Source organism: Papilio xuthus, unplaced genomic scaffold (genome assembly GCF_000836235.2).
Source record: "Papilio xuthus unplaced genomic scaffold, Pxut_1.1 DF826115.1, whole genome shotgun sequence".
NCBI lineage: Eukaryota > Metazoa > Arthropoda > Insecta > Lepidoptera > Papilionidae > Papilio > Papilio xuthus.
In genome coordinates this window covers 1,792,165-1,864,253 of record NW_013532534.1, presented here as the reverse complement: position 1 = coordinate 1,864,253, position 72,089 = coordinate 1,792,165, and the positions used below count along the sequence as shown (strand labels likewise).

The window sequence follows — 72,089 nt, the reverse complement described above, 5'->3', positions numbered from 1 at the left end:
GATTTAAAATGTTATTTTGGAGTACAGTTTAAAAACTAGTAACGATTTTTGTCAGTTTTAGTTTCTTAGCATACTTGATTTGACTTCTTATTATTAATGTTTACAATTTACAACAAAGTCGATGCTTCTTTTATCATCTCGATTCTCTAAGTATATTTTTAAATCTTCGTTATTTTCGTATCCTTTGGTATCATGATAAACATGATTTAACAATAGTAGATTATCTAAAAATAAATTTCATACAAAATTATCAAAATATGTCTTTACAAGATGTTCTTATAATTTTATAACATCTCACCTACACAACTCCCACACATTTCTTTTCATGGACACAAATAATCTTACAATATTTTTTTAGAACTCTACACAATATCAAAGAGAATTTATTTGTAGTAAGTGTTTTTGTGCTTTTTTGAACATAAAGAGGAAAAATAACAAAACATTACTGTAAATGTAACGGAGCAAAACTACACATGTTTTTTATTGCCTAAAATATTCAGATTATTTCTAAAATTTTAGAAAATGCAGAAATTCTATTTATTTTTAAAATTTTTGGAGAAGCGATTTTATACAATTCTTCACAAGTATTATACAAATGTAATTTGTGTTCATTCATTACTTTACCAAACACAAACGAAACATACGGTATAAAAACAGTGAAAGTTAAAATCCCTAGAAACGCTAAGTCAAACCCATGAAACGGACATAACAGTACACATTACAACAAACATTTGATAAACGTGAAAATATTTTAGTTTTCAGCTCTGGTTAACAAGACCACCTTTGCGTTTGAGAACCGTCGATAGAGTAAACAAAAGGCAGGTGTTGTAGTTTATAGTTATAGTCTTCGCTTACATTTTGCCTGTAGGTTACAAAGCTACAATGTTATTCTACGAGTTAAATAAAAATCATAAGTTAACAGTTCAATATAAAGTAAGGTCTTTCAAAGATTTAGATTAAATAGTAATTTTCTTATGCTACTAAAAGTAAAAGACAGTTGTGGTTTAATATCTTTATTCCTCCAATAATTTACAAAATTCACTTACGAGAAACAATTTTACAAGAACATGAAATTTTACCAGTAGTCAGACATAACATTTTACCAATAAATTTAAGTGAACGGTTTTAAAAATGCAGTAAATAGGTAAATTCCAAATCCTAATTGGTTATAAATATATCCAGTTCAGCTTGACATAACTGTAGGTAGAGCATTGCGGGTGACTAATGGGCCGTTTGTTATAACAATCGCTTTTAATTGTTCGACAATGGAATGCAACGTCTCGAACAATGAGCAATCAAATGGAAACAAAGCTAAAGAGGTCGCTGGGAACGTGTAAAAATAAATCGAAATGCTTGACGTACATGTAGACTATGAAATGTATAACTTTATTATCATTACTTCATTAAAGACAACATTGACCTATGATCGGTTCAAATGTAAACAATTAATTGTGCGGCATACTTCTACGAACATGATATGCTTTGACTTATTTCTATACATATTTTCATTATAGTCACAGACTGGCTATCAAATCATATCAGCATTAAGTCGCTTAATCTTTTACTAATGTTATAAATGCGAAATTTTTGATGGTTGATGGCTACTGGATGGATGGCTGAATAGATCTTAATGAATTTTGGCATAGTCTGGAAGAGTACATACGCCACTCATTAAGTTTGCAAGGTGGTTGAAAGCATAAAGATCATTTTATTTAATTTCGGTTATTATCTGTGGACGGATTCGCTAGGCAAAGTGGTGTTACTTATAAAGTACTTCTTATGAAATAGAAGACATTTTTACGTTTTATTTAATGATTCTATTTTACTCTTAAAATAGCTAGAAACGAACGGACATTTACACACATTTATTATACAATTCACAAGATATGGCGCGAAAAATAAATAAAAAATCCACAGGGTGAAGGTAATTGATGGGCAACAGCAATCAAATTAGGTACCGCGTCGCGAGTAATCGTCGGAAAGCTGCCCAACGGAGCTTTTGCAAAAGCTTTTCGTGCCGGCTCAGCGTAGCTTTTGCGGACCGGCACGGGGCGGCGGGAGCTTTTCGGGTCGTCGGTCGACGGGACAGTGGCCCACCGCCCGAGTACAATTTCTACTATACGCTCGTGTCTTACTTAATAAATCCTTTGGCGTTTATTGAAATAGTTTTAGCACTAATTTTGTATGAACAGTGAAGAGTTTTGCTTACAATCTAAGTAGTAGTTATAGGATTTTAGTAAAAATGTTTTTACCTTTAAAGCCTTTCGTACACAAGGCAACGTAAATCTAAGAAACTAAACTTGTATCCTTGCGTCGCGAGTTTTGCGTAACGCGCGTTCCTTACACACGATGTTAAGGAATCAACGCAAGTCGTCTATTCGATTCTATGACTAGTACATGCACAAGAGCTGCATTCTAACTGCCTATGCAGTTAATCTATATTTGATTTGCATTGTTAATGGGTACTTAAATAATTTAATTTTAAAATAGGAACATTCCACCACATCCAAAGCACTCCCCTATGTCGTGCATTAAACATTCATTAGTCCAAGAAAGCTGTAGTAGACTTAAAATTACATTTCTGGAGCAAAGCCAATTTAATCCAAGTTGACAGAGAATGGAGTGGTCACCACGTAACTGTCGTCACTAATGGACACATGACGGCAGCGAAAAGATTATAGCAATTTACAAAATTAACGGTCCGTTTGAGTGGAAATGTTACGGATCCGCATTAGTCGCGCTGTAATATGCTGCTTATGGAAATACAACGATTAATTAATACTTTAATAGAATTACCCTATTATTAAGTAGGTATCTATGTTTAAAGACATCTTTCTCAAAAATATAATTTTCATAACAAAAAAGTGGATCTTGATCACCGACTTGGTCGACATATTCCGAAAATAGTCCACTGAGCGATTGATATAACAGAGCTGCTTTGTATCATGTCATTGTGTCTACAACTCATACAGAGATAAGATCGTAATACCAAGTGACAATCAATTAAGGTAACAGCGTCACAGCGGTTGTGAAGTAAAACAGCCAATTAGATACATCCATTTGTAGTTTAGAGCTTCACACATCCCGAGCGCCGGGCCCCGCCGAGCATCGGGGACAGAAGACAAGTTCGTCATTAGCGCAGCTCGAGCCGATATGGACACGCAGCGTCCGCTGTACGCCGTCCGCCGGCTTTTATCATAATTTAAGTTTTCCATTAGCCGTAATTGACGGGAACATCGTTCCTCGCTTACTGCCGCCCCGAATCTACAGCGACGATTGTTATTTTTGGATAGATAAATATTTCCTATTTTCAGAAGGTCTTCCCGACCTTATTCCATCTTAATTGACACTCCTATTAATAATTAATAAGAGTTATCGTGTACAGCTTTTATCTTAATGCCTGCTTTTAACTTCGCATTCGTATTCGAGAGGCCTGTCCGATGTACTCGTAATATCGAGCGAGGCGACCATATCGCTAATGGAGAAATATTGAGTAATCAACGGCTAATGCATTATGCATAATTCAATGCTTGCTATTTAATATTTTACATGGATTACGAGGATTCAATTATTGAATTGTGTGCCATTACCATGAGTGTTCGTGAAGGACACGAAGTGATACGACACGACACGATCGCCGGCGTCCGGATAAGTTTCAGCGGGACGGTCTGCACAATAACTACACAATACAAATTATTAAGAGTGCTCGGCATCACGGGAACGCTTTCAGAAGTAATGAATTAGAAAAGTTGCGCAGCACTCACTCGAATTGAGGCGCGCGCGGCGGCGGCGGCGTCGGCGCTCCGCTCTCGACATTACTTTAATTAAATCTATTTGAACAACAAACTTTAATTAAATTTCATCCAGCAGTTAGGCGTCGCGGAGGAATAATCGCGCAATTAGAGCGGCCGTGAGCGTCGCCTTACACGCTCCCAGTTAATTAACTCACTTGGGCCCGAGCCGGTGCGGCGGCGGGGCCGGCGGCGGGCGGCGGGCACTATACATCCTCAAGTTGACACACATGCGGGAACAGGGCAAACGCTATTACGGAACGTGACATGTCATAAGCGATAAACAAGTTGTTGGACATTTTAAACAACAGAACAGGATGGAAAGGGGATTTGCTGAAGGAGGAGACGCATAGGAAGGGGATACATTCTCTTTCTGTGCGTCTCCTCCTCCATTACGGATGGCTATGGACAGCGGTCGCTTCGCCATTGCGGCGAATTCAGGTGTCCGCTTGCTCGTTTGCCACCTTACAATACCTGTGAAAATATTCAAGATTCAAAATTCGACTTACGATCTTTTTGCCTCGGCTGTTGTGAATACGAATGCAATCTTGATTAATTAAATTAGTTTTGAAAGAAATAACTAGGTTTTAACGATACTCAATGCGTCACTAACCGCTTCGTGTTATTCAATTAAAATGTTTAAAGTTAGGAATTGGAACTTAGCAAGTTACTGGATATTCATTATACAACTTTAATTGTTTTTACAAACCCACATATTACTCGCGACACGATTGAATAAATACTCTTACATAGTGTATTGCTACTATAGAGCGTTTTATTTATTGCGCTGCTTTTGTTATTGCTTGAAATACTTATCTAATGACCAAATGTACTCTTCTCTCAATAGAATGTTCTAAGTGTTCGTCTGATCCATTATGCGCACATCGTAACGTATAAATAAAGGCAAAAATCCATTAAAAGTATTGCTCCTCGAGGTTGGGAACTGTAGAGATACGACTTGAGAGCTATTTACCAATTCGCTTAGTATGTTTTTACATTCTTATCTTTCGTATGAAGTGAAGTTACTGTTAATAAATGTAAACATACCTTTTTATTTTATTTAATCGATTTAAGCATAAAAATAATTACTAATGAATAAATTTTCTCTATTACCATTTTTAAGTCAGAGATTTTTCAAAAGTCACATCGTTATTTTTGTATGGTTTTGAAAATAAAAGTCAATCTTCACTGTAAGTAAAAAAAAGCATTTGGCTACATATACTCAAAAAAGTAAGTCAAATGTTAGTGCCAGAATTGTTCAAGAAACAAGTTTTGACATATATGATTTAAAAATAGAATTGACTATGGACATTCCTGCCTAATCTGTCGTTATGAAAGACTTCCGCAAGGGTGAGTGGTGCAAACTGAGTGCGCGGTCACCGAGCCGACTTGACTTTGATATAACAGACACTTGATACGGATTTAATAAAATGTGCATACGATATTTAAAACTATCCACAAGATGGTCTGTCTTTCTGTACATCATTTGCTCATTATTGAGGTTCGCGACTTATCTTCTTGAACACAATATTCTAGAAAAACATTAACTAGCTACCCCAATTTGACAGGTTCACATTTCTACGTTGATGATCAAAATAATTCCATACTTTTTCGTTTCACTTTCACTCTTCTATCGAATAGCCTTTTGCTTTTTCCAACATAACCTTGGATTGCCATTACAAAAACATTATGCTTAAGTCAAACGTAAACATCTCCTTGCAGTGATTTTGTCACAAGTCATTTGTGACCAGCGGGGTTAGACAAAGTTCATTCGCTTCAAAACGATTCCACAGCGAACTTCAAAATTGTATGGAACTGACGCACGATCACGTGACATATCGAAACTTATTGTCAGTTCTATACATTTTTGAAGTTCGTTATGGAATCGCTTCGTAGCGAATGCACTTTGCGTGACCCCCACTGGTGTGATCGCTTACGATAATTTACCAGCAAAAGATAACACAATACATATCAAAAGTATACAGCAAAATGTGTTATAAATGTAACATTTGGATGCTGTAACATAATACCCTTAATGTGTTTTTATTGTTAATTAAATAACTCGTATAATGGCAACAGAAATGCACGCGGAATCGTAAAACCCGAAAAGAGACTTCTCAAAACCATAACATAACTTTTACTGTACTAAAATTTATTAGTCGTAAATATGTTCATTGCGTATGTTACTTTAATGGTTAAGATTGGACTCATTTCAAATTCGGCTCGACTAAATTAAGTAGCTTAAGTACATTTAGTAATACATTCGGTAAATAAAATAAGGATTGAGTTTATTTATAATCGGCTACTTTACTTCTTTGCTTGCGTTAACTCGAATAAAAGCTATATGTTTCAGACTGTTTTATTCAAATTCACGAAAACGGATGTTACATGTTACATTCATTAAAACATGTAACATTAATTTATTAAACGGAACATAATAATGTTACAAATTCTTATAAAGCTCTAGATGCAAATTATATACAAGAATCAGCTATTACAGGAAGGCTGAGCGTTTTTATACTGTTTAACTGTTGAATCAGACGAGACGTTTCTAATTAATTCCTAATAAAAAGGAATTACGACATTCTGTGTTAAACGCAGAGCTATCGTGCAGCTGCGCGGATGTTCTGCACAAGGACTTGGCCGTGTAAAAACTTGCCGCGCGATATGTGGGTATCTCAATAAAATAAACGGTTCCTAATCTCTTAGGGCTGTGACAAACAAAGTAAGAAAAATGTAATCTTGTATACTTTTAGAAACCGAAATCAATAGCATAGTTGTTCTAAAAAAATATATATTTATTTGCACTATTGCTCTATTGATAGAAATTAATTTTAAACAATAAAAAGAAGTTAATAATAAAGTAAGCATTAAAAATCATAAATCCACTTGAGTCAATTAAAGGGGTAATTAAAAAAACCACCAACTCTAAAAATAAATCTTTTAAGATTAGGTGGTTTTGTACGCCAAGATAAAATTCACTTACCTTTATCTATAATCAATCGCCTAATCATGTGTACTGTTAGCAATCATTGAGAATAGTTAGGACTTCAAACAGAATAAAGACCAAGGAAGCTTGTACCTTCGTTAATGTTAAGTAATAAAAATATATTCTCAGATCTCATAAAAAATAGCAGACACGAAAACATTTTTAAAAATTTTACGGCCACTTTTAAGCGTATCCAAAAAAGATAGCGGCAAAGTTAAACGTATTTTGCTGTAGAAGACGTGATTAAACAAATATTTTGTCGTTCCTCGAAGTAAATTGCACTTTAAAAGTCGTGTTATTTCAATCTCGTTAGACGGTGTGACGCGCAAAAAGCACGGCATGCGCGCTGCAGCCCCGTGCGCAAGCCACGGATGCGAAGCGAATAGCTTTTCCAATGAATTTAGATCAAATGCGTATAAAATTCCTTATACTATCATTTTTTGATTAACAATACATATATCGTAAAACAATAATTTAACTCGAAAGATTAAGTATCAAGTCTTTCTTCCAATACTCTATTAACATCCCCATTTTTATCATTAACTAGATGTCGCCTGTGACTGCGTCCGCGCGGGATTAAAAAAAGGTTCCTAATGGGTTTTCCTGGCACTAATTCGAATTTTTCTCACCTTTTAAACCTTCGATAGACCTTCACGAACATTTCAAGACCAAGATAAGATAAATCCGTTCAGCCGTTCTCTAGTTTTAGCGAGACTAACTAACGAGAAAAGCAATTGATTTTTATATATATATATATAGATTGGATATACTTTTAATAACAGTAATATATAAGTGTTAAGAGTTTTTATTAATAAGTTACAGAATCAGATGAATTTCTTAATTTCATTTACCCCAAAGCATTCCAGAGTGTTGTAAAAGTATAACTTTCGTAATATTGTGTTTCATCTGATGAGTTGTGGTACCTTTATGCTTTTCTTCCTTCCTCATTATTTATTTTTTAATATTATTATATTTGTATTAAATATTGTGCCTTAATTAAAAATATAACTTTGATTTTTAGTTGTCATATAAAATTAAGTGAAGGTAAACATAGTATTTCCTGTCTTTGACACGTCTTTCGGTATTGCGCCGTCGTAATATTTTTTTTTATACAGTTATTTTTATTTCGGTAAAAAGAATGTTCAAAATTGCGTATAGATTGAATGAGTCTGATAAATATGGTGTTTAATACATTCAAACTAATTCTTAATGCCCTTTTATGTCCAAAAGATCTTGGCTCACAACGCAAATAGAGACGTAAAACATCACCATTTAAGTATATTACAGGTGACTAACCTTTTTTTGCTTTTAATGCACTTATAAGTTGAACCCCATTAAATTGAATGAAATCAAACTCCATAGTTTAATAAGTAACATAGTCGGATTATAAAGTGACAAAAGAAATATTTTTTTCGTGACATAACATTGCAGGCCAATCAGGTACCACGAGTATGATTGTTGCCCTTTTTTGAGAGCTAGCAATGCTTTGCGTTAGCCGAACATTTTGGACAATGATGACTTCTGTCACTGCAAGGCAAGAAATGTTCTTAAAGGTTTTTCGTACAAAAATTAATTTAAAGATTAGTAACTAATTTTTTACTTTAATTATACTAGAAAAAGTTTAATTAAAATTTTTGATTGATTAACACAATTTGTATAATTATAAAAGTCTTTAGTTTTGACACTCAATTAAAACGCGTTAAAATCTTTTCAAAGAACCAAAAGCAAAACGTGATAAATTCAAAATTATTCTTTTAGTAGACAAACACTTAAAGGTTGCTCAAAGTATCGATATAAAACGGTGTACGAGGGCGAGGGCAAGTAGCGGGCATGATTAGCGGTGGCCGGGGAGCGCGGGCGGCTGATTGCCAGCCCAATTGGGCCTTACCCGCCCGCACATGGGAAATATTTTTAATCAACACCTCCATTGAACTTACGAGCGGTCGTACGTGAGCTCGCTGGACAGAGACGTATTTATGAACGGGAAAAAATTAAATCGTATGATTTATTACTTTAATATTTCTTGATAGTAATGTATGAAGAAATTTTGAAAACGACGATTAACAAATTGAAATACGAGAAATAAATAAAAGCTATTATAGTACAAATTAAATTTTTTATTAATATGATAAGTTACTGATAACTGAGGAAATTTAGTACTATTACAGCATCTTTATTGATGACAAAGCAAAATTGAAAAATTTCTAAAGAAGTTTTGTATGTAATAGGAAAACTAGCAAAAACAGACTCTTTAGTTGCGGAATGAATCCTTTAAATGCGCCCCTGCCAGAGTGGAGGTACGGTGTAGGGGCGGCGGTGGGTTGTTGCTTGATTGGCGCTATGAATGTGAGCAGATTGCACCGCCGCCCGCGCCCGCTCCCGCTTCCGCGCATGCCCTACCCGCCTTTATTCTTTAACGGTCAAAAGCTACTACTAACTTTTAAATTTATTATTTTAATCAATTTTTTCCACCGCACTATTCTAACTAAAATAACTGAATTCAAACTTTTTGTTATCAATTTTCTTTATATAAAAACATACACGTATGAAAATGGCGTATTTAAATTCAATCTTATAAAGATACACATATTAGATATTTGCCTGAGAAATTTCATATATGACCCATATAAATGTAAGTCACGTTTTTAATAACCTTCAGTTTTAGCTTCATAATTTTAACCCGAGCTGATATGAGACTTCATTTTGTTATGAAATTCACTACCGTAAAACGTACTATGCGGCGTTGCGCGGGCAGGCGGGTTGGCGGGTTGGCGGGCTGGCGGGCAACAGAAGTTAAACGAATATTACACACAATTCTTTACGGCAGCGCTGTCTTGTGAGAAATAAAGGTTAGAGAGAACGCGAAATTGTGGGCTTAAAGTATTTTTTAAATAAAGGAAGTGTAAGGAAGTGTCGCGATACCAGGATATCATAATCAGCAAGGAGCTGGCTCGCAGGCGCCGCACTCGGCCGGTATTATTAACGACGTGTATTGTAATCGCGCGACGGGCGATCGCCTCCGCCGAAGGTAGGGCGGTATTAAATTCCGACAGCTACGTGATAAATCGAAATTGGAAAAGTTTAATAATGTTCGGTTGCTCCGAAAGCAATAAAACCGTTTATAAACGGGCACAAGCGAACTAGACGGGCAGCGGGGACGCCCGCCTTGATGCCTTTTAGGGGCTGTTAAGTGACTTAAACTTTACACAACTTTTTAATAATTTAAACAAAACTATATCTTACTGGTTACAAGTTAAGTATTATTTTAATTGCGTATGACCAGAGTCGCAGGCGATAGCTAGTATGTCGTACATATATTGAGATCACCGATGGTAAATATGTTACAGACTTAAAGCGCCAAATAGTGGATTAATTCACCATTTTCACGCCTGAATCACTTTTTTCTCATACTTTGGTATAAAATAAATTAAACAACTTCTTTTATGCTTTTAAATTAAAAGACATAAGAAAGAATAGCAGAGTGTAACTACTAAAATCATTGCTTTGCAAAAATATTAATTACGCATTAAACGACCGAGTACTCTTCAATCCACTAAAAACCACTCAACAAGTAATAAAAGAGAAATATTTTCAAATTTTGATTTTTATTTCCCACAATTATGAAAATGGTTTTAATTATAACATCTCGTTAATAAATACAATGTTGTCTAACTTTTATAGATAAATATCATGTAAATTAACGAATTAATTAAATTATAATAAACATAATGAGAAACATACAAAGGTGTAGAATTCCATTTTAATTAGTGAAGATGTAAAAGCTGTAAAAATCTACTTTAAGTTACTAATAAAAATCTTTTATGTTAATAACGGTAATATTAATTTTTTGATATCTCTATAAAAATTCGTTTCACACATAAATGTACATATTTTATTTAAATGAAAATGATTTCATGTTAGTAAAAACATTTAATTTTATATATTGCTATACATATAATTCACGTGTATGAGTTTTTTTATAATAACAACTCACTACTTCAAAATATATATATATATTATATACAAGTATTGTTGCATGTACGAGTACTACTTTTAAAAATTATGATCTTAGTTTATACCTAATAAGTATTGTCGTTCGATTTACATAAATCTTCATTGAAACTCGTTCTTTATTATTTGCGTTATCACAATCGCATTTTTTCTTAATTCAGTTCACGACAATTATATTTTTTCAAAGCACATTTTCTTTTAACGCTGTGTAACCTGTGTTTACCTGTGTAAAATCTTGTTCATTAGTTGCAGCAACTCGCGTGCAACCGAGATAATTGCAATTTTCTTTAGCGAACGGTTTACGAGCGTTACATTGAAACAAAAATACATTTCTTTTCTTGTATTTTTTGACGTAAATTAAAAAAATAATTAAACGGTTACTTAGTGCTTAACTTTGTGTCGAAATTAATTTTAAGTTAAAAGTGGCAGCTCCCTGTCTAACGGTCGTAACTTAGAGCTTAACTAATTTATGCTATTGTTCTCTTAAGTTATGTCTGGTTTATATTGTTCCAGTACAGAAGGGCAGTAACGCTGGCTTGGTATGAACTGTTTTGGCTCACTGGCCACGGTTAGTGTTCATATAATGCCAGTTGTATGCCATGCTCTGATTTTTTGCTCTTCTGTCTCACTGTACTGGCATAATATAACCAGACATTAGTTAATTTCAAGCATGAAACCTATTCTAGACAAAATTTATTTATAATTATTAGAGCCAAGGTATATGAAAATCAGTATCCGAGATACGTCAAATTAGCATTAATTTTTTGTTAAACAAAAATAAATAATTCAACATTTTAAGAAGTATTACATTTTATTAAGTCTCTGCTAGATAAAGAAAATACATAGAGAATTAGATTATGTTATTAATATGGTCGAAATATATTTTTTAAATATTATTGTAACGCAGTGAATAAAAAGATCATCAGCCGTTTCGAGTTTAAATAGTAGAGCGCTTTAGTAGCACACAACAAATTAAAGCAAGGAAATCCTTAGTGAACTGCATCAATACTAACTTCTTGTACTCATTCTATGCAATGCAGTTACAAGGAAGACAAAAATTATTTACGGTCATATTGCCAATTAAATTTAGTGGTATAGTAATCATAGTCATGGGTCAGTCAGAAGTATCGGTAAGTTAAAAATAACATAAAATACTGGTAAAGGTACTGATTCCTTTCGAAATAAACATTTAAAAATTTAATAGGAATATTTTGATTGATGTTTTTATTAGTTAAGCTGTTAAAGAAGTGATTAAATACTACAAAGTAATTCAATAACTTATATTTGATTCATAAATCTGTTGTATAAGTTTCCTAAAGCAACTAAAAAGTACTATAGTATTATTTGCATTTAAATGCCACTCATTAAAACACGTTGTAAAATATCTCGTATAATATTACCAACAATTTAAAGTTTTGCTTTATACTAAAATTTAATTGGACAAAGTGGTAAGTCGATAGCTTTATCATTATTTACCCAGTTAATGGAATAATTACCATCGTCTTGGTTATATCCTTTGTTGTTGGGGGAAGGATAATTGCGGAGGGAACTTGTGCTCATACGCGTTACATAATGAAGCCCAAACAGTTTCCGCCCGAGCGTATTCCTCCGAGATTAAGTTAGTATTAACTCATAAAATAATAACGTCTCAACAAACAATACCAACTGCGTATTTTATCCGCTATAAAAAAATCTAATTTCCTTTCCGGCGAACGACTGCCGTGTCCTATCCCTGATTCTTTGTCCAAGTCTCGAAGACAGAAAAAAAGATCATTTCTTATGTTAAGGTACACGTTGAAAATATTATTTACATATTCAAATTAAGTCTATACAAAACTCCTGTTTTTAATTATAAACTTAATTTGGTTATGATAAATCTATGGAAATTTTTACCTCGAGCGCCAACCCTCTGCAGCGGTAAGGGTAGAGTAATTACTTCTTTTCTTTGTAATAAAAACGGATTAAACTTTACTTAGGGCGGCCTATTCAGTTTGTTTACTATTCAAAAAGGTCCGCTAAGAAAAAAACTAATTTGCGCTTGCTTATTGCAAGTATCTGATTTAACATTTTAATTAAAAATTAAATTAGGAAACATTAATTAAAAAGTTGAGATTACGTCTAAAGTAATCATCGAAGTGTAAGACCAGGCTGGTCGTTTACATTTAGAGGTAACCATTGGAAGTAAAACTTGCTTATGGGATGTTTCAGCTTAACTTGTGCTGTTGATATAAAAAGAAACACAGACAAATGTGGGGGTTAATCCGTCGCTATTGTACGTGGGACATTGATATCAATTATCAGGAAACCAGAGCTGACTTTCTATACGTGAATTGTTCCATAAAGCCGCTAATCCCGGCCCCAGTCCCGGCGAGCCACAATTTGTCCAAACGGTTATGTTATTGCGGTCTACAACTTGCGACCGCGACTCGCTGTGATTTTTCTAATAAAACTCCCTATAACGTACAATTCGGGCGTGCTCTACAACATTTTATTTTACCTTCTTATCAAATTGTATCGTATTGGTATAACATCTTTTACATAATTTTGTTACGATAATTATTTTTTATCTAGTGTCATCGTTGATAATAGGGCTCTTTCCGATTGATATGTAACTTTTTACATCGTTGTAGCAACCTTCTGTAGCAACTTGTAGCTACAAAGTTAACATTATGTCTCTTGGTACTTTATTTTTATGTCCCTATGTTATTCTATTTTACTTAAAGCTTTAATACTCGGCTACAGAAAACAACCATGATCTCCAGCATTAAATGGGAATTCATAATTAATGTCATCTGCTCTACATCATGAGCTTGAATGCTTAATTAGGAAAATAGACTGCGCATAGATGTTTTAGGAAAATGTTGAAGGTATGAATGTAGTGAAAAGTTCAAACAAAAATTAAATTAATTACGTAATGATTATGAATATTCTAACCCATCTTTTTAATGTTCAACACAGGGATTTAGCAATGTTGTAATTAATTAAGGCAAAAAAGCTTCTCTCACTGCGCCGGTAAATTCGACGGAGTCAATTTATCCAAAGTGTTATTGTGTGGGTCAGGCCACCTCGCCAGAAGTCCGAACGGGATCGGCCATAACTGACGGCTCCGTCGCCTCTAACTCTCCGGAATGGATACTTGATTAAGATACCGGCTCGTGTCACTTTATTTTCAGATTACATCTGACGCGGGAACCAGTCGCAATTTCTTTTATTGTTAATTTGGAATAAATCCTCTTGATTGTATCACTGACATAGTCTGCCAACGGAGCTCGTTTCGTAACAAATAAAATGGGCGTAAAACTATTTCGCTCACAGATCGTTCCATTTTGACATAAAGTAGCATTTCATTTAGGCTTTAATATGTATGTAATTATTTTCAGGAATGTTGTTCATTTGCTTTCATAAGACATTGTTGGCATTTTTCTTTGTCGAAATATTCGGGTTAAGGCAATCATTCTTAAATTCAATTCCAACTGACAGATTTGGCGGGATGGTTTTATACTCTGTGCATATTTGGGGTCTGTAAAAATATGTTATACTAAATAATAAATATATAACATAATACTACATCCACACATCCACTACAATCTTTTTCTATTGATCTAAATAAGCTACAGTAAAATCGAAGTAACTTGCGTCAGCAGCTATAAGTTTTGAGGATGCAAAGAAGTGAACTAATGTTAACTTATAAGCCTTTTTGTATCTTATTATAATAATAACAACATTAATTTAACGTAATTTTAAAGCTTTATCCGTTCTCAAAACTTCGTAAGAAATAATATATTATTTACTCATCGGGAACGTTGTGAAGATAATTATCCTTGTTCTCGTAACCCGTCCGTCATCGGATACGATACATCTCAAGCAACAACGGACGTATGGGTATTCGAAATTGGATCGAAGATTGTAAGAGGGATTGAAGGACAAAGACGGCCGGGTGGAGGGGGCAGGGTGGTCCTTTGGGGGGGCTGCCCACGCACCACGTCCGAGCCGTAATGAGTTGAAAGCGGATACTTGTAGCGCACTCAGAGCGCGCGTGTCCGGTTACCCGCCTAATGTTAGCCGGATAAACAATGACGTCCAGCTTTTAGCGACATTTGTGAAGCCACTCAACACTAGACGTAAGCCTAAAAAGATGTCACATTTTTTCCATTCGGGACTCTTTCGGATTTCCGTGTTAAGGAAATGCGAACGTAATAATGTTGTTAGCAAATAGTGCTGTGATAGGGAAGACAAATAAAGATTTATTCTGAACAGTGACATATATTTTTATTATCGAAGATTACGATAATGCAAACGTTCGAGTATTTATACTTCAATTACTACTTTTCTTTGTGTTTTTTCTAAACTAAATACAAATTTCTACTCCATAAGTACACACAATACCCTGTCCTTAAAATAATATTTATCTGTTACTTAAGAGTTGCCCGCATCTTAGTAAGCGCGAAATTAAAAAACAAATCTAGTAATAGATATAGCTTTTGACATCCGGGGTAGTAAAGCTTTTTCGGAGGCTGTACAATGCAAACAAACAAAATAGAACAACCAAATCTTACTTCTTTAATATAAGTATAGAGTAACCTAAGTAAAGTGAATAGTTTGGGTGAAGTATAAAAATGCCGACAGTATTCGTAAATACAGGAGCACTCAGCCGCCGATGTCTTCAGTAATTGAACGCGATATGATCGGGGATGCGAAGTGTCCGCCCGACACAGCAACTGATCCGCCCGCATCTCGATCTTAAATCCCGAAATCAAATTCCCTACCGGCTATTTCAATGCAACTTTCACGGAAGCCTGATTTAGTAGAATTTTACTTTGGTCAAAAAACTATTAAACCATGCCTTTCTGCGTGTGCCAATTTTATAAATGTCGGTAGAGTCCGCGTTATATCAAACATTCGCATTTATTATCTTATTATTATGTTAAATCTCCTTTTGATATGAAATGTTATCTCTGCCTAGACAATTATAATTAAATAAAAATTCCATCGTTGTGCCGTTGTAGCTAATGGTTTTTAAATTAAAAAAGAACATCACCATCCCGTACATTTGCAAGCGCATCTGTCAGTTCGGGCGATAAAAGCTACGAAATGCGCGTTTTTATTTGGGCAGATATAGTGCGAGAGTGTATTACGTAAGTGGCGATGTAAAAGCCGCCTAGTCAAATGTGAAGTGACGGAACATCAACGTTAGTCCATTAGGCGAGAGGAGTCCGGGGCGGGGCGCAGTGGAGCGGGCGGTTTGATACGCCATTAGTTCATTAGCAGCCTTATGTGCCTGTCATAAGCCGATTACCGACCGGTAACTTACGCCGATCGACCTCACAAAAAAAGATAATATATTAATAAAACTTGAAGTTGTTCTTGATTGAACGATTTCTATTCAAAACAATGTGACATGAGATTAAAAATAAATATAATTGGCATATTTATAGTTAAGATGGGAAAACAATGTACAAAACAAATTGACAGTACATAGCCGTGTGTAGTTTGTTTCACCATTTAATTTTTTTAAATTAGTAGAACGTTTATAATTAAAAAAAAAAAGTGTATTTAGTTATTGGAAATATCTACGAACTTTTTAATATTAGTCATATTAATAATTCATCGGTTTATTCCCATGTCTAATACTATAAATTCAATAACTGTATCAACAAATAAAAGTTAGTAACACTTCAATATTCCATAATTGAGTTCGAAAGTAAAGCATTAAGATGTGAGTGAGGATTTTTATTACTTTGAAAGGGTTCTTAGTGGCGCAAAAGGCTTACTTTTAAAATCCATTCTCAAACACAACATTGCATTTAGACCGGTGTCAGCGTCGGTATACATTTTGCAAATTGTCTTTGTTGCAAGGCGGGGATGAGTACCGGGGGTAGAGTGCGGGGTGCGGGGCGGGGGTGCAGTCCATTATCCCGGGGCGAGGGTAGCCGAAGACGTTAGTCCGGCGCTCTGCATCGGCGACTTTATGACGTTATCTCTAACAGGTTCCGTCTCGGGATGGGCCAGCTACACTGGCGAAAGCACGGGATCCTCTGTTGTGACTGATAATTGCCACTAATGGAAAAGTCTAGTCACTCCAAAGTGCATTCCGAGTTTCCGTCGCTATAAGATATAAGTTATTAAATCTTGTTGGAGATTTAATGCGAGGAGTACATTTCGAAGGATTGCTTTTTAAGAGATAAACATACTTACTGTAATCCATAAAATGAAGATAGCTAATTAATTGACCTTAAACTTGTTCGTTGGAATCACTTGTGATGTGAAAATGTTACCTCTTTATCTGAAATGCTGTCTACATCTAAGTAATTTACATACATAATAAATTCCAATAATTTAACAGAATAAAGAAAGAACTTGATTCAAGTTTTGGTACGTTAAATGAATCAAAATCTGGGAGTAAGTTGGCAGTACCAGAAGTCATGATACCACATTAGTTTTGGTCCTTGATCACATTCCTTCATTCCAAGATCACATGAGATAAATCTTGATACGCAAATAGCACTCCTATTTCTCCTTCGTCGTCTAAACACTTCGCTATGAATGCAATTTAAATAGTTAATCTCGATAAAGGTGTTCGCACACTCTCGTAGATTAGTTGGTTACTTGACAGAATGAAATAGCAAGCGAAATCTAATACACTTACAAGGTTCTTACAGCGCATACATATTTAACACGCATATTTACCGATTGGCGTGGATCAGCGAGAGGTGGAGGGGGCGACTATCTGATGGGGTGCGGGTGGAAGGGAGACGGTCATTCAATGAGATTGCTTCTTGCCGCCACTTTGAAGTAATGGATCTCGCCGAAATAGACTGTACGGAGGAAGCGCGGCTATTGCGTTAGGACACGCCTGCCTTTGCGCTTAGAAAATTACACCTAATATATTATAATGTACTCTTTAAAGTTATTCAAAACACTTTAATATTTTTGGAATAGAGATATTCTTAGAGAAATTGGGAAGAGAACTGATAAGTTTTGTTCAGTTAAGATTCTTTAGGAAGAAACATCAAAATCAAAAATGAATCCTTAAACATAGTGACCTCCTGTCACATTGGAACCGGATAATCCGGATTCCATTTCAAAATTAATTTTAGCCTCGTATCTATTTTTCATTTGACAATGTCCTATTGTACCAATTCATATATGGGTCATTGTTTAGAAAAAAATTGTTTAAGTAATTGGTACGTGCGAAAATGTTAACATTGGTCCATGCAAAATAGATAGACATTACCACGACCACACGGAAGACTGGCGCGAAGAGGATGAATAGAATGGAAAGGGACGTGGACTTGACGAAGAAGTGGACGTATACAAAGGAGATATATAACTTTTCTTGCATCCACTCCTCCGTCGATTAAAGGCAGGCAACGTATCTCTAATTGCGGATAACTATGGGCAGTGGTCACTTCGCTATTTCGGCGAATATAAGTGGCCGCCTGCTCGATTGCCATATAAAAAAGGAAGGCGCGGTGACGTCGCCTAAAGCTGCGCATCAGTGGGGTTCCGCCACAAGAAAGAGCACAGTCACTGACTGACACAAGTCTCCAGAGTACATCCGCTATAACAATGCACTGTACAATATTTCATACGAAGTGATCCCTTTGTACTCGGATTTAGACACTAAAGTTACGTAACAAGTATCGAAGTATAGTTTGAAACATAGAACAGTACCGTGATATATCGTACGAATACGTGTAGTAGTCGCGAGAGAATATCGTTCACAATAGATTCGGTTTGTATTGAATTATTGGTACAGACGACTTGGGCCGGGGCAAGAACATGGGGGGAAATGGAAAATGTATGTAACCAAGTTTGAAACCGGACAGCTTCTTAACGGAGAGTACAGTCTCAAAGAACTGTAGTAAACCCATTCATTTCTTATAATATTAGCTGTCGTCCGCTACTCCTTCCGCGCATAGTTTAAAAAAAACTTAATTAGTAGCCTATGTGTTCTTTCAGCCTATGTGTTCTTTCAGCCTATGCTCTACATCTATGGCAAATTTCATCGAGATCCGTTGAGCCGTGTTGGATATATCTTAAAACAAAAATCCATCCATCTAAACATTCGTATTTTTAATGTTAGTAAGATGATGATTATTCAAACAATAATATGTATGTCAAATATGTTAGTTATATATATTCAATTCAAATATATCGTCCATATAATAAAATGAATTAAAGCAGTGAGTGAGGCTCCGGTCGCGAGTTCATTATCCAAATGGACTGGAGCTATTTGATCCACTTATGTGATTGCCTGCGAGCATTATCTCTCTTCCACTGAATGGAAGCCATAAGTCTACCTCGTAACTCTCTCGCTCCTTACAATATTGGTACATGCATTAAAATACGAATGCAAACGGATATTAAATTTATAAGTGTTGCTATTTGCGATCTTCTTGAACAGTTTTATACGGGGAAACTTTACGATTTATCATACATATGAATTTTAATATAATAAATGGAATTCTAAGAAACGTAACGTAGATTAGAATTTATATTTGGATCCCTCTTTATATCTTAAAATATTTAAAAGGAATTGAAAGCTGATTGGCTGTATTGGACAAAATATTTATCAAACTAATTGAATACCACACCAATACTTTGTACCACAAATAAACGATAATCTCTCTGAAAATATAAGATTTAACGTAATCTAAATTTTAGTTTCGAATTTTATCGAACACTTTTAATTTTGTTTAAGACTTATCACCAAATCTCCTGTTGTTTACAACGTTTAATTTTGTAAAAAAACATTTAAAGTAAACCCACAATGACACATTTGTAAATCTTTTTTGATTATTTAAAAAAATATAAGTACCTTAACCTAAACATTAACTAAAAACATATAAAATACTCGCCGGCGACTCAAACCGCGCGGAATTTAAAAAAAAAACTTAATTAGCAGTCTATCTGTTCTTCCAGACTATATCCCATATGTATGTCAAATTTCATTGAGATCCGTTCAGCCGTTCTGGAGATACCTTCAAACATCCATCCATCCATCCATCTAAACATTCGCATTTATAATATTATAGTAAGATTGCTAGTCCTTCGGTCGACGAATAGAACAATTTATTATTCCATTTATTTAATGTAATAAAAGAAATTTATTATCCTATTTAAATAATAAAACAAATATACAAAGTAATGACTAACGTTAAATATTCAGTATCGATACCGTAAACATGGCGGTCAAATATTTATTAAGCCTATATTTACATTCATTGTCTTGAATGATTCAAAGGAGTTGGATATCAGCAGATACAAAATAATGGTCCGATCCAATCACTTAGCGTTGTGACTCCAGCTCGGTAACTTATATACAGGCATTTGTTAAGCTACTCGCTTATATGCTACACTTTGCTATAAGATTTTCACTAGGAACATAAACTTTGATCAATGCCACGACAAACATAATTTTTAATGATCTAAAAAAATTTCTTTTCTATAAATATTTTCATGTTGGACATTTTTTTTAAATAAAGAACACTTATTACTATACTTAGATACAGTGCTCTTTTCATTCCCTCTAAAGTACTAGGCTACTTTTTTTAACGTAAATAAATTATCTCAATTTACTATTATTATAAAAGAAGTTACCTCATTTAAAATGCTCTTAAAAATAAATAAAACATTATACTGTAAGCTATTAAAGTATTATAAATTGGTAATTTAATTATTCAAAAATAATAAAGAATTGAATATTTAAATGAATTCGTAAATATTAAATATGGTAATTAATGTTGGTTTACTACTCGCTATTCTCTTTAATTAAAAGTTAACAAAGCCGACATCTAATTGGATGGTTTATCTACACGTTCCTGTAGGAGGTCCACAAAAAAATAAAAACACGTACGATTATTAAAACAGTACCCTTAAGGTGAAATTAATTGGCTGTCAGATGGTATCTACACGGTCTCTATAATAACAAAGACTTTTATTTAATTACTAGCTGTCGCCCACGACTCTGTCCTCGCGGAATTAAAAAGACGCATTAAGTAGCCTACTTCCAGACTATGTTCGACGTCTGGTCCAAATACCATCAAGGACCGTTGAGCCGTTGTGGTGACCTAACCACTCTTCAGTTTTATCATCAAAATGCTTCAAAACATCACAAGAGTCCTCATATTAGTAGGCCTGTGAAGCCGACTGTTTGCCTTCCACAATACACATAAATACATAAAAAGGACCTCATCCAGCGACCTCATAATAACCTCATAATTTTATGAAAGCTTTACAACTTACAACGTCAAATTACGAACTAATTGCACAGTTTCCTTTTAACAACATATTGCATACAATAACGTCTACAGGGCTGCGGGCTTGTGATGGCTATTACTTACAACGCAATATCAAATTGCTTTCAATTTATTTCGCAATTGCCGTCTTTGAGTTTCGCTTTGTAGGGGCCTCTGACGTCGGTCCGAGCCAACAATAAAATGTATTCGTCTCCGGAATGTTTAATATGGGGAAAAGTTTAATAACGCGCCCAGGCCGGCCGGGCGGCGGTCAGCGCCTTGCCGGCCCACTGCTATAAATCAAATCTCTTACCTTCAGCGCTATGAGAAAAATCCTTATTACATTCGTATACGTTTTATTTGATCATTAGTGGAAATGAGCAAATCCCTACTTACACAATCAGCAACATACAATAAGACGTGTAATTACGACTATATGTTTATGAATTACACTTTGATATTAAATATTTTCCTCTGGTACTTTTAGAAAGCGATTCTTTTGTGAATTCTAAAAATTGAAACCCAGTTAAGAAAGAGGCTTTGAAAGGTGTCTGTAAAACATAACACTGTAAGAACGGTTGAAGAAGTACGAATAAGGGTTCCCGTGCCAACGGCGTAGAAGCCCTGCGGCATCACATCATTAGCAAACGGCACCTGCTAGGACTGCAGGGTTGACTCGTACTCTCATATTCGTGTTAACTATCGTTAGTGTCTTACCCCAAATGCCTTTATGATACATCGATGCTTCTGTTCTATTTAAAAAAAATGCAAACTTAAAGAAACCAGCAATGTATACGAAACAAAGCAATTACATGAGATTGTCACACCAAGAGTTCGGTTGTAATAGGAAACGGTATGAGTTGTGGGCTCATCAAGACGCAACAGACGAAGCTCGCCGGCCCTGGAGCCCGACGCCGACACAATAGCTCCCTGACGTTAATTAAATGTTAACAAACGCCCTCGTCGTCGCTTAATTGGAACTGTTGCCTATTATCCTTACTTTCCGACGCGGAGAATGACTTCTAAGCTTAAGAAAAGTACTACACAGTTTTTACTTGGAAATCTTCAAACCAAGTGGGAGTGCTTCTTTGTTTCAAGTGGGGCCTAATGATTAATTTGTAAGCATTTCTTAGTATTATATTTATTATCTGTGATAAAATAAATCTACATATTATGCATGTATGTATCTGGGATTACATTACGTTATTCGTATTACGTGTGTCAACTCTACTGTGTCCTCCTGTAATTTAAGCGGCTAAACCGTGAGGCTTCATTCAATTTTGTATTTTTCCGCGGAGTATCATAGGGCTACAATTAGTTTTCCGTAAACCGATTTGGCTCCATTATTTGGAAAAATATTAATGATATTACAGAAAACAGTACATTGAAGACAAGATATTTCTTAATATAGGCGAGTGAAGAGAGCCCTATTCTATCCCCCAATGTTTATAGGTTTGTGGTATACTTTACTATGAAATTATTGTTTCCTCAAATTTGGGCTATAGAGCATTAATTTCAATTATTCGTTGTTTACATACATTTACAATTATTATTAAAAATTGCATTATCACAAAACAACGTTGTTTTATTGTTGCTTTCATATCTCACACTGTTTCATTTGTTTGTTTGTTTTCTTTTTAATTATAATTGACTTTTTCAATTTCGGTGGCCAGCACTCATTGAATAGTACTGGCCAATATTACATATTTAAGTTGAATTTTATTATTTAATAATAAATTGCAACTTAAATATGTAATTGTTATTCTACAGTTTCCTATCTTATACAATACATTACATCTAGTGTTCAATAAGTACTATCCAGCAATAAGAAATCAAGTTTTGATTTATCCCTCTTATATTTCTTAACCGGAGGCAGACAGCTTGTTTTAATTCTTTTTCAGTTTTTTATTATTAAGTCAAAAATAGTTTTCTGCTTAATCTGTAAAAGCTATTTGATACTCTATGCTCGAAAAATTGGAACCATAGACACAAACTACTTTTGACAAAGAGTATATGTGTGACTTTTGACATTTGCTTATGTCAATGTCGAATGTCGAATATCAATCGTAATTTGACAAGAAACAAATAGAAAACGCACAAATATTTTGAAAAATAGAGAAACAGTGAGAAACTTAGTAAAAACGAATGTAAGCAAAATACGGAAATGAAATATGGCGCAATTTAGGCCAGCTGGATTTTCTGATGAGGACTCGGACAGTGACGATTATGGGTTTTTTGAAAAGCCGGTAAGTTAAAACTACAATTTTTGAACCTCGTCATATTAAGATAACTAAATTATTTCTGTAATATGAAAAGGAACAATCCATGTATATTGTGATCCTGCAATCTATTATAATAAACATAATTGTCATATGTCCGAATCAACTTATTCAAATGACCATTCTAAAATTTTCATTCATCAATGAATTTAGACAATATTAAATTTAATTAATATGTCAAATAAGTTCTTCTGTATCAAAATCCAAGTACATATTAGATGTCAGACTAATTTATGACATAATTCTATTTTTTAAACTCAAATCTATTTTATAGATAAGAACCTATATTCCTGCTCAAAATGAAAAGAAAAAAATGGAAAACAGACTTCAAGATGCCATATTGAATGGTAATCTGAAAGAAGTAGAGGACATAATTACATATGGTATGTTTTATTTTATATTTGTAAAAAAATGAAACCTAAGATAAAAGTATAATTTATTCTCATATATTAAATAAAATTAAAATATAAAGAATTAAAAAGAATTAAAATATAAAGTTACAATTGTTTATTAGAATACAATGATATTTAAATAAGACGAGCTCCTGTTGAGCTCTTTTTCATTGTCGAGTTATTGGGTAACTACTTGTCCCCCTCAACTCTGCCTGTTCGGAATTAAAAGTAAACTTTAACAAGTAGCCTTTGCGTTCCTCTAGACGATGTTGTATGTCTGTGCCAAATTTTATCAACATCCATTTGATATTGCCCACTAAATACCTATAAATAAATCCCTGAATTGATTTTTATTTTGTATTTCAAATACTGAATAAGTTTATTTACCCTTTAATTTCATAAAAACACGTATAACAGTGTACTGCGATGAATAATCATTATAATATGTTGTTCTGATCTTTCAAACGGTTTTTGTAGAACACCTTAAAATGTACAGTAACTGATTACAAATTTGAACATGGATAAAATGGATTATTGCAGTATAGCATCTACATATACAATATTTTAATAATAAATTGCTGTATTTTAAAAAAGATTAGCATTTACTAAATTAAAAAAAATCTTTCATTCTTCATCATGTATAGCAGGTTTTATTGTTTATAATGAAATAATTTACGGTGAAACAAAAAGTTAACGATGCCAACTGGTACAAGGTGGTACGTTTGTTGGCACAGCGGCGTGCATTGCGTCTCATACACACGAATATTTTCACGCTCACACAACTCCTCAACCAATCACGCGTAATTAAATCAATTACCATAACACAAACCCAAATAGCTTTAAATACCTGTTAACTGAACACTTCTTTTAGTAAAAAAAAGGAACGTTTAAATTACCAGTTCAATTAAAAAAAATGCATATGTACAGTCACTTTCGTTCGCGGTATTGTTACTAAAATAAAATTACACCACGCACTGAAGTTGAGACCATTCTTATAATTTAAAGGTTGGGCTGCTATTAATGTTTTCATCGTTAAAAACAAGGGTAACTTGCGCTATATCCGTAACTATTACGAATACTGTCACTGTCAATGGACGCGACTGTACATAAAAAATGCGCAAGTGTATTGGATATGTAGACTTGCTGTTAGAAAGATTTATTTCTAGACAAATAATATTTTGTTTAAAAATCAATTCAATGTAAATAATTTAAAGTAGTATGCAAGGTTTACTTTCGAAATGTCTATTGGCTTTGCTGACAGAGAATAAATTTCTGTACCGTGCATTATCAGTACATTGTTGGCGGCATGAAATACTTATAGTATTAACACGGAAAAGCACTTAATGTGTTGCTAGAACTTTCCATTATGCTCGCAACGCAATTAACAACAGGAACCAATATTAGCTGTTCAAATATAATTTTGACCATTAGTTGGGATAATGATGAATGACTAAGCCTCCTTTGTACCTTTATCACTGACCTCTATAAATGGATTGGCTAAAAGACATGGCATTTTGTGCCTATATGATTTTTGGCGCTAATAGTAGCTGTACTCTCGCGGTAAAATTGAAACGAAACAAAAGTTGTGATATCCAATCGCCTATCCATTTATAGAGATTAGTGGATATTATGAATACATTAACCGTAACATGAATCAATATTCTTTTCAGATTTGCATAATGGTGTGAATGTGAAATTGGATAGTGGTTGGACACCTTTGATGCACGCTTGCTTTCACGCTCAAGAAGATATTGTTAAAATCTTATTAAATAAAGGCGCTGATCCAAATTTACATGCGGGTATGTATTAATGATGACTCTCAATCTTGTTTCTCATAAACGTTCAGTATAATTACAGACAATTCGTTAAAAACTCACGCAATAGGACAAAGAGTTCGTAATAACAATGATGCTCACTCTCTAAATAATAAATAAAGCTCCGCTGCAACGATCTTTTCCAAAATATCAATTCACAAGAAAGTTCCTATACAAATAAAGAAAAAAAATAGTAAAGTGTAAGGACCGAGCTAAATGGAAGAGACTGAAAGAGCTGATCCCACCACCTTGTGAGATGCAACCTAGGCAAAGAGATAAAGAGTATGTTTATTATAGCATTCGTTGCGTTATATTTGGCTCGTTCACGTACCGACACGTGTTGACGGTCCAAAGGTCTGTCATCGACTGACACCCCCTCTCTCCATGTACTTACGGCGTGTACGCTCGACACAAAGAACACAACATTTATGCATACACTACATTTATCATCAAGAATATCCTTACAGATTCAATGACATCGGCAATGGCAGCATGTTCAAACAGCAATGCAAACGATAGCACCATTTATAACATCATATCGCTATTGATTGAAAAAGGTTGTCTTTTAAATATCGGGGATAAATTCGGCCAGACGCCGCTGATGCGTGCTATCAGTAATGGACGCACTGCTGTCGTCCAACTATTTTTAGACAAGAATGTTAATGTGGAAATGAGGGATCAACAAGGTTGGACGGTAAGTTAACGATTTTTACATCGTCTAATACATGCACATATTCTCATTTCATCATCAGCTCACTATATGTTCCTACCGAGGGGCTCGGAGCCTACCCTAAGTAAGGGGTGACTAGACCATAGTCAACCACGCTGGCCAAGTGCGGGTTGGTTGACTTCACACATATCTTTGAATTTCTTCTACATCCATTCATCCAAACATTCGCATTTATAATATTATATAGTTACATGTAACATTCCTTGTCATGTTTGATAATATATTTGCAGGCGATTTTCTGGGCAGTACATCACAATCAGCCAAACATAGTTGAAATACTAATTCAGCATGGAGCCAGATTGAAAGAAGTAGATAGATCAGGCCGTACCCCTCTAGAAATAGCTAACCTTCAAGACTACCAAGATGTACTGACAATTATTAAAAAGCATCTCAATATAAAAGATGATTTGGACAAGGACAAATATATTTTTAGTCATGTGGCTTCATGGCATGACTTTTATCCCGGTTTGAAAAATGGTCAAAGGTAACAACTTTTATACAAATATTCTTTGTCTGCCTATCTTTAAAGCTTGTAACTATCATTCTACTAGCGGGCGCCCGCGACGAATTAAAAAAAACATAACTAGTAGCCTATGTGTTCTTCCCAACTATGTTCTATATGTGTGCCAAATTTCATCGAGATCTGTTCAGCCGTTTTGGAGATACCTTCAAACATCCATCCATCTAAACATTCGCATTTATAATATTAATATTATATTTCAGACCAAACTATGTAAGTGAAATACCCAACCTATTATACGGAATGAATTCTGAACGTCTAACGCGACTGTTTATGGACAGCGGAATGGATTTGAGAACATTTTTACTATTAGAAGAGAAAGATATGATAGATCTAGGTGTGGATATGCCGTACGAGCGACAGAGACTGCGACAAGGCTTGAGGAACTTCCACATGCGCGGCTGGAAGCTCAATGCAGTCGCTGGACTTTATACAAAGAAAACTAATGAATATAGGTAAATATTTAAAATTCTACAATAAAAAATCTGAACTATAGACAAAGTAAAATTTAGGCAACAACTTTTACGTCCAAATATATGTATTTCTAGTAAGACTTGTTCTCACATAACTGTAAATTAGCTACCCTTATTTTACATCTTTTCATCTCAGAATTTGTTATAAAAACTTACTAATATTATAAATGCTAAAGTTTAAATGGATGGATGTTTGTTAGAAGATATTTCCATAACGGTTGCATGCATCTTGCTAAAATTTCCTATATATGTACAACATAGCCCAAAAGATTAATTCTACGCGGACGTTGTCGCGGGCGGCAGCTAGTAACTAAATGAGCCAAATGCCAATATGACCGCCATCTATGAAATTTGACATGTCTCCTATCTAATTTTTTTTACAATCGAAACTGTTCTGTTAACAAACTTTAAATTTTTCTTTATTGATCCAACTGTGAAAAAATTCTGTGTAAAAACATAAGTAATCACTAAAAAATAAGAGGTAACATAACTTTTTTGTAAAATAGTTTCGAAGTCATAGAAAAGTAGAGAATTATCTTACACATACTAAAGTTTTTGTAAATATAAAATGTTTGTCGCAGCGTGATTGATTGTCTGACAACTCTTGGGACGCACTTGTATCAGATGTACATCTTAGAGGCAACTTTACAATACACTCTACGTGAATATAACAGAATTCAAAATCAAATCAAATACGAACCACCGGACTCGCCTTTGATAAATAGATTTAAAGCTGCTGCCAAAAAGTTTCAAACAAATATAAATAGTATTAGAAAAGAGATTAAAATTTTAAGAAATTTACTTACTAAGGTATGTTATATCTTTGAATATGTCACATAATTATTCTTACGGGAGGTCGTGTTAGTACTATGCATGCATATATTTAACAGTGTTAGAGCCCGCTTTAACATCTTCACACGAATTGTCCCGGCTCGCCCGGTGCAATACCACGACCACACAGAAGACAGGCGTGAAGTGGAAGCAATTCCGCGTTTCGTCTGATGAGTGTGCGTCCCGGAGGCCTAATTTAATTCACTTTCCCCTCCCACCCTTATTCTCATAAGGAAAGGATGGGAAGTGGAAGTGGACTTTCCGGATGAGAGGATGCATGGATAGGGAAAATATTTTCATTCTGTGCATCCTCTCCTCCGTCGATTAGAGGTCGGCAACTCATATGCAATTGTGTATGTCTATGGGCAACGGTCATTTCGCTATTTCAGCGATTTCAGGCCGCTCGCTCGTTTGCCACCTTATGATATAAAAAAAAATCTCTTTCAGCATCTTTTTAAATCATTGTTTATGTTGTATTTTTAATGATATTTTAAGTTCTTGTACAATAATAAAGTTGTTAACTTTCAGGTTAGTAAATCAAATCCCCAACCCGCTGATCTGATAAAAGAAAAGACTGCAAAAGACATAGCTGTAAGTTACGTGAAGGAGATAGTCGTGGTATGCACAGCCGCTCTCCTCGTATATAATGCCAAAAATTTTGTTGTTAATTTGTTAAGGAAATAAATGTTGTATTGGGATTTTATGTTTATACTAAGTAAATTAGAAGAACATAACAAGGTAAGTATTTCTGCTTTTCTCTCGTGTCTTTTACAACTTTTGTTCTCGGCAATACGCCTTTCAAATATTAATAGCAATGTACATTCAATTAGCCACTTGATCGCATCCACCAACATAACCTTTGTGTGTAAAAGCATTTTTGTGTCTTTTATATGTAATTTACCTTGCCCAATTAAACACTTTCGTATCTAGCAGGATGACTTCGAAAATAAGGAATTGAATGTATTTATAGAAAAGAATAATATCCTTTTTTATATCTCTTTTTTGCTTCTGTAAATTTAAGGTAGGCTTCTGCGCTTACTTTTTACAATTACATTCGTATCCAGCGTAAAATTTTTATTCTATTCGATTATAATATTTATTTATTTAAACATTTCATATATCACCGTATTGTTGGGAAGTAACTGTGCCTGTGTATCGGCGCAACACTAGCCTTATTAAAATGTCGATGTTTATATCCCCTCACTAATCAATCTGACACTTGGTAACGTAAGCGCGCCATTCGCTCTAAAGTATTCTGACTAATCTTATATATAAAATTCTCGTGTCACAATTTTCGTTCCCATACTCCTCCAAAACGGCTTGACCGATTCTTATGAAATTTTGTGAGCATATTGAGTAGGTCTGAGAATCGGCCAACATCTATTTTTAATCCCGCGCGGACGGAGTCGCGGGTGACAGCTAGTAATGTCTAAAAGTATACATAAAATATAACCTCTTTTGATAACGTCAGTAACAAAGTTAGCCTTCGTTGTATTATTTTGATAATAAATAACTACAATATCGACATAGCAACAGAGCGCGATGCAAGCCGCCCACACGACAACATTGTAAATCATAATACTCGTATAACGCAACTCACACCGGCCTTGTCGACTATTTACGTTGACTGGCATTTGGCAGTGAAGTGAAATTCACTCGAAAATTATGTGCGTCTCAAACTATCTCGCTGATATATTTGACTTATAGACTTTGAATTTGTCGACTTGATTTTGATTTGTTTATAGTCGATCTTTAGTGATAAATACCAAAGCTATAATCGTATAGACTATATTAAATAGAAGTTAAAAAAAAAGATCCGTAAATAATATAAAAAAATAACATTTTAAATTAACTATGTGATGCAACCTGTACATCTGCAAAGAAATTCAAAGATATGTCTAATGTTTTTTGGGTACCAATATCCAACGAGTTTAAAACAAAAATATGAATAATTTCAGAAGTATAGCAAACGTTACCTTCTCTGACTCGCAGTTGTAAAATACTATGTATCGTATTTTTTATATATTTTATCGCAGGCAAGGTTTAAAGAAGTTAATCACAGGCATATCAACTAAAATTACGACTACAAAATGTGCTATAAATTGCCGCTGTAGAGTTAATAGTGCTATTTCCTTTTTAAAGTTAATTGACATGTTTGCAGACACACATAACAAAGGTAAGTACATACCTTAATTTACCTTGTTTTTATGTGTTTCCTTTAATATAAGTTATCCTTTTCAATTGAATTACACAATAATATTTCAAATTGTTTGACTAATCATACGTGTTGATATCGTGTATTTTTAAATAAAATTGGCGAAAATTGAATAAGACACTTTCCAAACTGATATATAAACACGGCTAAACACTCACGTATATTCGTTTGGTGGCGGCACCAACTAGTTTCGAGCCCATCGGGGGCCCTTCTCCAGGATGAGTGGTACTGGTGTTATTTCGCGGACGCGGCCCGCTGCCGCGATGGGCTCGAACCTAGTCGGTGCCGCCACCGGACGAATATACGTGAGTGTTTAGCCGTGTTTATATATCAGTTTAGTATAATGTCTCACGAAATTTTGAATAATTTGACACTGTTTCCAATAGAAAAAATAAAATAAATAGCAAATTAATAACTCCGTAAAATTGTTATCTCCTGTGGACTCGTAAAATGAATAAGGCGAATGATCAGTCGCAAGTTCGTTACCCCATGAGACAAAACAAGGTCGTTGACTTTTCTAAGTAATTTATCTAGTGGATTATGATATCGATTTTATTGTTCCGATTAGATTGCCTTATATTCGTTACCATTAATGACAAAATTTAATTCAGATTAGGTCGAAGGAGTTTTAGAGTTAAGAGTATATTGAAATGCTTGCAAAATTTTCAGGAAATAATCACAACGACATGGGTTGGTGACTCTTAAGCCTTAACCTTTTGACACCGCAATGTTTAGTATTTGTGTAGGTGCAAAAAGCCTTTTGCAAACCATTATGATAAAAGATTATGTAAATTAAAACAACTTTTTAATTTTCTTTTTTTATTGACATCTAAACTTTCATAACAACTGTTTGTACTAAAATATAAATGTGTATCAAGTTAAAAGCTGTTAACATCGTATATTGTAATAACATGCCGTTTGTTATTGCATTCTAAATTATGTTAAAGTGAATAGACTTTAAGTATTACAAGAGGCTAGACTATTGTTGTCTAAGCAAATTTACTTAATCTAAGTTCATTGTGAACACGAATTCATAAGCTCCATTATAGTAGGTCTTAAGCCGTGACTGTTATAACCCTAAATTTCGTATTTTGGTAATTTCGCCTAATTTTAACGTCGCGTGCTACCAATCTCCTTTCTTTAATACCACTGGAGTATCAGAAAATAAATTAAATGCACGAACCATGCCAGAACCAACTCGATCACATTACAAGCATCGTCACTATAGCAACACAAAGTGCGGTGCGATACGATGCGATCGGCAGATAGAAGCGGAATTAAAAATCCGCCATCAATACAAAAATCAATATGTGTTAGAAAAACATTGAGATTCTTTAATCTAAATCGAAATAAATATCAGATAATATCCAAATATTTCTTATAGTAATTTATAAAACGTAAATTATAATAAATTATTAACAGTAGTATGGAATAGCTGGTGTCGAAGTGGACCACTAGGGAGCGAGCGCTCAGTGCTTCTGGATAGGGATGTTCCTGTCGGTGATGGCGAGTTGCGGCAGTGGCGCCTCCACAGTGAGCACACCGTCGCGCGACAGTGACGACTTGATCGCCTCGGGGTTGGTGCCCTTGGGCAGCAGGAACTCTCTATTGTACTCTCTGTACACGGACTTTGTGTCAGACTTCTCCTCGTGCTTAGCGTGCACCTGGAACAGTTAGCAAGTTGCATTAGATCCTATCAGTGCGGGAATAAGTGCACGCCACTCATTCGTTCATCAACCTCTGCAAAAGCTCACGTTAATGGGAGCGTTGGCACGTTGCCGGTGCGAAACGCTCCGAGGTGACTTTCGATGTTTATCAACTCAACGACCTACATCACGTCACCAACGGAATGGTGACAGCGTATAAAGATAATTAGTCTCAATAACGTACTTAGGTCGGTACGTTCTCTTTGACCTATATGTAAATTGCTTTTATTGCAAGGAATTTCAGATCGTTCGTATTTCTTGACTATATCCTATTCTCACGCTTACTAAGCTACTAAGATTTCCATATATCCAAACAAGAGGTTTCATCGACCTTTATACTTATGTGGAGATAAAAAGGTGCCTTTATTGCTACGGTTTTTTCATTACTGAAGTTCGTCTCTATCTTATGCTAAGTCTAAAGTCTAACTATTGGACCAATACCTTCAGGGGCATAAATCAATCGCTTAGATCCACTGTTAGTTTGCGTATAAATAATTCTGTATTAGTAGTTGCTTATTACACTTACTAGTAATTTGTTGTCGACTGTCTTGACGACGATCTCCTCGGGAGTGTATTGGCTGACGTCAAAACGCAGCTTGAGAGATTTGCCGTCACCTTCGTCTTGGATGAGTGGCGAGTTGAGACTGTCCCAGTGACTGGGCTCCGCCAACTGTCTGCTGTCACTGTGCTGTGTCGTTGTGGACGAGCTGCGAATATCATAAACGGAAATTTAAATTTTATATTCGTGCAATAAAATTTTAACCGTCTCCCTTGTTGATGTGACAATTTAATTTGCATGTTTAGTTTTTGCCTAGATTTTATGTCGTGCATTGTTAATGTCAATTATACTGTAGTGGCTAAACGCGTTTCAGACATGCGAAATGTATTATATAAATTACTATAGCGTCTTTTCAAAAAAACGAATGAGTCATGCGCATTGAATTCAGCGAATGAGTATGTCGGTGGTCGACTACTTAGTACAGACGAATATTCTTGGTAATATAATATTTTGCGAAAATTTTTCATAACGAGCGCGGTTTCAGCGTTACTCGTCGGTTGCATTAGCATTTTAAATTGTGAGGTGAAATTCCAGACATGTTAACGCATAATCAAAAAATATTTTCTTTTTTTTTTTACAATCCCGTTAATATAATGTTTGTTGTGAACTTTTACATTCACTTGTCAAAAACCATTTTGTCTCATTTCATATTACACTAAGCGTGAAAATAGCGACGAAACTTCTGATTGTCTATTTTTGTAGAAATTGAAGGAATGCCCGAATTAGTTATTCTTTCAAAAGATCTAGATTCTGCGATAGACATCTTTCGTTAGTTCAATTCAATAGAGACTTGTGGGTTTCCGAGTCTGAAATGTCCGTTTAAAACATACTGCTATCTCTGTGTTATCAAATATAATGACAGAGATATCGATATGTTTTATACATATACTTTAGTCTCAGAGCCACGGTAAGTTGTGTGAGTCCATTGTGTGCATAACATTTCTAAACTTTCTAGAAACCCCTGTTCAAGATGATAAAATGTGATGTTATTTTATGTACACAGTGTAGTTAGGTATAATGAGGATGTGTAGTGATAAATTTAGATATTTGTGTTCATGTTAAATTAATTATCACCGGTCATCACATGCTGGATGATGTCATACCAGTGTGCAGCAAGGTTACTGTCAACAAATGACTTCATCGATGTAATCCACGTTTATGTAATATTTCCGATCGATAGGTACAAACGTATTGTACCATTGTACATAACTTACTTATATACAATAGTACATAATCCGCATGGAATTAATTTAAATAATATATGCAGTTTTATACATTCGTTTTATAATTGTATTGCAGCGCTATTTATAATTTATGGGTTTAAAGATTAATAACGTTTTATTGTCACGCAAGTTGATAGTGACTGGAAATTCTTAACATGATCAATATTATTAATCAAATTGTTTACTATTAAATTTGTCAGTTGGGATTTAGGTTTTTAATTAGTGCGTCTAATAGCTTCTTTTATTGATAAATAAACTGTATTGCTTTTATTTAATATGATTACATCGATATATAAAGCGGGTGAATATATTATTAAATATATTTGATATTAGTAAGGATTTTATATGTAAATAATAATAAATTTTGTTGTGTTAAATTGTGCAGTGTGCATACATATGTATCTTATATATATTTATTACATTTTACCTCTCAGAAGACTTGGTTACTCCTCCAGTGGAAACAGATTCGAAATTGTAAGACATGCAAAAGGCAATATAGGCTGTTAGTTTTATTATATCAAGCATATTTAATCAAGATATTTGGATAAAATGCTTACTAGGTATATAAATTCGAAATCATTAATGTCGTAAAATATATTCTATATAAAGGCATGGTGAAACTGTGTAAAGCAATAAAATATTTAATTATATATGTACATAATAATATATTTAAAATTATATAAAACATAACATATTATGCGTAGTACTATGTTTGAGAGGAGTAAACACCTCGATTCCATTATGACATCATCAAAAGTTGACATAAGCAAATAACGATACATCATGGTGTAAAAAAAAAACTGTTGTCATTAAAATCAACAAGGTTGTTTTTTATCGACATTTGGCTGCCCACTTGTGGTGTTTGTTCATTTCTTGTTGCACTAAAAAAACAAACGCAACCCACATAGTTTGGAAAACATTGTACCGCAACATGGGCGGACAAGTTTATTAAACACGCCTTAAGAAGTTGAGCAATTGCGACCGAATAGTTGAACGTATTCTTGAATATGTTTCAAATTTATTCTTTTAGTGTATTGTTTTCATTTAAAAAGACACTTTGGCTTAGCTCTTAACAGTAGTTACAGTAGTACACAACTGCCTTAATCAAATAGATCAAAAATTTCATCTGTTTTCCGTCTACCAGGAATCGAACCTGATATTGATGTCTCAACCGACGATTCGAGCTACCAGATAACAATGCATAATGCATGTAAGCATAGAAAATTTTCATGCATTTCATCCAGAAACTCGATTTGCTGTCGTTAACAGAACTTGCGTAAATTCTATGCAAATGGAGATAGGCCGTTAAAATATATCCTAGCAGTTATTGGCGAATACTGACAAACTCAATCCTACGCATCGATTTTGATGCCCACTGCATTTGCCAAGACCCTAAATTTCGAGCGGCGATTACGTCACAAGTTGCCCGCGCCTGAAACACACTTCGGTCCAAGTCGGTCATGTATCAGAACTACAGAGTATAAACATTATATATTACATTATACTTCAGACTGTACGAACTGCATCCAAAGTCTGCCCACATGTTGATAAAATTATCGTAAACTGGTTTTCGCCAAGGTTTCGAAATCGTTCACGTAGCATATTGCATTTACATTGTTGTATTTATCGATGTCAACACACGTATCAAATAAATTGCTGTTCTGAACGATTTTTTTAACTCAGAATTAGCAACGTGCTCCAAAGTACATTTATATAGATAAACTAGTAGAGCTTTGTAATGGTCTATCAGACATCCGTTAGGTTTTAGCGAAAGAATTTCGTGAAATGGTACTTTTTTTGCTTAGCAATTGTTCTCGCGGCGCGCCGGCCGGCGCTATTTCCATCTATGACATCACCGCGTCGGGCTACGTATCGCTCGCTTTAAATGGAGCCGAGTGATGTCTGCAGCCGATGCCGTTCCGCGGAATGATCCCGAATAATGAACGTCTCAAAGATACTTTCGTGGAGTCACCTCTGAAGCCGACCGAGGAGGCCGGCGATTGCAAAACTCCCGATTCATACAAGATTCCCTTTTAGGTAAACAGGGCCGGTAGGCGTATCGTATCTCTTGCGATCGGAATAATAATGCGAATTGCAGAACTAAACACTACGGATTATCGATAAACGATAATTCAAATGTTATATCGATACGCGATTTATCTACCCTCTTTTATTTTACCAATTAATATTTCTAATAAGAATATTTTCTAAAAATTCTCATAAATTATTCGTATTACTTTTATGTTGTTAATAAAAATAAAATAAATACCTTGTTGTGCTCTTGAAGAAATTGTTGCTTTCTCTGTTCATAAGCTCCGATCGGAATTTGCTCATTTCTTCTTCCATCTTTCTCATTTCGGCGTCGAATCTCTCCCTGATGCTCGAGAATTCCGTGTCAATGACTGAGAAATCGCCAAGCTTGATGGGGATGTTTCTCTTCAGACCACTGTCAGCCATTTTTCACGTGTTAGAATATAGGAACGTTTGAAACTAAACAAACACACGGCTTATGTTAGGTAAACACAGTTCGCGGCGTGGGTGCACGATAGGACCGTCGAGAAGGGACTGATCAGTTGCGGCTTGCGACTCGGCGCCGGGGGCTTGCGCAGTGTTTTAAATAGCATCGAGTCTGAGCGTCGCTCGACGTCACTCGGCTCCGCGTGCGGCCCACACCGCGCTAGGTTTCTCGCTCATTCCACGTCCGCACTCGCTCCGCCAGCCGACACCAGGGCCCGCCGCCGCCACCGCCGCCACGACACGCTACGCCAACGACATCAACGTCACACCGACACCCAAACGTAATTTAATTGATGAATCATTACATCTGGATCTGTCTTGGCTGTTTAAGGCAATCGTCGGACATATATCGAACGGGTTAATCACCAGGATATTTTCGCTGGATGCTGTACAGATATGACTCGGTACTAACACGTATCGTATCGGTCATGCGCCAAAATATTTTCACGATTCACCACAACGCCCACTTTCAATTAGTTCTTATTTTGCTAGATATTTCTAAGTATCATTAAATACGAGTTTATTTTTAGAATCGAATAATATATCAAAAATTTCATTTCATAACCTGAATAAAAAAAATATTGTGAAACAACATTGTAGTAGAAAATTATAAAATAATGAACGTTAATTATCTTGTAAAGCAAAAATACTGAAAATGTTAAAAAGAACTTGATAAGCGTCAAGACAAGATATGCACGTAAAGATACGCGAATTCCATTTACGGTACGCGAATATTCCGCTATCCTTATCCGAAGTAAAAAATTACTCTCAATAAATTATTTAAGATAGCTTTGAAATCTTCACATACAGTTATAATAAGCCTGACACATTTGCATGTCAACAAGATGAAGTCTGCATAAATAATGTATACTGGTACCTATGACACTGCACACCGAATTCTTACTATCATACTCAGAATCTTAACAGTTAATTAACAGTCCCTTAGTGTAGTTTTCTAAAACTAAAAGAACTATCTAAATTAAATTATTCTGAGTGTGATAGCTTCAACCGAACAATGTTATTTGCAACTTTCATTGGCATATAAACTGGCATACAGCATTCATGCATCTGTTTATTCGTACATACGAAGAAGCCATAGCGGTGTGACATGTACCTTATTGGGTTGTAATACGTAATCTCTGCTTACCATTGATTCAAAGGATTAAGCATTTTCGGAGTTAGACCAGCCTTTAATTCTATAGGTACGGCGCCTTTTGCTACCTCGTAGAACGACCACACCTACCCCTTGAGCAAGGTTTTAATCAGCAGGCTAGCAACATTTTTACATGCATTAATGTAAGAAACCAAAATCAACTAATCTTACTGAAAGGAACAAAACAATAAAACAACAAAACATATACTGTTTTATAATTCTTATACGATAAAATTCTTCAGCATTAGGCCACAACATCAACAAAATAATCGTCAACATACATAAATCATGAAACACCAACGTAGAATACGAAATTAGTTTGTTTAATCAATATCACAACCTCGACTTGGTCACGCACTTGAGTAAGGACAAAGATCTATTTAAATACTCTTGTTTATAGTAGATGTTGTGTTATAGTTTCTTTAACATAGAAAAGTATTGGTCATATCTGACAATTAGGACGAAGGACAGTTTAATAAGTAATCCTTTAGCTAGAAAAGTATTTGTATTCAAGTTGTATTTTTTACCTACTAGCATTGAATTTGGTATGTAATCTAGGAATACAAATTTTTAGAGGAAGGAAAATAATTAAAATTTAAATATACCAAAAAAATTATATTGAGGATAGTCATGTGTAACCGTGGGTTTCTAACACCAAAATATTTGTATTAAATATACTGTCATCCCTGTCATTACCTTTAACAAAACAGAGATAAGAATGTTGCAAATGGGGATTTCGGTCTCAAAAACCCACGCTTAGTAACCCAAATTAGAGTTCAGATAAGAAATGAGGCAGTATAAATTGTCTTAATCCATTTATCGCCAGTTTCCTTGAATCAACATAGCCGTTTTAAAAGATGTTTACTGTTAATTGTTTCGCCCGACATCTGCTAAATATAAGTATGACTTCCCTTGTTCCACCGCTTAAAAATACAGTTTATCTAATAATTAAATCTAATAAAGTTGCTACGATTAAAAACATCATGAATTATTATTATCATGTCCAGTTTATTTTTTCCTTATTACGCCATCTTACAGACGAATAAACGGATAACAAAATTAAGAGTAATTTGGTGACCTTGTCCTATTCAGTGGAAAGCCAGTGTATACTAGATGCTGTCACCTTGTGTGCGAATGACGTATTAAGTCGCAATAGCTACATAGTATGAGACAGATGGAAGTTACCTAACGACCGAACAATGCGAGCCGACCTTCATCTACCCACACATAACTTCAATAACTTCATTCAACATACAACACACTTCCTGCGGATTCATCTGTGTTTTATGTCACGCTCCAGGTGTACTTATTGTTGTACAAATGGATCAACCCCGTCGTAACACATTACTCTATTATGTTAGATGTTACGTTGATGTTACTGCGTTATACTAATATCGAGTTAAGATAATCAAATCATATACTTATACAAATATTTTATATTCAAGGTGTCAAATCTTATACTTGTATGTTTATCGTGCTTTTATTCGTTTGTTTTTTTTTTAAATCATCTAGCAAAGTTGATAAAAACGTTAAATTCAGTAGAATACGAACTTAAAATGAAAATTATAACATGAATAATAATAAATAAAATCTATTATGACCTAATAATACTATTTTGTGTACCGACGCTACATTTAAACCGAATTTTTAATTAGCAACCGATTATTCCAATAAACGCTGGCAAGAAATAAAACGAAACATTCGAGCATAATTTGTCCACTTAGTGTAAAACTTCAAATATATTGATTTCGTTGCAACGCAATTGCAATGAAATATATTGCAAATAAATAAACTACGACATTACTTCATACACATGTATAAATAAAATAAATAGGTACATAAAATTCTGTTACAATGGTAAAAAGAAAAATTAAAGTAAAATAAAATTAAGTTATCGCTATTTACTGTCCGATATAAGGTCAGACAAAGACGGTAGGTTTTATATCCTTGTTTGTTATAATATCGATATCGATCCATACAAGTACCTATTCTTTTATTGTTTGTGCAATACATTTATTGGATGTCGTAACTGTTTTAAGTAAGTCATACGATAAAAATAACTCCCGACTTCTGAAAGCTTCTTACGTAAAGTACTCAATAACTCTTTCAAATCGTATATGAATAACGTAACGTTATATTAAACTTGTTGACAGAGAAGGTTTGGAATTTGGAACGGTTTCGGGAAAACAAGATGTGACGTAATTTGTCGATATGTATAAGTCGGGATACGACTATATCAGTGTTCCAACAGTCATACCTCAATCTACACCAGTTTGACGTTCTATTAAAGTAAAAAATTATATTGTTTATGGACTATGGAATCTTTTATTCTATTTATTTGTAACTTTGTACTATAGTTGATACAAACTACTTGTGTCCATGATGTAAATGTATCAAAGTGCAGGGACAATTGCAATTGCAATCATTAATAACACTTTGTGCGATCAACACCTTAAATCACTTGACACAAATAACTGCGTTATACTTTTAGCGACACAATGGGAACGAATATTTATTTCATTTTCAAGATTACACTTGTAAATTGTTTCATGTTATCATAATATGGTAGTAACTTATCAATAAACTACATTACATAACATGATTATATTGTAAAGTGCTAAGATCTTTAAAAGATTAATATAGGTACATACTTGAAGGGACAATAATTCTACGGATTTTTCGTTTTACATCAAATTTTCCTCATCAATTAGGTAACGTAGGTCAAGTAGGTAATATCATGTTTCGACTCTAAAGAAAGCTTGTTACTCCTATTTCGAAAATAACCGTAGAAATCCACACAACAAAGTACACATTGTTTCCTGTGACTGTACAAATGCACCGTTCCTCAGACCGTTAGAACTTGGCAAATCGCCAAATGCAAGTTTATTTAATGTCTGATATTGGAGTAATGTCCAACTCGTCTGATAGCCTCAGTAATTAAGGAAAATAATTTTGTGGCCAAGAAGATTTATAATTACATTTTTAATTGTAATTATTAGTCTTATTTGTTGGCTAGGATCACTTCGGTTCTCCCGGGAGACGGCAACATGGCGCGGTCCGATGTTGCTGAATCTTTCTGAAAAGACAAGGAAGTATTTTCTCGGGATGGTACAGAACTTCAGTGCAGGTTCCGTTGCGTTCCACTGTAGATCCGGGGACCCTCTCAGTCGTACTTGAGGTTGGCTTCCCCCTGGTTTTAGTGAGTAGAAATCTCACATATCTCTGTCTTTCCCCCGAGAGGTAGGGTATCTTACAAATATTTCCCTCTCGATACCAAAAAGGACCACTACGGTACAGTTAAGAAATCGATATTGCCAAAGAACTTCGGCATAGCGTCATTATTCTTAAACTTTTGACATTCCTTGGATCTTAATCCAAGAATTGGGACGCAGATAATAATAATGATTTGCCGTTGCTTTTTGTTTACACGGCGTGTCAATTTTATTTCTTGGTTTCCAAAAACTGGTGGTTAGTAATTCTAACTATCATTAGTCAATAAAACCGTCGTCTGCTATCAATACACTAGCTACATAAATCACAACACGATATGAAACAGACGCAACATCACAAGTGAAGTTAAAATGGTGTGGTAAAATTTAAACAGAATCGTGACTTGCACTGTATAAACATTGGGCAACGAAGCTTTTACCCTAACTTGACGTGCATAAACGTCAGTCACCGGAAACATAAGACGATCTATTTTGGGGTGTTCTGCTCTAATGTACTCTCAGCTGGTCTGTATTCAACATTCTACGATTTCCCATAATATTAAATAAGATCAAATTTTTAAAGTACTAGTTTTGGCGTAATTTCCATTCAATCTTTCATAATATGAAGAAGGAATATAAATCTTGATGAATAACTGGCAATACCAGACACTATCTCAAATTTGAAAGTTAATATACTGAATATGTGGAATTCTGCGCAAAACACTATTATCATATTTAACTGCATTCATATCTAAAAATATGTACATTTGAATGTCACAGTGGGTAAAATCAAATATGTACAGTAAACATCAACATAAGTTACCAAAGGCCACTGAACTTTTTATTGCAAATTTAAAACATTCCTTATCGAACAGAAGATGTAAGCAAATTTTCATTTAATGTACGTAAATTGTACGGCCGAAGTATAAAGAGAGAAAAATAAGTGTGATTTTTTTTTCAGCTTTGGTTGCAAGTTTCCTTGTTCTTGTCTCTGTCCTTTTTTACTGCCTTTCTTATAGTTACTGTTAATAACCCATAGGATTTAGGACAGAGAAGGAAAACTGTATTGTGTGAGACACTAAGTGATAAAATTTTTGAAAGAGCCATGTAGAAAACGAGTTTTGGAATCCCAACAACAAACAAGGTAATGTAGACAGAACTTGTAACTCTGATAATACAATGCAAATAACAAAGTAATAAATGGTGACCGTTATATTATCACCATAACAATACCGCTTTGTGCTAAAGCGCTACAGCGAGGCTATCGATGTTAGGACGAGTGCTGCGCTGTGCCGTGGCGGCGGAATGTCGATTAAAGCGATAAGCAAGAGGTCGTTCACATCGCATCGTGATAGGATGCGACGTGAGATCTCTGAAGATCCCCTTGCAATTCCTATGCAGATTCGCAACATTAGCATTGTTAGCCCGTCGCATTATTTGCATGTACCATTACATTCACAGTTTTCCGCCTTCAAATGTTTTGTCATTAAATAGTCAACTGTATCAATATAGGTAAATTAATTAAAAAATATATTCTAAGGTTCCTATTAATAAGATCAATTTCGAACGAGTACGTAATCTATAAGTACAAAATAAAAGTTGATCAACGAAAACAGCGAAAGAATTGAATAAGTTTTATTCAACGTTGACCAATTATTTTATAATCCAATAAAACGGCAAAGCAATAAAACATAGTATAAAAAACAAATGCACATAAATGTGGAAATATGTGGTTCCATTTACCGTAAAACTGCGAACGGAAAGCGTTTATTGATCTCCCATTATCGACTAACGAATTGTTTCTAAGGCTATCATATTTTTTGTTTGCGTTGTGCATTATAATGAGGGTAGGTGAATGACTCTTGCGAATTAGGAATAGAACGTGGCCGGCACTCTTTCCAAACGGAGACGCCATTTTAGGAACGCTGACTTGTTAAGCTGGCGGCCGTATTGACACATAATTATTCTCGGATTAAAGCAATTTGCATTTTAAATTGACCAATGTAATTACATCTTCATTAGCGCGTAAGTCCCGCATTTAGTCTTCCTTGTTGGCACCATTCATGTAAAATTATTCCTACTTATTTTGAACTTATTTCACGATGTGTGCACTCTATTTTCAGATTGATGACGAGGAACAAAGGTAGCTGCAAAAGTAGAAGGCACCTGAAATCTAACAGATGTAACAGAACATAAATTAATATTTAGTGGTTAACTTATAAGACCTATTGCTGTTTAGTGTCGTCCCACGCATGTACCCAGTTTTAATTTTGATTACCATGCCTCTTGAGCGATTTTAAGGCTAAACGAAACTTAATAACCGTCGTAATCAACTCTCATAAAACGAAGTTTTATACTATAAATAATAACTTCAATAATTCAAAACAATGTAATAACCTTTAAAACCTGTTAAAATAAAGATCACTGAGATTAAATGTGTACAAATCATATCGGTAAAACATCTTCAAGGTTATGATAACACTACCAGCGCAGTAAATGGAATGTGACGAAATCCCTAGATCAAGGTGAGTGTCGCAGGCATCAGTGGACAGCAAACAGAGCGGAGCGCGCCACGGCTGTCTTTCCGCATTTTTCACCAGAAACCTCTTGGATTTCGTTTCGACGTAATTTGATGCGGTCCCACGTCGCTGCGACCGTGACAATAATGACGCGCTATTGTATAATACGGACGGCAACGACTCGTGAATTATCATGTCAGATTTTGTTTTGATTTAGAACAACATAGGATAAAAAAAGTTAAAATTACATCCAGATGGCACAAAAAGATAAAGGACTTGAACATAAATGTGTTTAAGTCATCTTCGCCACTGTATGACAGTGCGTGAGTCATTTCTGAGTGACTGTCTCGACAATGTAACCTATTTATAGACGTTAACGATGTTTAACGCTGGACGCTAACCGACTCTCGGAATCCGAGGCCTGAAATTTTAACGCATAGCAACTGTGTTACATTCAATGTGAATATTCAGTTTGTTAGCAACTTCTTTGTTAGCTTTTGACCCAATTGAATGTAATGATAGAAAGCGGTTATGCGCTTTTCAATTAATTAATAAGGCCTCAAGTATATCAGCTATCCATAATACAACCATGTGCTTAAATAACGCTTCTACTTTAGAATCGAACATGCGATGGAATTAGTACAAGTGTACTAAACCACTGAGCTGTCGCAGCTCCTGTGTATTTAACATGTATAAATATTAATTTCGATCATTGGATCGTCCTAAACAACTATAAATTTGTCTATTCTCGTCCATAAATATGATTGAAGGAAAAAAACTTGAAAGTAGTTTTTTCTACAATTTCGTTTTTTATTAACTGGACTGTGGTATGGCTTCTTAGATAGTAGTTCAATGCCTATAAATCAGGTTACATCATAAATACCCAGTAATAGGTAGTGCGTAATATCGCTGCCTCGGCGCGGCGCCGCGCCGGCATGGTTCCAGTCCGGCCGTGATGCAATGCCAATTTGCAACCGATCATAAAACATTGGTTAGTTATAAGTTAAAAACAACGAGAAAGTCAACGTACATTGTAGTCACCATAAAAGTACATTATTTGTCACTAGTTATCCTCGTGTCTTTAATTCGTGGGACTTTTATTATTTCACAATAATGAAGAAGCAAGGTCATGTCTTCGCTTAGTAAACGATTTATTTTTACAATAAATAATTAATTTTCATGATTGTTAATTACGTAAACTCGTTACGCATTTTGTTTACTAGCAGTAAACACAACCTTATAGAGTAACATTCTACTAGAGTTGAGACAAGAATTTTCTAACTATACAATCCCTAATAAGGTTGTATCTGTACCCAGCAGGTAAATTGTGTGGGTGTAGATAACCGCCTTCCGTGATCGTTCGATTAACGTACAGAATAGCAAATAACCGATCTTACACAGTTACAAATATAACGGACATAAGAAATTCATCGATGACGATTGTGATTCACATAAACAAGATTCAAGGTTAAACTGTTGATCCAGGTACTCTATTGTAATGTAATTGATTTGACAATAGCACCAACATTGTACTATAGTGTAGTATAATATACATGTAGGGTTTGTGATTAGAGAACCATAAAATTGGACTAAAATACCCGTGCATTCCACTATTACTATCTAATCTCAAAGATATTAGGTATTGAGATTTGCTCTTTTGCGCTATAAATATTACTTTGGTTACTACCCACTTATGACCCAACTACTCATCGATTGCGAAAGAAGCGTAGGCTGACTCAACCAAACCGATGCCTTTATAAAGACACCCCGAAATGAACATGATATGACCACCACTAGGCAATATGACGTATCATAGGAGCTTAGTTTTCTGACAGCAAGCTGGTATATTTTATTCTATATATAGTGCTATATATAGAATAACTATATATAGAATAAGAATTTGAAATATCAAAATCGTACACCTGTGCAGGTGTACGATTTTGATATTTCAAATTGAATTCGATCAAGACGCCATCTATCTTATATAGCAAAGACTACGTAACTGCCAACTAAATCATTATAATGAAGAAGTAAATAGAAACATCAGATATGGACATAAAAACGTAAAACAAAGTTTTAATCAAGTCCATTTTGCTCTTAGCAGACATAATCTATAAAAAAAAATTTTGATTTTAAATCTTAAAATCTTTATCTTCATTTCCACATTAATATATTATGTCAAATTTCAAGTTCATTACGCAAACATTTTAAAAAGGAATACAAGGTTTTCGCTTTAAATGAAAATTCGAATATCATTTGAAGGACAAGCTCTAGACTTTACTGTGCTATGAATAATCACTGCGCATATCTTTCTTATCTTAAAGTTGATAAAGACTCTAGACTGTGTTTTAAGGTTACTTGAATAAATGTATAAATGAAATAAATTTGAATTTCTTGAAGAATACATAGTTTAATTATAATCTTATACAATACAAAACAACTAAGTAAATACAGTATAATATAAATTTAGTAAACAACATCATTTTACATTACTTAGCTTGAAGGCAAAACCAGACAGAATGGACCTCGGATGCTGCAGTAATTAGTAATGCTTTTGGTCCCATATGTTGTTACTATTTCTTTTCTATTTACTTAAATGCAGTATATTTTCCAAAGAATTAGAAGTATTACAACCAGTATATAGATGTATACAATATAAATATTTGTGAATTACTTTATTTATCACTATTTAATCAAATAAAGTTTGTGCTAAAGTTATAATACAAATTGTGCTTTTTTTAACATTTTAACAGGCAACATTAAAGCAGGATACATCCAATAAGCAACAATAACCACAATGTAACCTCTTTTGTCCTTAATAATGGTATATGTTAATTCAGTTCATTCAATCTAACTGGCCGATAGCTCTATGTAATCAATTAGTAACTTTAAATATATAACTTTTGTATGCTGTAGAAGTTGGCCACTTTTAGGTAAAATTGCTCGCCATACATAAAGCAACAATTAGTAATACTTAATATCGCTATCATCTAAACATTAATGTTTGACTTTAAGTCAGTAGATACATAAATATTTACCTGAATAAATTACTTTTTCCTATGCATTAATAATTTTGTAGACATATATCAAAAGCTATTGTATAAGAAATTTGCAAGATATATAACAGTCTGAAGGTAAATGTGGTATAAAATATAGTTTTTCACAAGTTTCAGTCAAGTTATAGGTCAAAGTTTCATAATAGAATTCTTTGAAGTGTGACTGTAGATAATTAATCAATTTCAGTTGGTCTATTTACTCATTCTGCATATAACAAGGGTAAATTATTTTAAAAAAATGTTACAATTTCCATTTCTTAGAAAGTGTATAGAAACTTTAGCAAATAATAAATATTGCAAAACTAAAGACTGTATGGTGAGCTTCTAACACATAATATTAGAAGATGGATTCCACCAGAAGTCTCACTTTTTGCTTTATTTAGAAGTTGCAAGGATTCCTCAGTTTCACTCTTCACAATATTACACATACAAATAGTATAAAGCCAATACTTACTTGTAACTTTAAAATGATGTATGGCTGTTACTAAATTCAATAGTCTTAAAGTGTAAGTTTTAAGTATTTACCATTGTTGTAATGCAGAATGAGTGTAAAATTTGTGTAGTTATCGCCCAGAGGCTGGAGGTGCTTCGGTAACCGGAGGAGTAGGCGTGGGCGCGGGGGCTGAGCTGGATCCGGATGTAGCCCACACAATAATGATTATAAGTAGAACCGCACCGATAGCACCAATAATTAGCATCATCTTCATGTTTTGCCACCAGTACTTCCTTTTCAGCTTACCGGCCTGCTGTTCAAACTGCGCTGCTCCATGTTGCAATGCATCCGCGCGATTGTCTAATTCGGATAATTTCTGATCTCTTTCCAATACTTTCTCAACATTGACACGCATTATTCCAACCACTTCATCTACTTTAGCCTGCGTTTGTGCCAAGCGTTTATCGCTTACCCTAGGCGCAGATGTTCCACTTTGTTCTTCCATTGTTGGATGTTAACTTTTTAAAAGAAAGCAACAAAAACAGAAAAAAATAGACTGAATAATGAAACCAAAACGCTAATAATTGTCACGTATATAAATAAGGCAATATGGCGGAGGACATAACATTTCCTTTTGACAGCTTTCAAACATTAATTTTTCAAAATGAGTCAACGATAAGCAACAGGTATTTATTGCTACATAAAATATTACTTTAATCTATCGGTTTGTTAAATTATTTCTCTATTTTAGGCCTAAGCAGATCTCGTTGTCTCATTAATATTACTTTAGGAGGATATACCTAATTCAAACGTGATAATTTTTAGAAAAAGGAAATGATCATCTGATCATAAGCTTTAAGAGCATATTATATTTGGCAACACCGTTGAACTCATGAAAAAAAGAATTGTCCGGCTCTTGCTCATGTCTCATGCATGTTGATCTCTGGTGATTTATTTCTATAGTTTCAAATATCCCCCTTGGTTAGGATTCATATTTGTTAAATAAAGAAGTATTTGTAGAAAGGACTTCCAAAAAATATCAAAATGGTAAGCGTTTTCTTTATTCATAACAATATCTAATTCACAAGTGCGCCATGGATGAGTTATGCCGATCTTTTTGTCCGCACGTGTGGTATTTTTTGATTAAATTTCTTTAAATACGTACAGGTTTCACTAAATCCAATCAGAATACTGAAGAATGAGGCTGAAGAAGAAAAAGCAGAGATTGCTCGAATGTCTAGCTTTATTGGTGCTATAGCTATTGGAGATCTTGTAAAAAGTACATTGGGCCCAAAGGGTATGGATAAGATTTTAGTATCTAGCGGCAGGAACGCTGGCCAGGTATAAATTTTTATTTTCGCAGTGTGTTTATACATTGTAAGTTGATTCTCAGTTATTATCAATAATAAATTTAATTTATAGGTTGAAGTAACAAATGACGGCGCTACTATATTGAAATCTATTGGTATTGACAATCCTGCTGCAAAAATTTTAGTTGACATGTCAAAAGTTCAAGATGACGAAGTCGGCGACGGCACAACATCGGTCACAGTTTTAGGTACGATTTTAATATTCAAGTTATTATTATGCTGTACACCTTAACCTCAAGACACAAAAACAAATTAAAATATAATAGATTTGTGCAAACATTTAGTACTACTATATAATGTTTTTTGCATAAAGCTTTGAACATATGAATTGTGTCATTATTTCCAGCTGCTGAATTGCTGCGAGAGGCAGAAAAGTTGATAGAGCAAAAGCTCCATCCTCAGACAATAATTGCTGGGTGGCGTATTGCTAGTGCGGCTGCAAAGCAAGCTCTTGCTGAAGCCAGTTATGATCATTCACTGAGTCTGAATGAGGCTTCTTTACGTTCTGACCTTGAAAAAATTGCCCGCACAACATTGAGCTCCAAGATTCTGTCTAACCATAAAGAGTAAGTGCTCTGATTATTTATAATTTTTAATGAAAGAAAATAAATAGTTTAAATATACATATAACTTCTTTTTCTAAGTTGCACAGATTTTTTACTAGTTTCAAAAATAAAAACATTTGTTAAAGTGGTAAATTTTTAGTTTAATTGAGTTTTGTTAATTCATTTTAACAGTGGTAGAGCCCGCTTTAACATCTTCGCATGAATTGGTCCGGCTCGCCCGGTGAAATACCACGACCACACAGAAGACGCGTTAAGTGGAAGATATTTTACGTTTCGTCTGATGAGTGTGTGTCCCGGAGGCCTAATTTAGTCCTCTTTCCCTTCCCACCTTTTTCTTATAAGGAAAGGATGGGAAGTGGAAGTGGACTTTCCGGATGAGAGGATGCATGGAAAGGGAATGTATTTTCTTTCTGTGCATCCTCTCCTCCATCGATGAAAGGTAGGCAACGCATATGCAACTGCGTATGTCGATGGGCAACGGTCACTTTGCTATATCAGCGATTTCAGGTGGCCGCTCGCTCGTTTGCCACCTTATGATATAAAAAAAAATTTCAGGCACTTTACAAAGTTGGCAGTTGACGCAGTACTTCGTCTCAAAGGTTCTGGCAACCTTAAAGCCATTCAGATTATGAAGATCAGTGGAGGTCTGTTGGAAGAATCTTTCCTAGATGAAGGTTTTCTTCTGAATAAAAAGGTAATTATTATAAAAAAAATGTGGAAAAAGTACCTGTCTTTTAATTAATCTTAAGTTTTTTTTTAAGTAACATAATAATATTTAACCAAAACAAAATATAAATTTTATGTTAAAAAAAAAACTGGAAAACGTTTGCTTTTTTCAAATATTTTGTTTTATAATTTTCAAAGGTTGGAGTACATCAGCCGAAGCGTATTGAAAATGCAAACATTCTGATAGCCAACACACCAATGGACACAGACAAAATCAAAGTATTTGGATCTGTTATCAAAGTGGATTCAATGGCTAAAATTGCAGAATTAGAAGTTGCAGAGAAGGAAAAGATGAAGGATAAAGTTAATAAAATCTTGGCTCACAAATGCAATGTTTTTATTAACAGGTTAGTATTTCATTGGCTTTTAAAATAAAACTGCATAATAAACTCCAAAGACAATTTGTAATTTTTTTTTAACAGTGAGATAAATGTATCAACTTAATTTACAGGCAACTTATTTACAATTACCCTGAACAATTGTTTGCTGATGCGGGTGTGATGGCGATTGAACATGCAGACTTTGATGGCATTGAGCGTTTAGCTCTTGTCACCGGTGGTGAAATTGTTTCCACATTTGATACCCCCGAGAAAGTCAAACTTGGACATTGCAAACTTATTGAACAGGTACATTTTAAAAAAAATAAATGTATGTTTTTTTAATTTATAATATTTAATAATGACTGAAAAGGAATTTACTGAATATCTTTATTGTTTTTGGTACTAGCCAGTTGGTTTACTGCTTTTGAGACAGATTTTTTTTTGTTGGTTCGCTATTCAGATTTCTGTAGCACTCTCAGATTTCTTTCAAATGTATGGCACTTTTCTTACTGCAATTTGATTTCAACAATTTTGATAATTCAGGTGCTGATCGGAGACGAGAGTCTGATCCGGTTCTCTGGCGTGGAGCTGGGGTCTGCGTGCACAGTGGTCATCCGCGGCGCCACGCAGCAGGTCATCGACGAGGCGGAGCGCTCACTGCATGACGCTCTCTGTGTGCTTGCTGCAACCGTCAGGGAGCCTAAGGTCATCTTCGGTGGTGGTAAGTCTTCTACTTCCATAGATAGATAGATATTTAAAAGGAACATGTAGATTTATGGTTTATCCAACTGACTGTCAAGAAATAGGGTGAAATATTTGTCAATCCTTTCCTTCCTGTGTTGTTAGTTTTGATAGATAATACTAGATTAAGTGCCTTAAATGTTATTAAAAACGTTACACCTAAAACAACTTCGATATTGCACTCATAGTGGGGCATTGAATTACTAATGGATTACTAATATGTATTTCTTTGTTGGTAGGTGCAAGTGAGATGTTGATGGCGGAGGCTGCTTCGAAGGCGGCGTCGCGTACGGCGGGTAAGGAGGCGATCGCCGCTGAGGCGTTCGCAGTTGCGCTGCGTCGCCTGCCCTCAGCCGTCGCAGACAACGCTGGCTACGACAGTGCTGACCTCATCGCACGTCTCCGCGCACACCACGCGCAGGGAGAGAACACTATGGGACTCGGTATGTGCTATTGTATCATGAAACTTTAAAAATTTTAAGAATATATTATTAAGGGGCCGCTATTAGAAACTATGCAAATGTTTGTCGTAGTTTCGTTAAGTTAGCTCCTTTGATATTGATTAAATTTATTAAAAATCGTCTTTGATATTATCAGACATTTATTAACAATCATACTTCGTATTAATATTATTTTGATGAATGTAAACGGTTTTAGATGAAATTATGCATAGATGTAGAACACAGTCTTTAGGAACATAAGCTACTTACAAAGGTTTTTTATACATGGGCAAAAACAAATATAATAAAATGTTGACTAAACTCAATAATTTTTTAATATGCATATGGTACAATATTTTAAATTTGAAATATGAATAATATGATTACTTTAATATTGAAACAGATATGGAAAACGGATGCGTGGGGGACATGAAGACTTTGGGTATAACCGAGTCATATGTAGTGAAGCGGCAAGTGCTGCTGTCAGCCGCTGAGGCTGCGGAGATGATCCTGCGAGTTGACAACATACTGAAGTCCGCACCGCGTCGCCGTGGTCCTGACCGCCGCCCTTGTTAACTCCAGTATCACATTGTCAAGCAATATCTGCTACATATAATCTATACCAGTTTTCATTTAAATTGCTTGAAATTTCCTAGGGCATTATTATAAATTAATTTAAAACGGCTACATTTATATTTGAAGCTGTTTTTAATTAGTTTCGATATTTAGTAATGGTCTTTGTTATGGACTTAGAGCATCATCCTACAGGTGATATAGTGTAATAAAATTAGAAAGTCTGTTTTTTAGTATTAATTAGAATTGATGGAAATACATACAACTATATAAAATATATGTATGCAAATGAAAGTGAATGTGTAGCAGATATTTGTTTGATATTGAAAATGTGTAAAATGGGAAGTGTTGTGAAAATGAATGATTTTAACATTTTCGATTTTTATTTTATATAAGTGTATGCTTATGAAATAATATTCACAAATAACTATTTTATTTTCATTTAGTTAGACTGCGAAGGAATAAACGTATTTCAGTTATTAGCGGAAGTGATTTAACTTTTGCATTTATTTTCTTATCATGCACAAGTTTGTTCTTTTGTGGAAACTTAAACTTTAGTTTTGCTAGAAATTCATTACTGAATAATTTGCTTTAGTTTGCTTGGCGCAAATAGATGTAACAATTTATTTAATAAAAAAATTAACACACTAAGTTTGTTTTTTTATTTTTAACATCTTGCAACTTCAACGCAGAATTTAGAAAAAAAACCTATAATATTCGCGCTTGCATTAGCTACTTTCTCGTCGAAGTTCCGTCGAAATCGGTCGAGCCGTTTCGGAGATAAGCACGAACAAACGCGGCCTTACGGACGTACAGATACACAAAGAAATGTTTTTTCAGCAACGAATCACGTGTACAAAGGTTTTTTTTTTAGATTTTACATACCACTGATCTCTATATATGGATAGGCCCATTGCTTGAAATTGACAGTTTTTGCATAGTTTCTACTTGAATGCGCCTTTTGTAATTCCTGACAGTTATTTCTATCTCTATTATCTTGTTCCAGTCCTCATCACCTTAACCGTCAGCGACGAAATGGCGATGTTAAAATAGGCACATAATACCACAGTTTATAGCCTATCTACATATAGAGATAGAACTTGTGAAGTATGCAAATGATACCTAAAAACCACTAAATAGAAAAGTCCATACATTCAATTGAATATTATTGTTGTCCTAATACGTGGACTAAAATAAGGCCACCGGCATGCGAAATTGCTTCCACTCCACGTCTGTCTTCTGTTTATATAAAGTATGTTTAAGCCTTCACACTCTAAATCCTACAAACAATCAGTTAAATCCTATCAAACAAATGAAATTATTTATTTTTTTGTCTCTACAATTCCATGATTTATCCGAACCAGGGGCTCTAATACAATTTACCTTTATTATTTGATTTACCTTTTCAATTTGTTCCCGTATAAAAATAGAAATCGAAATTTTCTAGTTGAAAGGTGTTTTATTTGCTATCCTTTTGGGATAATAAAATGTCCACGGGAAAATTACATAAAAGTATATCACGATTTGTATTTACTTTTTTCGTTTCATACTTTTTTATTTTATGACAGATTGATGAAATTAAAAAAAAAGAAAAACATGTTAAGTAATCCATAGTTCAATCGCATGAGCTATACTAAAGGGTTTTGATTTTTCTAAATTTATTTGGGTTTTATTTTTACTTGCGTCACAGCAAGCTGCAGATCTACGAAAGGCCTAAAATTAAAATATAAACGATCTTGTTATGCTTTAGCTGACATAAAAGAGTTTAATTGTTGAGATAAGGCGTAATAGTCAGTTGATATGAAATAACTACGTTAACATGATTATACCGCGCGGCCTAATAGTCTACAAACATGCGATTGTTAACGAATAAGAAAGTTTTATAATTTTGTTTTCAAATGTTTTTTTTTTTATAGAATCCAGACTAATAAAGTCAGCAAATAGCAACTAAAGTTAGCATGCAAAGTTAATTATCACCTGATAAATGTTATAGTAAGTTTACTATTTATAAAATTATCACGGTTACCTTAAGTTCGGCTTAATACAAATAACGGTTCTTTCATACATTGTACTATTATTAATTACTATTTGTCGCCCATGACTCCGTCCGCGAGAAATAATAACAAAAAACATAATTAGGAGCCTATTTGTTCTTCTAATCTATATTCTATAAGTATGCCAGATTTCATCGAGATCCGTGCAGTCGTTCTGAAGATGCCTTCAATTTAAAATTAACTGCCACTAAGACAAACATACTTAAATTTATTGTTACATACCTTTCACGTGTAACATATTTTTTCCGCGGGACGAATCGGTGCGGGCGAGACTCGAAACTGACGTCTCGTTCATTTTTAACTCCACCCTAGCGCCAGGTCGGAGACAATTTGGATAAATTGCGTATATTCGCTGGCGACTGTATAAATTATTCAGACGCCAGCCTTCGCGTCTTCATGACAAGGAGAGGATTGCACAATAAAGCGGAATATTTAGAGAGTGATCACGTACTTACGTAGACTACGGATAGAGAGTGCTGCCGCCGCGCCAGCGTCAGTTCCTTGATATGGCGTTTCTATTCTCGTTATATGATCTTTACTGAGCTTTTTTAGGTAAAATATATTTCAAGACTACGCCAACTGTCAGTTACGAACACTTAATCTGTTTGGTTTGTGAAAAGCCTTCGTCCTTTTGAAAGCGATGTGAAATTATTATGTGAAAGTCAGTTCGGATATGTATGTTTGATATGAAATGACATCTTTAACTTACAATGTTGATTTTGTACAGGAAAAAATAAATATTACGACTAATTTAACGATTTCATTTAACTCAATACAATTAATGTTTTGTAAAGTTCTTTAATAAAGAGCTAAAGTTTTTATATTCAACAGTTACGACGGGCACTCTTTCAAAGTAGTAAGAACATAAAAGAAGCTTTAAAATGTAACTTAAAAAGCATTTCATTAAATGGCAGACGCAGAAAAACAAACAAGCCAGTGAATAATGCTAACTAATGACGGATGTTTGTTGTTGCGATGTTTCCAAACGGCAAGCGGTACACCCACACACCACTGTCTGCCCGCGCGTCGCGATGTAATTAGTCCCAGTATAAACTTGTAAGTTGTAAAAAAGGTCTTTTTCACTTTATTATGCACAAATTAAAAAAAAAAAAGTCATTTTTCGAATAGGAGAAGGGGCAAACGAGCAACGGATTGCCTAAAATTATTTGACCTGGCGCCCATGGGATGGATGGGATGGATGGCATTGCCGGCCATTTATAATTTTTGTTGAGTATTTAAATGAAATTATTTAGCTTTGATCCAACACGTATACGAGTTACAGATATTTAATCTTTGCTTTATTTTTTGTTAAGTATAGATTTAGATAGGTAACAATAGAAAGATATAAGATGTAATTGTATTTATAACAGTTTATCCCGTTATCCCGGCTTACTGAGGTAGTAATTATCCAAGTATTGTGATCGCAGCCGAAGTTTCGACGAAATAGTTTTCTTTGCTCTCGTTTATCTTTCTTAAACACTGGAATTGGCCGGGGATTTGGGGGCTAATTACATCGCCGCTTTGTTGCTTAATAAGGCGACCGTATTTCCTTTGTAGGATATAAACATCCGTTTGTTTATTCAATGTTTTTGTATTTCGTCCTCAGAGTTTAATAAGAAACTACTATATTAAAACATTATTCTATTATATAATAAAGAGTAATTGCTTGTCTACTGCAAAACAACAATATTATAAGGCCGGCAACTCATTTGTGGTTCCTCTGGCGTTGCGGATGTCCATGGGCGTCGGATAAAATTTTAGGCGATTCATTGCTCGTTTGACCCCTTCTCCTAAAAACACAAAGCAGTCCAAACCCTTCTATTTAAAAAAAAGATCTATTAACACAATTCACTCAACTACAATCATTATAAGGCAGAATATTGTATGTATCAACATACATACATTCATATCGATTATGATCAGATCAATCGTCAAAGTTGTATCGACATTCAGTTCGGTCTTATGTAAGCTTTAATTGGCCCAGTTTAGTTGGGCAGAGATCGCACCACTAAATAGAGATTTGTGCGGGACTAATCCTACTTGATCCGTGGTATCTACTGGCATACCTTTACATAAACTGAGTGAGAGTCGAGCTCGGTCGGCCCTAAAACTTCATTGCTCCACTTTCCAAACATATTCGGAATAACAGAAACATTTTATATTACGTAATCTTTACTCACACGTTTAGTAACATACTAGTACACATACTAGTAGAGTCGAAATATAAAAATTCCATGAATAAAGAATTTATAAAGAAGTTATTAAGGTAAAATTTATTTTAGTTGTTCTTTATTATTCTTAAGAGGAAAAAGTTCACATCAAGTTTTAATAATAAATATTGAACGTAAGTGAATGAAAAAAATTGTAACGAGTAAAATAATAAGAAAATTTTCCAAAAAATAGATTCTCGAAAAAATGTAAACTCGTAGGAAAAGCAAAATATTAAAGACTTTTACCTGTATTTCCTTATTCTTACAACATATCAACGTCACATGGCTTATCGACTCGGTCAATACGTACAAAAGGAAATATTTTCTGTTTTACAAGTTCTCTGTATTTGAGGGATAAAAATCTCTCAAATCCTGACTGACACTTCCCTCTATACTTTGGAAACGGATGTTTTTGCAACTAACATGTCATTATTTATATCCTTAAGTAATGGCCAATATTTCTGTAGAAAAAATATTATAGTTAAAGTTGTAGTAAAATTATGAAGATTTTTTAATCTATTATGACAACTTTGATTTTGAATATATTTGGTTACTTTCGATAGTAATTATCTGGAATAGCATGTAAGATGTCATTGCATTATTTATCTCTTGCCATCTCAGTATTGGTTTGAAAGAAAACATCTAAAAACTTCAATTTTTCTGAATCTGGAAGTATATTCTAACCCATGTACATTTTACTGAAACTTTTAAATAAGGACAAGGATCCACTAGGGCTCCACACAGAAAATAACTGTCAAAACTGTATTTCCCCATTTTTAGCTTAGATTAAGATTTAAAAAAAATATCGTACGTTTAAATAAATTGATATAGATAGCAATTGATATCTTAAAGCATGTTTTTATGTAATAAAAACAATTAATTAAATAACAAAATTAAATGAAAAACTTACATTTACAAATATTCCGTATGTTAAATCTGACTTTAATAAAACCTGTTCATATTTATGTGAATTGATTTGCTATAGTGTGTAGCAATCTTAAAGCTATTGTACGAAGTGACTTCCCGACACGACAAAGTTTAGCAATGCGCCAGGATAAGTTTCCTAAGCACCTAATATTGTTTTAGTTGGTGAGTCGCGAGAGAGCGGGAGCGGGACTCCGGCAGACAGTTTTGGCAGCTGCTCTGCTCGGTACATGATGTATGTTAATGTCAACTCGGAGATTATTTCTTGGCACTGAGACATGGCGCCCGTACGATTGTTAGCTTAGCATCACCCCTTATACTATCGTTTTGTGTGTTAACGTTTCGACGATGTTTTGCGTTCTCAATTGAAATTGACGTGTGTACTCCTTAAGCCTTCGGGAGTAAGCAATTGTATTATGCCATAATGGCACAATCCTTCTGCCGTGTTGGTAATCGTTGCAAGTGTGTTTTATCGACTAGAAATGAGTAACTAAAAATTTCTCCCTATCTTCTTAGTATTTAAATATTTTTACTACGTCTAGATCAGAGCGAAAGTGGAAAATGCAGAAAATACACAGTACACAAAACGAAGACTTAGCATCACCACTAAATTTTCAATAGGAAAAATCGTAGTAATATAATTTTCCACTTGAACAACTGGTAAAGTGCTATAAATTGTATTCTACAGAAATTCAACTTTGTTCGTAGTATCCGTGCAAATAAAATTCAAGCGGCGAGTCTGTACATTCACAAAAAGAAAACAATAAAATACAATAAAGTTAACGTCTGCCTGTGATTGAATTCGCTAAGTTTAAAATGTGTTATTTCTTCAGCGGAGTTCGCTTCGCTGACAGTAGATATTAAGCTCAGGATGCGTGCCAGTTGTAGCCAATGAATGCATCGCCTCTATTAGATTTATATTCTCAAACAAGAGCATTTTATCTGCAACGAATTAATCTGAAAGTTTGTGAAATTGTATTATTAGAATTTTGGAAGTTCGAGAAAAACAATAAAGTTAACTATTTCATTACCAGTTCTAGTAATTTAGATGTACTTGAACATTGTTTCGATGCAACGCAATCTCACCAAGGGGCGAAGGATAATCCAGAAATTATTGAAGTGACGAACGCATATAGATTTTCATATTTCAATTTCTACTTATTAACCCCAAACATTTTAAGTGATTAATTCCTTCTAACTATTCTTTAAAAACATTTTACTTATCAAACATCCAAGAAATCTCCAAAAATATGTAAGGTTACCTACGGATATCATACCTTTTTATACGCTTGACGGTCTCGGAGGGCAAAAGTTTTTTCCTGTATTTATTACGATCAGAAAAGTTTGTTAGATTTACTCGATGTTCATCGTCATGAGATAGGCACAAAGGTTTTATGAGCTACATTAAGCTAATGGATTTGATCAGAATGTGTCAGCGATACAATGTAAGTAAAATACTTTGCTCTCAACAAAGCGGTATAATATCAATTAAATTCGCTATTTCTTTGATAAAAGTAATTTATAAATAAATGTAATCACCTGAAAACCCCGAAACCCCCCTGTTATTAGCAGTACTTGTATTTGATAACTAGATTTTACCGGATTAAACTGTATACTATAGAACATACTCGGAAACGCTTTACAAGTACTAATTTAAAACATTGAAGCAAAAAAAATTCTGTTGACACATAGTGCAACATTGATTTGAATATACTTAATGTTTAGAAGTGACATAGTATAGAAGCACACTCAAGCCACATAGAAGTAGTGACACTATCCGCTTCAAGTTAACTTTGCTGCTCTATCCGCGTCTTGAAACTAGCTACTTCATATTAATCAATAGGCGGTTAAACATCGCTTTGAAAGTTGTTGATGCACTTACTATTAACTACCATCTAAGATTCTGACGTCAACGTAGAGAACACGAGGTAACTTTCTATGCCATTGTTAAAAAACTAAAACGTTTTATTCTGACTTTAGTTTTCCTTGTATCGTTTAGTCATCCTACACTACGTACGGTTGAATCTTGGTACATTTTCACGTATTGATGGTGCTAGAGGTTTATTTCAAAAAGTGGCAGCCCTATTCAGACATGTCTGATAGGTGGTAGAGATAGAGAGGCGCATGCGGCTGCGGCAGCGGCGCGTCATGGACTGCGTCCGTGAAATTGAATTAGCAAGTCATTAGTGACGCCAATAAAACGAGCCGGGTCACCCCAGTAGCGCCAACCCTGTTCCTGCAATGTGACTTATGCGCTCCTAGTTACGTTTTATTACGAATTAATGTATTTAAGTTGGAATAGCCTTAATGATGCTTCGCTTTCCTTGTGTTTGTTTGAATTAAAACAAATAAAATCGAATCGGTTTCTAATCATGGAAAAATAACTTGATTGGAATTTGTTCATCTGCAAAGTTATGCGATATATTTTCAGCTACAGGCAATAACAGTATAATTCCTGAAAACGAGACGCCTTTTCCTTTAGAATTATTATATTATAATATTATTATCTATAGAAGATAAAATATTAATTGTAATTTTTAAATAATGCGGTAAATTATCAAAACAATTAGAAAATTACGAAATAAGTTACTAAAGCAGCGCATAAGTACACATTGGTAAATACGTGTCTATGTCAGAAATATTTCAAAGTGGCTGAGCGGGATTCCCCCGGGGCAGGCGAGGGTAAACTCTTGCGAATTATAGGCACTTAGTTTAAACGATGGCCCGCCGGGATACCGCCGTACACATTCACTACTCTCAAACAGAATGTGATTTTAAACAAATCAAATTATTTGTCACCTCTTTCTAGATTTCTGTTAATTAGATAAACTGGACGTTGAGAACACTAATCATACGGTCTCAAAGGTACCTAAATATTTGCAGAGTTATTTAGTCTAAAAATTATCTCGTAAAAGTAGAAAAGCTTGTATTTTAAATATTTAACGAACATTTTTTTGCTGTTGATTTTTAAAATCGTTTTTATTATTTAAAATATTTATTAAATAATTTAAATCCAAAAAAAGTCAATGAAATATAATAATTTGTTTAAAACATGCAGGCATGTTTTAAACAAATTATTTGTATATTTTTCTATAAAGTTGTGAAAGCTCAGGAATTGATTTTTCAAAAGTTACTACAATTTGTTAGACTAATTAATAAAGGTAATTTGTTTTCGGTAACATACGAGTACTAATGGAAACGATAGTAAGACGAGAATGTATGGATGCGTAAGAACCGACCATGCCAAATAGAGATTAGTAACCGCCGCTTCTAAAAGCTTTGTCATTGACTCATGTGAGTGTTTTATGGTTGAATTTTTTCACATTTTGAGTATTATTAAATTATTATAGTATTAATAAAAAATTTAAAAATATTTTTCTTTTAACGTTTTGATGGAATTAGGATGAGATCGTCTTTGCTTAAATTTTTAATTATCTCTTTATCTTATGTAAGTAATATTATTAATGCGAAGGTTTAAATAGATGAATGGATGTATGGTTCGATGTTTGCAATAAGGATATTTCTGGAACGGCTAAACAGATTTTGATGGAATTTGACATAAGTGTAGAACATAGTCTGGAAGAACATAGAGACTACTAATCAATTTAATTTTTTAATCCGCGCGTACGGAGACAGCTAGCAAATAATAATGTTAACTTGTTATATTTTTGCATGAATTTTGCGGTAGTACGGTAGCGCAAACCCGCTCTACCAACAACATTGTTTGACTTCGGTACAAAGTAAATAGAATGCCTTCAGTGTTGACGTCTTTATGCTTGCAAGATCCAAGTTTGTGTTAAGTTAAGCGACTAGCGACCAATCGAAGAAGTTGTGTTATGATCGAGCATTACTCCGTAACTCGGACGGTCAGCGTCGGTTTGCAATTTGCGATATTGTCTCTAAAGTCTTAACGGTTTAGGGTTATGTTAGCAGCGTATTGAACCAAGATATACTTCCAATGGAAGTGTTCATTTCATTAAAAATGAACATAAATTTGTCATGTAACAACTATAAATTTATTAAATACCAGATTAAAGTTCAAGGAATATAATTCCGCAGTATCCAATTTATCTATGATTATTTTGTAAAATCGATGCGAATACGATAGAGATTTGATTTGTTATCTTAAAATTTTATGTAGGGGACAATTCGCAACTTATTAAAAAGACAAGAAGAGTTTTTTTTTATAAAGCCATTTCTAGAATATATCAAACTCTAATTCCGTGGCAGCCCCTGTCGCGACTCTACCCAAGTTAATGTTGCGTGTAAAGTTATGGCCCAGTTTGAGAACTGCATGCGCGAGCTCCGCGGTGACTGTATGAGCTTCTAAAGGAATTCACGTCACGCAGCGTTAATCCTATCCTAACCCGCTATATTTGTTTTACTGTGAATATTAAAGTAAAATGTTGCGGGGGAACAACTGAGTTAGGTATCTCCTATCTCCCTCTCTCACATAAAGTGCGAATCTATTTCATCAGCTCACTATACTTTCCCTCCGAGGGCTTCGGAGCATACCCTAAGTTAAGGGTGACTAGGCCATAGTCAACCATGCTGGCCTAGTGCGAGTTGGATGACTTCACACATATCTTTAAATTTCTTCTCAGATACGTGCAGGTTGCAACACGATGTTTTCGTTCACCGTATGAACGTCGGATAAATGTACATATGTAAATCAAAAAACACATTGGTACATGGCGGCATTTGAACCAAGGACCTGCAGAGTTAAGTGCTTAAACCCCTGAGCCACCGACGCTCTGTGTCTATTTACAGTAGTCAAATAACTGTTAAGAAAACATTAGACTTTTTCTTCGCCACCCTTTTTGTCGAAACCCTTCAGTTTAGGTATACGTTAATTGCTTCGTGAGAGCCAAAACACCTGGCAATCCTAAGGTATGTGTTTTACAAAACAAGCAACATTAATGTCTTACATTTGTTTTGACTTGTGTTTATCCTAAAAAGGTCCTTTGAGGTAGTTTGTCTGTTTAAAACGTTGTTAAATAAACTACTTTTACATTTAAAGATTTATATTTTTAGACAGTATTAGCTAGAATCGATTCAAGCGAATGACGCGCTTTCGTTACCAAGTGAAATTAAGATTGTTTAGTGAACGTTAATATTTTAATAGGGCTAATGTTGCGCCGATACACCGACAAAATGTCGGATTTCCTTCCTAACAATATTTAAAGCTTAAAAATCTTAAAAAAAGTTATCAACGTTAGTAAGGCACTGAAACGAAATTTATAAATACCGTTTGCAAACATTAGGTTATCGTTATTTAGAAATGTTATAATAATATTGGAAGAAGTAAGTGCTTGAGTTATCAAGAAATGTTATAAATAGCGGGGGGTCGAGCGTTTAAATCACTAAAGTTAAATACATTACAGTAAAATAACTGAGTAGGTATAATTCAGTGAGCATAGCGTACAATAATTCATTCCGCCCATTGACCTTCACCCCTCACATCAAACCATAATCTCATTGTCAATATGGAACTAATATGAATTGCCGATTTCATATTTCTAAATATGCCTTTCCATAAATTATTTAATTCATAAAGGCGCGCTGCAACATAAGTATTCAGATACGAAACACCTGAATGAGATATGATTATTTTCTTTATATTTGTAGGAATGAGAGATGTTACAATAATTTTGTTCTTGGATTCCGGCTTCCACAACATACGGCTACACTTATATTAAAACGTTTTGTGCCAGATGAGATGATCATGAGTTTAAATTAAAAAATTAATATAACCACCGTAATAAAAGAACATCATAAAAGAAGTACGTCACTAAAACAAAAGAAAAATATTTGAATCTTGATTGAATCGAGAATAAAACGAGCATCGTGTGCATGTGATTATCGTTTTGAATTTAAATAACGTCGCTTGAGGGAGTCATAACGTGAATTATTTAAGGCGGATGACAATATTTTAGAACGAATAGCTTTATTTTAAAATGAACACCATCATAAATCCGAGCTCGCTGCAATAACGTAGGACAGGTCCGATGTGCGCAGAATATAAAACACACATAGTTTTAGAAAGCTAAACCTATTGACATCATAAATTTTATAACGAACTATTACCCGGATAGTGTTCCCAATTGTAATATAAATTTTATGACAAAATATTCTTTAATTAATTTTACCTACATTAATACAGTGCAGGGAATAGAATAACAATTGTGTTTCATTATTTAATATTATGAATACACACAACAAAAACGCTTTTTTAATTTCTACAAGAAAGAGAAAATTACCCGAATAAGGATGAGATATGTTTTATACTCTATTCTGTAAGAGCTCATATTTGGGCATAGAAGATTTTCAATCACAAAAGAGAGGGCACAAAACAAAAGAACTTGACAGTATTTTACATAAAGAATTGAAGCAGACATAGTAATAATGGGCGGAAATTTTTCATTTGATTTACGTAACATTTGTAAAGGCAATTTACGTAATGTATGTTTGTGTAATTCGAATGTCTGTTTCACACGGCGTGAAATTTCGTCGCGAAAAGAACGGATTTATATTAAGACAGATTTATGTTCTAATTAGCCATTCTACGGATGGCGGGGGACCTGCGTAAAATAAATTTATGCGACCACACTTTCCTGTTTGTTCAAATATTCAATGGTTTAAATATGGAAGGTTACATTATATTAAAAACAATTGATTTTAAAAACGCGAAGAATCGTATGCCATAAAACTTTGTTTTCGCTCTGAATGGCGAACAGTGAACAAATCGCCAGTATATTTGCAAGCCTACGGCCATTATCAATTTACACTGGATGGATTGCAACAAAGGGTTCATTCGGGTTGTCGTTTTTATTCTTTTTTTGAACGCTATAAAATGTCCCTTGCGTTAATTTAAAAATCCTCGCCGGAACAAGAGACAATCTTTCCATTATTTAACCTATAAAATTTTGCATTAAGCACTTAAAAAATTGTCGTGCCTTATTTTTAATAACTCGATATAAGTCTATCATAAAAAAGTTGGATACTTATAATTGATTAAACATCTTCCTTCGTTTTGCTATAAATGTGATCTTAAGACTACTTTAATGGCATCATATATAAGATGAATTTCGTTGTTGATATATGTATGTGTTTACATTGCTATCACTTGATTGCAGTCTGGTTATTATATTATTGTTGGAGTTCTCGAACGCGGTTGAACAAATGTTCGTTGCGGTGTACCGTCAGGAACCTGTTTTGAAGTTAAATTACCAAAGTTTGACAAGCGGCCCGCCTCACTAAACTACGCTGGCAATAATTCTGCACGCCCTTGTCCGAAGACGATCTCTGATGCAATTGCAATTGATCATTTTATGCAAAAAGAGAGTGGTTGCCTTTGTTCTTTAATTCTCTATTATATTTTCAACAGTAATGATTTTCATTCATCAAATTCAACTGAGATATCCCTGACATATCACCATATTTTAAAATTTAGTTTAAATGTAAATAATTTATTCTTAGTTTATGTTAAGTACTGATCGATCCTAAATATCAAGAATCGATCTTGTACGAAAATATTAAAATACACATATGTATCAGTTTTGTATAGTAATTTAGTATCAAATTTTGAACTATTACTTTATAACGAGGGGTAAGTATCGACTGGACCAATACAGGTGTCTGTCTCACCGGCGAGCTGATTGCTTCCTTACATCTAATGAAATACTTCTCCCAAGACACTCGGCCCCGTCGTCTCTCAAATTGAAACTGGAGATTATCTTGTTCCGGCAATTTCGTCTGTTCTTTATACTTTTCATTAAATCGAGCGACTTCACAAGTAATGTTACTATTGAAGACAATTTTACCGCCCCTTAAAATTTATTTCTTCAAACAATTTCATCTGCACATATTGTATTAAATGTCTCGTTTAGATTCAAGATTATCCAATAATATTAGTTTCCCATAAGTTCGGGACACAAGGAGGCTTATAACATTAGAATAATTTTGTCATTCCGAAGACTCCCCGCGACTGTTAGCAGGCCGTTTAATTAAAACTAACAGTTGTCTCATACAGTCTCATCTGGCAATTTGCGACGTATTACGGGCCGAAGTTCGCCCACAAATTATCTTAAGTTCATTTAACAAAGTGGTTATGTTAATACGATCTTGCGAGCGGATTTTCTTAGAATGTTTTTGTTGTGGTAGGAGTGTACCTAATGACGGCATTAAGAAGAATTATGGTATTTAATTTAAAGTTGATAATAATCCAGTGTTATATCGCAGTTCACGGCGTGTTGGGGCGGCGGTCATTAAAGCGAAGCGCAAATGAGTTTTTTATAGGCATCATAACACTTACAGATGTTGAAATGAACTATTGAATTAGTAATAGCGTTTAATAAATTTTACGGCGCTTGTGATGGACTTCAGAGTTAATGTATCTATGAATTTTTTTATCGTTTTTCGCGATAAAACTTTGATGTGGCGCGACGGGAATAAGTTAATACATTTTAAAAGGATAACGCTATTTACGTAACTACATTTCGATGCATGAATTTAAGCGGATGATATCAAATTAACTGGTATCGTGCAATAAAACAAATCGCCCTCCATATGTTTAGGAATAAAATCCGATTGTCCTCATGCATATAAAATTCACTCTTACCGGCCGTGAAATATTATGTGACGCAAATGTCGAGAATGAATCCAGAGGAGGCTGACATCGTGCGTGTTAGCTCCCTTCTTATTGGCTGCCGCCCTTATCTTTACTATGAAATAAAAGGCAAAGCACCATTCTCTGAGCAATATCTTATGCGTAGCAGTGCTTATGAAATATGAATTCCATCTTACAAAACATATTATTTTGTTATTACCAAATATACTGCTATTGCTGAGGTAGGTGAAACGGCATCCCTTCAAAAGCATCATGAAATATTCTACTGTACGAGTGAATAGAATAACTTACATATAAGTGTTTTTGTGACTAACATGTGTATTTCTAAATATTGAATCATAATAAATTTCCTTTCTTGTATCGCCCCTTTACATTATCATGAGATGACGCAAGCTAGAGACCAAATTATACAACGTGAAAAGAACACAGGAAAGTAGGATGTTTGTATTAAATATCAAATAAATAAATAAAGTATGTACAAGAATTAATAAAAGTCTTCTAACATAAAGCTGCTTTGTTGTTTAGTAAGTTTTAGTATTTGCCGGTGCAGAGAGACGAAGCAGCCCGTGACGGGCGCGGCGACGGCGCGGCGCCCAGCTAGCGTCAATGAAACTTGGATGCCATGTATAAATACCGGCCAAAGATCAATTTACATTATTTCATATTATTAAAATGTATTTATTAAGAATCTACAAAAGTAAAACTGAAATATAAAGAAATAAGTACATTTTTGTTGGAGCTCTATCCTTAATAAAAACTTGTTATTAAGTTTAACCTCTATACGATATGTCATTTAAAAATGTTTGATAATAATGTTCTTATTAGGAGATGATATGTGTACACATTTATAAATTTTACATCTTTAAAAATTTAAAATAATTATTCCATCTAAATAAATATTTAGTATCAATAAAATAAATGTTCTAATTTTCTCGACATAACAAGTCGCTTTAATATTCTACAGTAATATAACAATTTGCCTTTGTCCGCAGACTCAATTGTTTCACAAAGCAACGAATACATTTCAAGCAATAAAACTGGTGAATCTCAAAAGACTTGACAAGATTCTAAAGTTCGTAAAATTAGCCGTCGTTGCCAAAACGTTGAGTAATATTACTTTGAGTGCGTTTTGTTTTTGTTATGCGTTTCGGTATGGCCTTAACGATTACTCCGGGCATTGTGGGGCCGCGGCCGTTGCCAAGACCCCGCGGAGAAAGAGCTAAACTTACAAAAGTTTCCGAGTCGTTCAAATGGGCGGCTTTTGTTAGAGAGCGACTTATTGTTCGGGACAGATTGCGGGGGATCAGCCGCCGACCCGGCTCCCAATTCGCGCTAGACGTAAGACACGTGTAAGTGTTGTGGGAAAAATTGTTTTTCTTTTTTTTATTTTCCTCCCCTAGTTTATGGCGTCGTACATAGACAATGTTACTGTAGTTTCCTTTAGATGTTGTTTGTGAAAACATCATAACATATTATTCTAGTTTTTATCTTTGTCAACGTTTATGATTATATTATTAGTAAGAAGCACTATTTGTAACTCAAAGTTTAATTACATTTTATTAGGAACCTAACCTAACCTTGTATATTGATAGTGGAATTAGTTTAAATTTATTATTAATTTATAAATAAAAAAATATATTAACCTTCTATAACATACGTTCACTCAGACTTCAAGTGAAAAGATAGAAGGCTTCAACGGGCGCTGTCCGGGTGACATAACGAAGGAACTCGATCCGGCGTCACTTCCGGCGGCCGTCGCGCGGCAACGACTTCCGGCGCGGCGCCAGCCCGCACTCCGCACTCCACGCCCGAACTTACAATCACTTAGCCGTCCACAGCTGACGGAACCTATGTAAACATCGTATAATACGTGACCTTGGGAATCCATAAACACCGTCCACATTATTAGACTACCAAAGACAAAGATTGTTTAAGGAAAAATAAGTAATAAGTAATAAGTAAATTTTTTTCTATATACATGTTACAGTCAGGAGTCTTCTGATCACCATACAGTTTTGAAATGTATAGAAGAAACACATTATTTTCTTATATAGAAGATTAGAAACATAGTCAGATACTTACAACAATATATGTTATCTTATGTAGGTTGGAGTAAAGGCAACTTTTACCGCTGAGAGCCAATATGTGGCTGACAGTGTTAATCCCACGTAGGTAGAGCTCGGGTTATAGGTCGACGGGACGTAGAATTACACGATCTAAGCGAATACCCGCTCGCTGTGAAAACTTTTGGTTTAAACCTTATACTTATCTTGATTAAAGAAACCCACAGATACCTTTGTATATAGTTAATAATTCAAATGTCTTAAACTGAAACTAAACTTCAGTTCTTAATCTAGACAAAAGATTATACTATCATACTAGAAATGTAATAAAAAATATAGAACATTAGAAATAGTCGTAGGATTTTTTTTGGAGTAAAAGTATTTGTTTATTGCTAACACGGTGGTGAAAAAATCCAATTTCATCCCGTTTCCTGTTAACGAGGCTTTTTGTTTATGATATTTCAATAATAGTGATAAAGATCACCTTCACGCTCCACCGAATTTAATTCGTTCTTATTTTCCATAAATCTCTGTATTGTGAATTCTTCGCTATTTTCATACATATATCTGTTTAATTTCCGTTTGGGTATTGTTTTTAAAGGGACAAACGATTCCACAAAAGTCGAACGTCAATGTGGATCTACGTAATTTCCTTTCGCATTGAATTTAATACATCGAGGACTGAATGCCGTCGACCCTGTAAATTACATATACTGACTCGTTAAGCCGAATGTTAAAAGGAAAATTCATTTATGAAAATACAATCGTTGTGAGAATTTCGAGAAATCTGGCTCCAGTTTGGTACTACGTTACTGCACTCTGTCTTTGCTTCAGTGTGTACTCGAGTGATGTAATGAAATTTTATGAACGAAGGACGCGAGTATGCGCTAATGTGAGGTTGTTTTTTATTAAAAATCGTCCATCATTTTCCTGTCGCTAAAAATTTGCTGAGTGGTGGCACATGATGTCCTTGACATGCCACAAGAAGATACACGAGCACGCTTAATAGGAGCACATGTTATTAACATGATTAAATAAATAAAATTAAATCAGAAGCATGTCATACTTCTGCAAGTAAAGTGTAACAATATAAAACCTTATTCGAATGTTAAATATCCGATTTCTTCGATTGCTACAATTAGTGCAATAATTTAATTAAATTTAATCAAATGTTGCTTAACTTAATATGAGGTCTGTTGACACCATAGTTTATTTTACTACACACGATTCTAAAAGTATGTAATGAAAGTGTCTAAATTATTAAGACTTACACTACTTGATAAAAATTAATTAGTCCACACGACAAGCACTATAGTTATAACTAATAGTTTTAGAATAAAAGTAGAGTGGGTTAAACATAGCGAAGTACAGAGGTAAAATACATACAGAGGAATTGAGAACCTGATATTGAAGTCGGTTAACAAGTGCGTGTCGTTGCGTGGGGGCAGCACGCGATCTCGCCTGCCGCACTATCGCATTACACCCAGTTAAATCTGCCCCAATATTTGTAAAGCCTGCTTATTATCGCACCGTTTTGTTTAATTGTTTCGTCTTGTCACGCCGACCGCTTTTTGTGTGAGCATTAGAGTTTGTACAATGGAAATTAATTGCTTGTCGTAAATACAACTCGCTGATATAAATAACAAGGCACAATTGTGTTCAAGCTTACTTAAAAAAAAAGTTTTATGTATAATTTATTGTAAAATAGACGGAATTTATAATAATAGATTACATTAATTGTTTATATTAAATCAAGTTACATAATCTTAACTATGTATAAAGAAAGTTAACACTGAATTTCAACTTGTTTGATATTGCTCAGTCTACTTTTGTATGATGTGTAATCTTAGTACGGGTTAAGTCGGGCCGTTGGATTGCGAGGCGACGATGCGGCGGGCCTGTGAATAGTTCGAGCCTGTGAAAGAAAATCTAATTTGGATTTGAGGGATTACAGAGGGAGTTGTTTCGGCCTAGTGCCGAGTAGAGGGCGCAGCGCCCTCGCACCGTCTTGCCGTGCAAATTGAATTGGAGTGAAGGATTTCCCTGTCTCTATTTCGTTCAGTGTCTCCCGCCTTTAGAATTGCTCTTTTTATTGAACGCATAGGTCCTTTCTGTTGTAACGTAATATTTTAGTTTTTATATACAAAATATTTATTGACTGTTTTTGTGACTTGAATTTTAACTTTATTTGAAGAAGCATCGAAAGGTTTTTTAAGCCAGTAAAATATTCAAAAGATAAAAAGGCATGACTGACTATAACAATAGTAACAACGAATTATATCAGAGAGCTATTAAAAATGACTTAATTTATTAATAGTATCAAAGTCGGGAAACCGATTAAAATAAAATAATATTAGGCAATTAAGTATAATAAGGATAATACTATCCATAGGATAATAATATGACAGATCTCTTTTCAAAGATCAGAAGAAATTAGTTTGTCTGGTAACAATTGCTTTTAAGTTTATCGTTTGAACTATACATTTGGGATACTTGGCGGTCCCGTACTTCCTTGTTAGCGGATAACAAAGTTCATGTTAAATGTACCGCGCCGATATTGAATAACTAATGTGGGCAGGCTCGAACTCGTACCGAGTTGGCTGCATATTTCATATCGAACGTTGAGCTCTTTTATTTGTGTCTGACCGCTGACCGGTCGCGATTGAATATTTTTTAATAAAAAACAAAAATCTTGTTTATTATGAACAAGAACACTTCTGATGAGAAAGTCATCTTTAATTCATGACAATTTGTCTATTTTTTTTTAAATTAAGTGTATTCGTCCCTGCGATAACTTAAATACTATATAATATAATAAAAGTAAATACATAAGCAACTACAAGAACTAATGGACAGCTAAGAATCCTATTGAAAGACGGCTTATAGATGGAAAAATGAATATGACTAAGAAAATTTATGAATCTTTGTCTTTGTATAGAATTCCCAGTCGTTGGCCGATGATGAGGGAACGAAGATTTGATTATATTATCTGAGGAAACTATGCTGACTATTTATGAGAGGGAGGAAATATAACCGCGCGGTTATCAGTCTACTACTCATTTCGTTATAATTACACCTGACCAACTTGCTCTTTCTGAATATAATGGATTTAAGATACTATCAACTTATAGGAAGGGATAGAGAAAGTTTATACGAAAAAAATATAAAATGTATTGTGACGCGACACTAATTTTTTTTTGGGCAAATATGCAATATTTTAAGACGTAAACGACGTAAGTGCAATGTATTTTTTATTATTGAGTTACTATTCATAATCATCAGCTGAATATACGTCTCCACGGAAGAGCTCGGAGCCTACCCTAAGCTAGATGTGATTAGGCCATAGTCAACCACGCTGGCCCAGTGCGGGTTGGTGGACTTCAAACATATCATCAATTTTTTTCTTAGATACGTGCAGGTTGCATCACGATGTTTTTGCTTACCATAAGAACCTCGGATAAATGTACATATGTAAATCGGAAAGCAAAAAACACATCGGTATATGGCGGAATTCGAACCCAGGATCTGCAGATTGCAAGTCAAGCGCTTAACCCCTGAGCCACCAGCGCTCTATTTACTTTATATTAACTAGCTTAATAAAATTTGAAAAGGGCATGAACGTTTATGCAATTATCCCGTCAAAAGGATTTATTTAATGTGGGAACTATTCTGTTACTAATCCCATTATATAGAACGCTTTATGTAGTAAAACGACACCGTGTGAGAAAACTTTGTAGGCTATTTTCATCGTGTAAAGACGATTAATCCGGATATTACTAAATGATACGCCAATATATCGGATCGTAAATTTGCCGTAAAACCCCCAAATTCTCGCTAATCGAAAATTAATGTAGGCTGTAATTTACGAAAGGGCACCCATCAAATTATATCAGCACGTGACATTTTAGTTTATTACGTATTATCTATTGTCTTGATTACTTATTGCCTAATAAATGTTTGTATTGTGGGTAATAAGTCGTGTATTACAGATACATAATAATATTATGACAGAATTAATTAATAGATAAGAGATCATGTTTAATCCTCGTATGATATGTATAGATGCAGAATACAACTTCATTCTATAAATTATAATTATAATATTTACGTATTATTGCTTTATTTAATGAATCGCTTTAACGTACGAATACAAATGTAAATAAAAGTCGTAATTAAAACATTTTGGTTTAAACAGCGGGAAGTTTTGTTAACTTTGACAATAACTTATTGCACAAAACACGGGAGAAAATAAGCAAAATTAGAAAACATTGGAGCCATTGTCGCTGCACGATTTAACATCTTATCCCCTGTAATACATTTTCGGGCACATGTTCCTTTTCTGCTCCCGTCTACGCCTAAGACAGATAACTTCCCCATGATTTAGTTTTATTGTTATCCGCAGTCGAATGCCCGCGATATTCGATCGCTTGCTACGTGCCTTACTATTCTGATATTTATAGGAATATTCCTTGTAAACATGCAATTATTGAGAAATATTATTTGCAAGGGGATAGTAAGAACTTTTATGCTCAGTAACATATCATGTATAATGTTAAATAGTTTAAGTAATTTTACCTGTTGGCACTGTATATAAAATACAGAGTTTGAATATATTAAATTCAGCATAATATAAATACCATTTGTTAATGAATGATATTCAGATTGTTAATTGTCCGTAGTTGAGACGGTCGAGTGGTCTATGCCTAGCTGGCCAACCCAGGAATAGCAGGATTTTTTTAAAGAATAAGCTAGCGCTTGACCTCGAATGAAGTAAAAAAAATATTTGTACGCGATAATTGTGTCATACAGTGT

At 34.4% G+C, this 72,089-nt stretch overlaps 4 protein-coding genes across 4 annotated transcripts; 2 read left to right on the top strand and 2 right to left on the bottom strand.

Annotated features, from left to right (window-relative positions):
* The first annotated feature begins 23,064 nt into the window (after nucleotides 1–23,064).
* Gasz (ankyrin repeat, SAM and basic leucine zipper domain-containing protein 1) lies at nucleotides 23,065–28,992 on the top strand. Its single transcript, XM_013319520.1, has 8 exons — nucleotides 23,065–23,278; nucleotides 23,586–23,694; nucleotides 25,374–25,502; nucleotides 25,985–26,211; nucleotides 26,478–26,731; nucleotides 26,971–27,222; nucleotides 27,822–28,050; nucleotides 28,600–28,992. Exons 1-8 carry the CDS (start codon nucleotides 23,204–23,206, stop codon nucleotides 28,753–28,755), a joined length of 1,431 nt encoding a protein of 476 aa, XP_013174974.1. The 5' UTR covers nucleotides 23,065–23,203; the 3' UTR covers nucleotides 28,756–28,992.
* A 2,096-nt stretch (nucleotides 28,993–31,088) lies between these two features.
* Nucleotides 31,089–36,363, bottom strand: Hsp21.4 (heat shock protein hsp21.4). The gene is given in 3 exon segments (NM_001312577.1): nucleotides 31,089–31,950; nucleotides 32,519–32,699; nucleotides 36,044–36,363. Coding segments are annotated over 3 exon segments (564 nt in total). The 5' UTR covers nucleotides 36,232–36,363; the 3' UTR covers nucleotides 31,089–31,755.
* A 9,199-nt stretch (nucleotides 36,364–45,562) lies between these two features.
* Nucleotides 45,563–47,246, bottom strand: LOC106123455 (synaptobrevin-1). Its single transcript, NM_001312554.1, is given in 2 exon segments — nucleotides 45,563–46,016; nucleotides 46,058–47,246. A coding segment is annotated over 1 exon segment (375 nt). The 5' UTR covers nucleotides 47,167–47,246; the 3' UTR covers nucleotides 45,563–46,016; nucleotides 46,058–46,791.
* A 305-nt stretch (nucleotides 47,247–47,551) lies between these two features.
* Nucleotides 47,552–52,048, top strand: CCT2 (chaperonin containing TCP1 subunit 2). Its single transcript, XM_013319792.1, has 10 exons — nucleotides 47,552–47,708; nucleotides 47,829–48,002; nucleotides 48,084–48,219; nucleotides 48,378–48,597; nucleotides 49,153–49,291; nucleotides 49,462–49,670; nucleotides 49,775–49,949; nucleotides 50,187–50,364; nucleotides 50,624–50,827; nucleotides 51,228–52,048. Exons 1-10 carry the CDS (start codon nucleotides 47,706–47,708, stop codon nucleotides 51,398–51,400), a joined length of 1,611 nt encoding a protein of 536 aa, XP_013175246.1. The 5' UTR covers nucleotides 47,552–47,705; the 3' UTR covers nucleotides 51,401–52,048.
* The last annotated feature ends 20,041 nt before the right edge of the window (nucleotides 52,049–72,089 follow it).

Excerpts from the sequence above, each read along its gene's own strand:
- Gasz (XM_013319520.1), top strand. The coding sequence starts at position 23,204 with ATGGCGCAATTTAGGCCAGCTGGATTTTCTGATGAGGACTCGGACAGT. Across the intron at positions 23,695-25,373 it reads AGAGGACATAATTACATATG|ATTTGCATAATGGTGTGAAT; the intron begins GTATGTTTTATT and ends TATTCTTTTCAG. Across the intron at positions 26,212-26,477 it reads GGGATCAACAAGGTTGGACG|GCGATTTTCTGGGCAGTACA; the intron begins GTAAGTTAACGA and ends ATATATTTGCAG.
- CCT2 (XM_013319792.1), top strand. Across the intron at positions 48,003-48,083 it reads GCGGCAGGAACGCTGGCCAG|GTTGAAGTAACAAATGACGG; the intron begins GTATAAATTTTT and ends TTTAATTTATAG. Across the intron at positions 48,220-48,377 it reads AACATCGGTCACAGTTTTAG|CTGCTGAATTGCTGCGAGAG; the intron begins GTACGATTTTAA and ends CATTATTTCCAG.